The 72,089-nt window shown below is 41.9% G+C and overlaps 1 protein-coding gene across 1 annotated transcript; it reads right to left on the bottom strand.

Moving 5' to 3' along the window:
• Window positions 1-57,563: 57,563 nt before the first annotated feature.
• On the bottom strand, window positions 57,564-69,731 carry KCNJ2 (potassium inwardly rectifying channel subfamily J member 2). The gene is made up of 2 exons (XM_061615664.1): window positions 69,573-69,731; window positions 57,564-63,164 (listed from the first exon to the last, which is right to left on the bottom strand). Exon 2 carries the CDS (start codon window positions 62,948-62,950, stop codon window positions 61,673-61,675), a length of 1,278 nt encoding a protein of 425 aa, XP_061471648.1. The 5' UTR covers window positions 62,951-63,164; window positions 69,573-69,731; the 3' UTR covers window positions 57,564-61,672.
• Window positions 69,732-72,089: the final 2,358 nt, after the last annotated feature.

Below are 72,089 nucleotides of genomic sequence, written 5' to 3'. Positions count from 1 at the left end.
AGTGGTATTTCTAATGCAGATTTGTGAACACAAAAATCCATACTAGCTTGCAATGTCATATGGATGACGGTGAATTAATGAGGACACAAAATAATAATATTGCAGATTATATAGTCGTATGGAAGGGCTCTCAGCTTGATTAAAGCCTTGCCACCCTTTCTCATCTCATGCACCAGCACAGGGTCACCCGGTACTCCTGGCTGCAGAAAGCACCACACCTTGCATCTTCTTTGCCCTGATGTAATTTATTTATTTAGCAACGTATTCATAAGCTGCACTTTTCATAAAAATATATCAAGGCAGCATATGGTATATATGAAAAGGTATCGGATCTCAGCTTGACTAAAGCATTGGCAAGCCTTCTGTTTCTAATTCTCATGATCCAGTACAGTTCAGGCAGAGACACTTCTGCCCTTAAAGCAAACATTCATGTCTGCTTAACCCATGAGACAGCATTCTCTTGGCCAAAGTTTGATTCCATTCCACAGCTTCTGAGGTGACTGCCTTCACCAAGCATGCAAATTTGCCCCCAAAATTCCTAACAGTAGTAGTACAACAGAATGGACTACTGCAATGTGTTCCATGTTGGGCCACCCTTGAAAATGGTTCAGGAACTGCAGCTACTGCAGAACACAGCAGCAAGGGTAATGACTAGCACTTTGGCTGGGTGAAGACCTATCTGTTTTCCAAAGTCTTTGGAATCTGATTTATTTTCACTCAGATTTCTTTTGATAAAGGGAATGAAATTGTTACTGATTAATGATGAATGTTACTGGTGTATGTTTTGACTGCAAACCATATTTTATTATATTTTGTGATTCTATTTGTACTATTTATTATATAGAAGCTGCTTTGAGGCCATTATGACAAAAAAAGTGGAATATAAACCCTTTAAATGAATAAAATTAATCAAATACAAGCTTGTAAAAGACCCAGAAAAGTTTTTTAAAGTTCATTTGTAAGATTTGTTTAATCCACATTTGTGATAGGTCAATTTTTTTAAAAAAACAAACAGATTTCTATAGAAGTTTAGATATGTTTTATATTTTATTTTATTTATTTATTTTTATTTATTTATTATTTGATTTATATCCTGCCCTTCCTCCCAGCAGGAGCCCAGTGCGGCAAACAGAAGCGCTAAAAACACATCAAAACATCATAAAAACAGACCCTTAAATACACCAGAACAAAACAACTTTTAAAACATCTTTTAAAAAGGGTTAAAAAACATATTGTTTTTTAAAAAAACATATTAAAAAGCAATTCCAACACAGACACATTTTTTTCATTTCAAAAACCTCAATTCTTTCATCTATATCATTAGAATAGTAATTTCATCACCTTTTCTTTCCCTCAAAGGAATAGAATGTTTTCTTTGGAGTTCCAAAAATCTCTTTCTTTATTTTTCTTAACAGTAAAATAATTTGTAACAATGGTCTGATGTGATGTGATCTTAAATTGAATATTTCACATTGATTGTCAGCATCCACTAAGAGAATACTGAAACCAGTGACACAAAGAGTGACATCACCATGATGAAATACAACCAGTACATATTAAGAGGTTGCTGGGGCTGTAATATCACTGCAATATCTGGAAGGAAATTAAATTGCATACAGTAGAGTTTGTGGGAGATGCCTGGGGCTAGCAAGTACTAGATGGGCATCAATAAGGTTCAGGAAGACAGAAGGGCAATGCAGAAAAAGATAAGGATGCTATGTAACCATTTTTAAACTAAATATACTTTTTTTACTTTTTCTCTCCCCCCCCTTTTCTGGCTTGACAGACTTTCCCCCACAATCTCAAAGCTAAGCACTGGTTAATTGTGATGATGAATTAATAGAGGTTAACGGGTAATTATTGATTGGCTTCCTTTCTTTAGGACAAATGGCAAGCCTTGCAGGTTTGGAGCAAGGAGAGGGTACTCACACCACTCTGTGTCTGTGACCTTTGAGAAATATGTATCTGTGTAGTGTGTGTATGGTGTGTGGGGATAGATAGATAGTCAGACAGACATAGGATAGATAGTTATATATTTTCAGTAGGCAAGAATTTTGTAACTGGAACAGCAACACAATGCTGTTGTAACAAAGAATTTCTGGGGCATGGGAGGAGTAAATAGTTGCTATATATTTGCATCCTGTTCTGAAGAAGTGAATGTCAGGGGTGAGGCACCTCAGACCCTGGGGCCAGCTGTGGCCCTCCAGGCTTCTCTATTCAGCCCCCAGGATGCTTCCCAGACCATTTCCTTTCCCTGGACCATACCCCTCCCTGCCTCTAATCTGCAAGCCCCTCACATACTTTAGGCTGGCTTGAATTTGTTGTTGAACTGTGAAAATGCCTCTTGCTTTCCTGATGGTGGAATGAGAGACGGTGTGTGTCTTGTCTTGTCCAGAGTATAGGTTGTGCATCAGGGCAATCAGATGCTGTGGCACCCCCATTTCTTTTAAAGCATTCCATAGTTTTTCATGATCTACACAGTCAAAGGCTTTGCTGTCATCTATAAAGCACAGGGTGATTTTTTTCTGAAATTCCTTGGTCTGTTCTATTATCTTACGTATGTTTGAGATATGATCTCTGGTACCTCTTCCTTTTCTAAATCCAGCTTGGACATCTGGCATTTCTCACTCCATATATAGTGAGAGCCTTTGTTGTAGAATCTTGAGCATTACTTTACTTGCATGGGATATTAAGGCAATAGTTTGATAATTACTGCATTCCCTGGGATCCCCTTTCTTTTGAAAAGGTAAATGTGTCCCCGCACTTATAGCGCAAGTTTTCCCGACTCTTAGGGTGACGTCTTGCGACATTTACTAGGCAGACCGTATATATGGGATGGGTTTGCCAGTTCCTTCCCTGGCCTTTCTTTACCCCCCAGCGTATGCCGGGTACTCATTTTACCAACCACGGATGGATGGAAGGCTGAGTGGACCTCAACCCCTTTTACCAGAGATTCGACTTCCTCCTTCCGTTGGAATCGAATTCCGGCCGCTTACCACTCTGTGCCACAGATATATATTGAACGCTTCCAGTCTGTGGGCCATTGTTTAGTTTTCCATATTTGTTGACAATTTTTTGTCAAAATTTGGACAGATTCAGACTCAGTAACATGTAGCAACTCTTTTGGTATGCCATCTGCTCCTGATGATTTGTTTCTTCCAAGTATTTTAAGAGCAGCTTTCACCTCACATTCTAAAATTTCTGGTTCTTCATCATACAGTTCCTCCGTGAATGAATCTGTTATCCTGGCATCTCTTTTATAGAGTTCTTCAGTGTATTGCTTCCATCTTCCTTTTATTTCATCTCGGTCAGTCAGTGTGTTCCCCTGCTGATTCTACCTTTGGTTTAAATTTTCCTTTGGTTCTCTACTCTTTTGGAATACGGCTCTTGTTCTACCTTTTTTGTTGTCCCCTTCTATTTCTATACAATAACTATGGTAATTAGACAGCCACAAGAGTGGCTGTATATACTATAGCCAGCGGGGATTTTTCACATTCCGCAATGTTAAATTGAAAATACCCCCATGCCGTTCTGATGCTTCCCGTAAGCTCATTTCAAAACAAAACCTTACAAAACATATAGTCCTTCACTCAGAAATGCTTGCTTAACAACTCTCTCAATTTTCACGGTAATACACAAAACAGTCAGAGAGAATAGAGAGTTCAAAGTCTAAAAAGAGAAAAAAACCTCAGAGCCCTTTTGGACTTTTTTCTCTGAGAGTTTTCACAATTGGTTGAAATTCATTAAAAATCAGCCATGTTCACAGAGTACCTGTAATCCTAATACTGACCTTGCCCCATACTCTGACCTTCATCTTCTGCAATTTAAGAGTTAAAAAAAAATGCCTGGCTACTTTTTAATTAATTTAATATATTTTGACTGGGACCCTATGATAATGTCGGGGCATGCTCAGTAAGAACCAACTGTCAGTGTTCTAAAAGCCTCACAGGTGCTGGGTTTGGCTAATCAGGGGGCCACACCCACACCAGACTAATTTCACATGAGACAGTCATGGCTTCCCTCAGAGAATCCTGGGAAGTGTATGTGAAGGGTGCTGAGAGGAAACTCCTATTCCACTGACAGAGCTCCAGTGGCCAGACTGGTTTAACAGTCAGCCACTCTAATTGAAGGTCTGTGAGGGAAACAGGGCATCTCCTAGTAACTCTCAGCACCTTTCACTAACTACACTTCCCAGGATTCTTTGAGAGAAGCCATGACTGTCCAAAGTGAAATAAAGGCCTGGTGTGCATGTGGCCAGGGCCAGCTTTGGTTTAAATTTGGGTGGGAGGCTACATGTGCCTGCTGTAGAATAAAAAGGTGGGGGAAATGCTGAAAAGCAATGATACTGTTCACAATGTTTTCCTTTTGGAAAGGAAAGGGTTTTCCCTTCTGTCCAGTGCCTGCCTACCCACCCACCCAATCTCCTCCCCTCCCCTGGGTCAGTTTTGGACTAGGACCTGAGAGACCAGGGTTCGAATCCCCACACAGCCATGAAGCTCATTGGGTGACCTTGGGCCAGTAACTGCCTCTCAGCCTCAGAGGAAGGCAATGGTAAAACCACCTCTGAATACCATTTACCATGGGGGTGTTCTCATGTTACTCTGTACCCAGGTAGAAGTTGCCTGTACCTGTGTACAGCTGGTTGTGAGAAAGATTCTACACGTGGTGATTTTTCTAGTCACCACATGTAGCTGTACCCTGAATAAACTTGAGTTCTGCTCACGTGTTCATGTCTCCCTGCATTCTCTCCACGTGATCTTGAACGTGTGTAGCTTTCTCCCTGGGGAGAGCGTCTCTTAGACAGTCAGCTATTGGCACCTGCTGTCAACCGGAAGTGAGATAAACGAGAAGCATCAATCTGTGGAGCAGGAACCTTGAGCAGAGCTAGGGATAAAGCCCAGTTGACGGAGTTGTGGAATTGGCTAAAACTGACTTGTTAGTTTCAAGGGAGGTCGGAGGAGGTGAGAAGGGGAAAGGAAATGAAAGGAATGGAATCCAGTCCCATAATAATAATAAAAAAAGACAAAAAGTCTGAGAGAAAGCTCAGCAAAGAGGGAAAGGGAAGGGGAATTCAGCAAGGGAGGGATAGCAATGTAATCCTAAAGAGGCTTACTCTGAAGTAAGTCCCCAGAGTTCAATGGGGCTTACTCCCAGGTAGACGAGGGAAAGCACAGCAAATGAGGGAAGGAGGGAAAAGAGAGAACGTTCAGCAGCTGAAGGATTGCAGTGCAAACCCAAAGAGGCCTACTCTGAAGAAAGTTCCATAGAGTTCAATGGGATTTACTCTCAGGTAAGTGAAGGAAAACATGGCAAATGAGGGAAGGGGAGAGTTCAGCAGCTGAAAGATGCTAATGCTAGCCTAAAGAGGCCTACTCTGAAGTAAGCCCCACAGAGTTCAATGGAATTTACTCTCAGGTAAGTAGAATTAGGACTCCAGATCTACAGAGGAAACATTTTGAGGAAAAGCTCAACAGCTGAGGGAAAAGAAGAGAGGAAGGAGAGAGATTTGAGAATCTGAAGGATCGCAGTGCAAACCCAAAGAGGCCTACTCTGAAGTAAGTCCCATAGAGTTCAGTGGGATTTACTCTCAGGTAAGTGAGGGAAAACACAGCAAATGAGGGAAGGGGGGAGAAAGAGAGAGTTCAGCATCTGAAGGATCACAGTGCCATCCTAAACACGTCTTGCATCTCATGGCTTCTGGTTTCTTTTATTAATTTTTTTGGATATATATGCATGTGTGTGACTATCAACTGGTGGGAAAGGCATTGGTCCACATGAGTATTTATGCCACAATAATTCTGCTAATCTGTATTTTACTCCAAGACTGAATGGAAATGATGGGTCAAAATATATTTTGAAGGTAACTCTCCCGTCCCAAAATATTATGCTGTTCTGTTGCATACACAGTGCACACACCCATTTCCTCAAGTTTGTTCACATCAGAATGAGAAACAATTGTACTGGAAGAGGTGTTCTTTTAAAGAGGGCAAATGCATGTGTGTGGTGTGTGTGTTTCAACTGTGTAGTTAGCGCTGAAGAGGGGGTGGGGCAAATGATAATCCAGAGAGTGGCAGATGATAAAAGAATCAGTAAAGAGGAGAATCACTGCCAACACAGGTGTGCTGGGGCCCACTAGGGATCCCTTTCATATTTCTTATTTTATGAAATATTTTATAAAATATTTCAAAATCCAAGGGCAGCTGGGCAGGCATGTCCATGGCTATAGATGCTCACTTTGTTAATTTTAGTGTTAAAAATGTATTGTCCATTTCTATGACAAATTGGTGCTTATTCCCAAGTAAATGTGTTAACATCAGAAGAAGCAAATACTATTTCACCTGGAGTCACAATGGCGCTATGATTTAAGTGAGTGTTTAAAATGAGAAACCGCATACGTTGAGTGTATTTCAAATAGTAAAATCAGGGTTAACATACTGCTTTTGCTTGTTGTTTACTGTAGCTGGGGGGAGAGGAACCTGTGGCCTGCAGATGTTCTTAGATTTCAGTTCCCATTAACCCCAGCTACCACAAGCAATGGTCAAGGATGATGGGAGTTCAACTCCAACAACATCTGGAGGGCCATAGTTGCCAGGCCCAGCCTCCAAGAGGTCTTCTGTATCTTTAAAAGTTGTGGAGGGGGAAGGGAGAATTCCACCTTGTGGTTTTTCCCATTACGGTGTTGCAAGAACACCTGCACTTGGCTGACTTTCTCTTCTCCTAAAGATACAGGATCAGTCTCAGGCCCTGAACCTGGCAACCCTAGTCCTAACCATATTTATTCAGAAGTAAGTTCCACTGAGTTTATTGCGGCTTACTCCTGAAGTGAAAGTGGACATAGAATTATAGCCTTTAACTTCTAAATTCAATCCTTTCCTTTAAATACTAGGTGATTTATCAATAAATACTATAAAATTTATAATGTCTGTTAAATGTTCAATGTGTCATCATGTGACTCTTATTGTTACTTGTTACAAGTAGTACACCTACTCTTCAGGATAGTGGCACAAAAAAATTCCAAAAAGTCTGCTTTAAACTTGCTCCACGCCCCCTGTGGCTCTTCCTTTTCTTTTTCTGCCTTCAAGTCGATCCTGACTTATGGCTACTCTTGTTGGCAAGTAAAGGGTTCCTGAGAGTATTTTTTCCATGGCAGAGTTACAAGGCCAAGACGCTCAGAGTCCGTGCAGATCTCAAGGACAAGTATCCAAGGCAACCAGCTGGCCTTATCTATAAGACTTGGCAGATCTGGCCAGTTGGTGTGGGGGCAAGAGAAAGGAGAAAAGCGCTTGTATAGAGAGAGAGCTTGTACTGTATTCTAAAAACCTCTAATGTCAGTAAAGTGACTCTTAAAACCTATGTCTTGTCTGGCTGAGTGATTCAACTGGGATCTAGCCTGTCACTATTCTGTTCTGCATCCTGGGCATCTGCTTGTGCCCGATCCAACATCCAACAACTCTATGAATAGGGTTTTCATGGTAAGCGGCATTCAGAGGTGGTTTACCATTGCCTTCCTCTGAGGCTGAGAGGCAGTGACTTGCCCAAGGTCACCCAGTGAGCTTCATGGCTGTGTGGGGATTCGAACCCTGGTCTCCCAGGTTGTAGTCCAACACTCACTACACCTGTGGCATGTAATGAATAATAACCACAGTCACAACTGCAATAATAAAATAACTTAATGGCTAGGTAACGCATTGCTCAGAAATGATAGTTAACAACAAATAATAGAAACATTGGGTAACAACATAATCCCAAGCATGTTTATCAAAAGTAACTTTCACAGTTCAATGGAGCTTTCTCCCAAGTAATTGTGCATAGGATTGTAGCCTTAATCTTATTTAATGCCTTATTTCCTTTATGTCTCAACTTTCCCGCAAATTGCTCAGTGTGGCATATGTAGTCCTGCATCTCCCCAATATACCCTCAAAATAGCCCTATGAGGTAGTTTAGGCTGAGAAGGTGACTAGCCCCAAAGTCATCCAGTGAGTTTCATGGCTGAATGAGGATTTGAATCCAGGTCTTCTTGGCCTTAGCCCAGTACTCTTATCACTACACCACACTGGCTTTTGCAGAACCTGTACACTACAGTACCACTATAAATTCAATATAAATTACCCACTATACTTTTCTTCCTTGGTCTTTTAAAACCTATTGAAATCAATTGTAATGTAAATTCTGTTGTGTGCTTCATATTTCCTCCTAAAGGTCAAGAGAGAGAAATATCGCCAGGACTCTTCCAATAATTTGATGGCATAGGTCAGGAGTGATACATGGGGGGGGCAGAATGGCAGTGGCACAGAGATGGCAAGGTTGAGGGTACTTTGGTGGAATGCAGCACAAGCTTGAAGGTGTATGCCCACCTGCTGCAGGATGGTGGTGCCACCAGCCCTGATCTTACAAGTACCTTGCCCCATCCCCACTGAGTGAGTGGCAATGCTGCCATTACTGAGAGAGCACCGCTGTTGCAGAATCTGGAATCTACCCTGTTTTTTACTAGAACCTCAAGAGCCACCAACTACAGCCAGGGGCAAAAGACATACGTCTAGTATGAGAAGTTGCTGAGCACAGGGTTATCGGAACTGAGATGAGCTTACAATCTTTCCACACATAGATCTATTACTATTTTCCACAAATATTCTTAATTTCAGTGGTCAAATTTCCAAATGGGTATGTGCCCTTTGGTGCTATTGTTAAACAACTGGAAGCCAGAAGCGCTTGCCAATTGACTGCAAATCTCCCAGGGATCTACCAACAGATTGCAGTCTATCTTCTGGCCATCCCTGCACTAAATCATTTGTATGGGCACAGGTCTACCTTGCAGGGTTGTTGTAGCATGGTTCAAAGGAATGCTTGCAAGAACAAAACTACAATAGCAGAGGTAAGACTCTTCAAAACATTGCCAAAGAAGGCATTGTCAAAAAGGCAATGTCACCTTTCTACTGTGTATCCAGAAATTGAGAAGAAAAAAATGTGGATTTGATCATCTCTGTGCAGCTCTTACCTTCTGTGTCAAGTGTCATGCATCAAAATTAGACACACCTGATAGTCAAACGCATGATAATGTCTGCCTGCATTAGAAACCTGTCAGAAGTAGCTGCATCACATGGTTTCATAGCAACACAAATCTGCCTTGTAGGGTTGTAATGTTTATTTCATTTATTTATTATTTGATTTATATCCTGCCCTTCCTCCCAGCAGGAGCCCAGGGTGGCAAATACTCTAAATCGGGATGGTTAGGCTTCATGGTTAGACTAGATCAGGATCTAATACTCTAGATCAGGATGGTTAGACTTCAGGTTTTTGGTATTGATTATTATTATTATTATTACAAAAACCCAAGATCCACCAACCAAAGCAAGCCACAAAATATATACACTTAGAGTTAAATAATTCTTAGCCCAGGAATTTGTTTTGCGTTCCAAAACTGAACTGAGCTCACAGTATTTCCACAAAAAAATCCACTCCTGATTACCCCCCATTTTCTTCTTTTCAGCAGTATAATGGTGGGGTGGTCATTTTCTTGTTTTCATTGTAAAACAGGAGTCTGAAATCCTCACTGATCTGCGAGTCCATCTTGAGATACACCAATACATTTTGATCTACTTTCTGCATTTAAAGTGCTATCCAAAAGCTAAACATTATGACATAGACCATAAAAAGAGATAGTGATTATCACTTTTTGATACTGAGCTACAAAAATTTCCACTGAAAAACCATTAAAACCACAGTGCAGAGCTTTCCCAAATACCAAGAAAGGCTTTCCAGGGGACAGAGTATGTTACAGTGGGAGCAGCAGGCTGGAAAGCCCAATTGATAAATAGTTTCCCATTTATACTTTGAGTGTAGTTTTGTGTATTAAAACGCTAGATGTCCTCAAGAAAGAATCAGGTGTACCATGTTGGTAGAATCGTTTCAGTTCATACTCTTTTAAGCAGCTTGTTTTTGTTGCAGCCCTCTCCTCCTCAAAATATTTTCATATATAAATATTCAATATATTTAGGTCTGCACTCTCACAGATTTAACTATGAGTAAGTCCTATTGATCTCTATAGGACTGTATAGACATGTATAGGATTGTTCCATGAAAGCCTATATCAAAAACCATACATACACTAATAACAGGCAATGAAAATGCAATATTTTAATAGCTATAATTATGATAGTTACAGGCTGTTATTTTCTTTTTAAAAGTTGGTGTTTGGATTTAAAAAACTTAAGAATCTGCAGGAAAAATGAAAAGAGTAAAACTACATATTTCTGCCAAAATTCTTTCTATTGAATGTACCCCTTGACAGGAAACAGTTTCAGGAAGTATAAGAGACCCAGCATGCCACTTGCCTTGTTGCCAGTAAAAGGGAATTGCTTCGATGGCGCATTTAATAAGTGTCATTGAAACCATTTTCTTTTCCTGGCAGCAAATGTGTATATAACGGAGACTGTACACTCGCTGAATGTTACATGTGAATAACTGTACGAGTGTACATGTGCTCAGAGGCACATGTTACCAAATTCTTCCAAGCTACACAGGAAGTGGATTGCACTGTGAAAGACCAACCGAAATGGTGTATGCATTTTGACAAATTTGTAGGGCAGTCCAATATCTCAGAGAAGAGGTCAGGTCTCCTGTTCCCCTGGTGCATTCACTATAGCTGCCCAATTTCCCTACTTTTTAAAGTTTGAAAGGAATATCTGTGGGCTATAGGCACATTCTTTTTTTGTGTGTGTAATAATTTTTATTATTCAAATTTTCATAAAACAAATCAAACAACAAAAACAATACAACAAAAAAAATAAAAACTTGACTTCCGATTTGTCACAGATCAGCTATATGTAATATATATCAAACCTGTCCCCTAAAACATACGAAATTCACTTTTTTCCATAGTCTATCTTAATTAATCGTCAAATCCCATTATCATCATTTCATTTTTTTCTTTCAACAAAAAGTCCAAAAGAGGCTTCCATTCCTTAAGAAATGTATCTGTCGTTTTTTCTCTGAGAAGGCATGTCAATTTGTCCATCTCTACTAAGTCCATTAATTTCAATAGCCATTCTTCCGTTGTTGGTATTGATTCCATTTTCCACTTTTGTGCATATAATAATCTTGCTGCCGTAATCATATATAATATTATTCTTCCATATTTCTTTTCCTTTTGTTTATCCATAAAACCCAATAAAAAAAATTCTGGCTTTGACTGAATATTTATCTTTAAGATTTTTTGCATCATCCTACCTATCTGTGCCCAAAATAATTTTGCCTGTTTACACGACCACCACATATGATAAAAAGATCCTTCTTGTTGTTTACATTTCCAACATACATTAGAAACATTACTATACATTTTTGACAACTTTTCTGGAGTCATGTACCAACGATACATCATTTTATAAAAATTTTCTTTAAGATTATAGCATAATGTAAATTTCAAACCTTTTTTCCACATATTTTCCCATTGATCCATTTGTATATTATAACCAAAACTTTTTGCCCACTTGACCATACACTCTTTTACTTGTTCTTCTTCCATGTCCATTTTCAATAAAAATTTATACATTTTTGCAATTATACATTCATCATTTGTACACAAACCTATTTCAAAATCAGATTTATTTATTTCAAACCCATACATTTTCTTATCCATTTTGTATCTTTCTAACAATTGTAAATAGGCAAACCATTGAGAACTATATCCTTCCTTTATTAGTTGTTCTCTCTCTTTCATTATATATTCTCCATGCACATTTTCTAATAGTTCTTGGTAAGTTAACCATTTCTCTTTTCCAGCCATTTCTCTTCTATAAAATGCTTCTTGACTTGAAACACATAGTGGTATTTTCGAAAAAAAACTTGTTTTGTATTTATTCCATATTTTCAACAAAGGACGTCTTATAAAATGATTATTAAAATCCACATTAACTTTTACTTTATCATACCATAGATATCCATGCCATCCCCACTTCAGGTTGTGACCCTCCAAATCCAATAATCTTTTGTTCCTCAATACAATCCATTCCTTTATCCAGACTAAGCAACAAGCAGCAAAATAAAGTCTCAAATTTGGTAATCCCAGTTCTCCTCTTTCTTTGGCGTCTTGTAATAATTTAAATTTAACTCTTGGTTTTTTCCCCTGCCAAACAAATTTAGAAATATCTTTTTGCCATTGTTTAAAAGGTAAATCAGAGGATATTACAGGTATTGTTTGAAATAGAAACATCATTCTCGGCAATACATTCATTTTTATTACAGATATTCTACCCATTAATGACAACTGTAATTTATCCCATCTTAACAAATCTTTCTTAATCTCTGTCCATAATTTTTCATAATTATTATGAAACAACTTTGAATTTTTATTTGTCATAATAATACCTAAATATTTTACCTTTTCTTCTATTTTAAAATCTGTCTTCTCCATTAACTCTTTTTGATCCCTTAAAGATAATTTTTTCACCAACATCTTTGTTTTTTGGTTGTTGGTCTTAAATCCTGCTAATGGTCCAAATTCTTTTAGTTTATCCATCAATACTTTAATTCCTTCCAAGGGATTTTCTAATACAATTATCAAGTCGTCAGCAAATGCTCTCAGTTTATATTCCTCTTTTTTTATCTTTATTCCCGAAATCCTTTTGTCTTGCCTTATGTCTCTAAGCAGCACTTCTAGAACCAAAATAAATAAAAGAGGGGACAGTGGACATCCCTGTCTTGTACCCTTTTGTATTTCACATAAGTCCGTTAAATCCCCATTGACAATTATCTGTGCCTTCTGTGATGTATAAATCGATCTGATCCATTTTATAAAATTATCTCCAAAATCCATTTGCTCTAGAACCTTAAACATAAATTTCCAATTCAAATTATCAAATGCTTTCTCAGCATCCAAGAAAATCAAAGCTGCTTGTATGTCATTTCGTTGTTCTAGATATTCCAACACATTCAAAACATTCCTGACGTTATCACGTAGTTGTCTTTTAGGTAAAAACCCCGCTTGATCTTCCTGAATAAATTGTTGCAATATTATTTTCATTCTTTCTGCCAAAATCATTGTAAAAATTTTATAGTCATTATTCAATAAAGATATTGGCCGATAATTTTTTGTTTTAGTTAGGTCCTGCTCCTCTTTCGATATTAATGTTATATTAGCATTTTTCCAACTATCCGGTATCTTCCCCTCTTGCAAAATTAAATTCATTGTACATTGTAAAGGTAACAAAAGTTCCTCCTCCAAACATTTGTAATACGCTGCCGATAATCCATCCGGTCCTGGTGCCTTTCCTAGTTTAATTTTACTTATTGCATCAGATATTTCTCTTAACGTAATAGGACCATTAATAGCTTGTCTCTGAAAATCTGTGATTTTAGGTAAATTCTGTTTAGATATATACTCTTCTATTTTTTCAGAAGGAATTTCCTGACATTTGTACAACATTGAATAATATTGATGAAAAGCTTTTTGGATTTTTACATTGTCTGTCAATATCTCTTCTCCTTCTTGTATCTTTAAAATGAGATTTTTTTGTCGTTCTTTTCTTAATTTATATGCTAACCGGTTTATTTGCAAATTCAAAAGTCCTTTGTTTAGCAAAATTTAATTTCCTTTCAATTTCTCTGTCAACATTGACACTTGTTTCTGTAACATTTTAATTTGATTATAATGAAAACTTTAGTTGGATTCTTTTTCAATTCTTCCTCTTTTTGTTTTATTTCTTCCAAAATTAATTGCATTTTCTGTTGTTTCTTCTTTTTTAGTTCAGAATTACATTTAATAAAATATCCCCTCATAAATGCTTTACTTGTATCCCAAACAATATTTTCATCTGTTCCTTTGTATAAATTATGTTCAAAAAACTCTTTTAATTTCTTCTTACATTCTTGCACTACTTTATCATTCTGTAATAAAGATTCATTTAGTCTCCATCTAAATCCAAGATTTTTTTTTTAAAGTCAATATCACAGGGTTATGATCCGAAAAAGTTTTTGGTAATACATCCATCTTGGAAATGTCTTTCACTAAATTTTTAGACATCCAAATCATATCAATCCTCGAAAATGTTTTATGTCTTTCTGAAAAGTAAGTAAATTCCTTTGCATTGTCATTTATATATCTCCAAGCACCCACCAATTCTAAATTTTCCATCAATTCGAAGCAGATCTTCGGCAATTTGCCCTGTGTCTCTTTAATATTTTTCTCAGAAAGTCTATCCATTTTTGGTGAAATTACCCCATTCCAATCACCCATGACACACCAATGATCATATGCAAACTCTGATAATTTTTCCATAAGTCCTGTATAAAACCTTGTTTTATCTTCATTGGGGGCATAAATGCCCACTATCAAAATTTTTGTACCCTGTATGGTAATTTCAACTCCCACAAATCTGCCACTATCATCCAATAATATCAATTTAGGAGACAATTGTGAGTTAATATAAAGAACAACACCATTTTTTTTTTTGGATCCTGCCGAAATAAATTCTTCACCCAAATTTTTACAGATCAAATATTTAGAATCTTTCTTCTTAATATGAGTTTCTTGTAAACAAATTATATCCAATTTTAATTTTTTCAAATAATGAAATACTTTCTTTCTCTTCTGCGACGTATTAGCTCCATTTATATTCCAAGTTAGATATTTGTAATCCATTTTTAAGCATGTATTTTAGAAAAGTCTGTACCTGTTGCCCCCTTTAATTCATCATCATCCTTTTCTTCCTCTACCTGTTTCTATTGACTTTGTTTCCCATGAGTTATATCCATATCTTTAATTTTATCTTCTTCCATGTCTTTTGAAGCTTTTCTCAAGAAATCCCTTGCTTTTTGAACAGTATTCAATCGATACTTCTGTTGTCTAAATGTAAAAATCACTCCCTCTGGAACATCCCATCTAAATTGAATTTTACATTGTTTGAGTTTTTCTGTGAAGAAAGCGTATTCTTTTCTCTTACGTAGAAGTCTAATAGGAATTTCCTTCATCACCAGTATTTCTTTACCGTCAATTTTGAAGACATTGTTAAAATGATGTTGCAAAACCATATCTCTGGTCCTCTTTTTTAGAAAGTAAACAAGCACATCTCTTGGGATTTTTTTCATTGTTGCGTATCTGGAATTAATTCTATAAACTTTATCTATTTCAAATTCCATCCGATCTTCATCCCAGTCCAAGGATTTTACCAAGGCATTAACAATTTTCTCTCTGATATCTTCACCTGTTTCCTCAGGAATTGCATGGAATCTCAAGCAATATTCTTTATCTCTAAGTTCCATGACAGCAATATAGTCCAATTTTTTCCCCAATTCCACATTTAAAATATCTGTTCTATTCTCTAAGGTTTGCACCTTGTCTTTAACATTTTTTACATCCTGTGTTAGTTGCCCCATTGTATTTTTAATCTCATCCACTTCTGTTTTGATATGATATTTTAAATCTTTGAAATCCTTTTTCATATTGCGAAATTCATCTTTAAATTCTTGTCTGTCCTGTTTCATCTCTTGTTTCATCTCTTGTTTAAGATCATTAATCCCCTCCATAATTTTCTGGAACATGTCTATCCCTTCCTGTGTATCAGTTGAACCTCTTCGCTCTAAAACTTTGGCTGCTTTCCTGGTTGTCATTCTTGAAAAAAAACATTTTCTATTATTAGCCTATGTTCCCAAACTTAGAGGCAAACTGTTTCTTTTTTTTCCCCAACAACAAAAGAGTTAATATTCCAGGCCTGTTAATATGATCTAACCAGCACGGTTCTTATCTCCAGCACGTTCAGGAATGTAAAACAAATCCAGTTCTCAGCATCCAGCAGTTAGTAACATACACGAACAGCAGATTCGTTCAAAAAAATAATCCAAAAAAAAAGGAATAAAAAAATAGTCTCAGATATATTTCCTTCAAATAATCAAATCATCTTATCTAATAAATTGCCTCTCATCCGTTTTAATCTTTGTAATTCCAAATTTAAGCCAGCTTTTTGTCATAAAAAAATAAAACAAGTTCTTTGGATTGCTCCCTTCTTCCTTAACTTTATATAAAAGAAAAAAGTGTGACTCACCCAGGTTTCTGAATTGTTGATTCGTAAACAAGTCTCTTTTACGGTAGTAATTTAAGTCAAATGATAAGATTTAGACAGAAGGAGGCTCGCTTGTTAAAAACGTTTTTGGAAAGAAAAAAAAGTCTCGCTTATTTTCAGCACAGCTTGTTGGAAATCCAGACTCCGTCTTCCGCTGCTAGATATGCCTTCTTATCTCAGGGGATTCCTGATCAAATCCAGCCATCTACAGCTCAACGAAGTTTCGTGGATAATCTCTTCGGTTCCCCTTTATCTTGGAGAACATTTACGCCAGTCAAAGATTCCTCTTGACGGGCTTTTAACTGAAAAAAGCTTCCTCTGAGACAGAGCTCCCTCAGAGACAACCACCAGCCAGCACTCCTTCCGGGAAGTCCTCGCTATAGGCACATTCTTAAACCGCAAGGTTTTTTGCCTATTAGTGAATAGTTCTCTTTGTCCCTACGTACTAGTCACTGTATTGTTGCATTTAGGGTTCTGACTTTGTTTCTATCTCCTTTTGCTTTTGCTTTCCTTCTTTAAACATTTTAAGAGTTTTGTCAGTCATCCACTGAGGTCTTTCTCTCTTTTTAACTAAGAGGTATTGTCTTTTTGCATTCTTCCCTGATGTTTCTGACTTCCAGCCATAGTTCTTCTGGTTCTGTATCCACTAAGTTTAAAGTCTCAAATCTGTTCCTTATTTGATCTTTATATTCTTCTGGGATGTTATTTAAATTGTATTTTCGCATTATGATTGCTTTGTTGTTCTTCTTTAGCTCATTCTAAAGAGGAAAAATTAGCAGGTGTAAAAAGCATGAAGACGGGAAATAAAACAAAATGGAGTAAGTACAGCCTGATCCTATTTATGTTTAATAAAAAATTACTTCCACTTATTTCAGTGGTACTTCTTCCCAAGTAAGTATGCACTAGGGACTAGGGAATAAGAAACCAGAAGTGAAGAAGCTGGGAAAACTAAAAGATAATAGGGAGATATATTATCACTCTATTTTATTTAATTTTTGAAACTAAAATATTCAGAGAGAGATTCATTTCAAAGGAGGATTAGATTGATGCTGAACTGCTGGTGAAATTAGGTTTTAAGGAGCCTTATCAGTTATGGCTTTTGTTTTATTGCCAAATTCTGCGTGTTCACAGAACATTGTGAGTCTTGCATCCAGAATTGTGATCCATATAATAAATCTGTCTACTCCATATCACAGTTAACAGTTGTATCAAGGGTGGTCCGTCATGAAATACAGATGCATTTTTTATTATACTGTTTTTTAAATTTAGCATTTATATAGCACCAATGAAGCTTTACAGAGCAACATAAATCAAGGCACAGATCCTTACCCAACGAGGTTTAATTTTCAGTATAGGACTCCAAAGGCAAAGGTGAATGAGAAGAATGTGTACAAATGTAGGTACATTTCATTTCAGTCCGGAATGAGGACTTTGGGTTGAACCAAATGTTTTGAGACTGGGTGAAGTCAATAATAGAATTTCACTTATTTCTTCAGTTGAACTTACCATATCTGGTATCAAGCAAGAACTCAAGAAATGCAAGCAGCGAGATGCCCCATCTGTGTTGGGAAATTTGTCTGTATACGCCATCAGACTCGGGTAGTTCTATACTATGCTGCATACACCTATGCCAGGAGGTTCTGTGAGGTTTGTCAGATATCATGGAGACACCCCCAAGTTAATTTATCTGCTTGATTATCACATGCAGCTGCTATGAGATTATTTCTTTGAAGTTCATTAGCACTTGATAAACTGCTTCATCAGATGTGGACAGTTGTTATGGAGAAGAGGTGGATTGCTCAGGACCAAACAGTTACCTCCATGCTTAACACATATTAGTCACAAATGGAATCTTATGTATACCTGCAAGATGTGGCTGGCTTCCACAGATGGCAGTTGATAAGATATAAATAATTATGAGAGGGAGAGAAATGTCAAACTCATATTCTCACCTCATGTTCCTTTTTGTGATCAAAACTATTTCTTCATGTTGGGCTCCCAGGAAACAAAGTGTAGGATATATATTGTTCTTCAGCAGCCTGCAATTAAAATGCAGTTCCGCCTCTGAAGGCCAAACACATTCTTCTTAGCAGAAGAAAGAAAATAACTGATATTTTACTTTCAATTATCTCTTAAGCGTTTCTATTAATATTTCCAAATATTCCTCTGATAGTCCTTCCACGCCCAGTGCTTAAACTAATAATCTACAGACTATTTTTCCAACATTAGGATAAAATATATATGATAAACTTTTGGTCGGGGGGCGGGGAATCTGTTGCCTGGCAGGGAAAAAATTGTTTAATGCCCACGAACAGACTAATTATAGAACTATATTAGAACAACCTGAAAGCACAATGTTCCTTCCATCTTTTTACAAACTCTCTTTCACAGTCTGAGGCACCCGATTCCAAAAACAGATGCAATGAAGTCAGCTATTCATTCGTGCCCACAGTGAGACAATTTCAGCTATACTAGTGTTTAGTATACATTACTAAATGTTTAGGCATGGCTGAATTATCATCCAATACTATTTAAAAAATTTATATAACGCCAAGACACATTGCTAATCATCTGAGGGGCAAAGAGCAGAAGTGAGGTATTGGAGGGCAGACCTATCTGTGCCAGGAGCCCTGCCTTTCATCCCCTAAGCTAGCCTGCTGTCATCAGGTGCAGTGGAGGATGTTGTTCCAGCAGTGTAAAAGGAAGATTCAGCTGCAGGTATGATTGGTTTTTATATGTAGGATGGAATGGCCTTTGCCTAAGGCAGCAAAATGCATTAGAAATTTCCCTGTGTTGCAGCACAAACAATTGTTTATGCTGCAACACCTGAAATGCATCTGGTTTGTGGCATGTAAGGCAAACTAAATTTTCTGTACTTGCCATGTATTTCCCTTAATCGTGAACAAGAGTTGTACATCATTTCTGGTTTCAGACCTTACAAATAGCTCATAAAATGCAGTGCAACAAAATGGAATATGTGATATTTTTAAAAGTGGTCAGGATCCAGTCAAACTTAAGCAATACCAGCACCACTGATTTCAGTGAAATAGTTAAGCATTTGCTTAAGTATCTCCTTCTGAAATATACTGTAGGTATATTTCAAATTAAAATTAAAATTACAAATTTGTTACAAATTACAAATACCATACCATACCATACCATAATACCATACTTTATATTGCTTAATTTTGTCTGAAATCATGTTCAACAGATAAGTGCAAGAAACCCAAGAATTCTTCTCCTAGTTCTAAAAATACAAACAAAAAGATGAACTTGTTTCATGGTCAATTTAGGAGGTTGCGTTTAATAGTTTAACACTTTTGGGTTCCTAAAACCCAATATGATTGTAGATTGGATAATCTGAGCATACCAACTAAACACAATTTAGTTTTTAGCAAATAGGAAGCTGCCTCTGGTTCATCCTGCATTCTAGGCTGTAATGTAGGCCATGGACACACTTGCAGTTATACTGGTTTCAGTGCATCTCCACCTCCGTTGTGAGTCCGGGGAGTCGGGGACACATGACATCAGTCAAACTCCATCCCTTTTTACTCAAAACCTGGGATTTTTGAGATGAGGGTGAGTTTACCCTTCAAGCCAGATTCACACTAACTCCAAAATGGCTTGGTTGATTAACCCATTTCGACTCTGAAGAGCGTCCAATGGAAATGCTTTGTTGTGGGTAATCCTCAAAAGTCTGACTTTAGCAGTGGGGCTGGGTATATTCCAATCAAATAGTAAAGATGTGTACAGCTGGGTGCAGATTCATTTCAAACCACACCCAGACACAGTGGTCTCACTGCTTTTTAAGGAACTAGTGTGCACACAGCCACACAGTCTTTCCAAGCCCTACCTGGAGACTGCCAGAGACTGAACCTTGGACCTTCTGCATGCAAAACACATGCTCTTCCTCTGAGCTATAACCCTTTCCCCCAAACAGCACATCTCAGTGTTCATTTTAGGTTTTGACCATTTCTTTTGGGTATTTTCACCCTCTCTTGCAATTCATTCAGGCATTTTTTAAAGTCATTAAAATGTCCTCAAAACTCTTGAGGAATAAAAAAAGGCCTTAAGTATTAAGCAAATAATCATAGCTTGTGCTAAGTTAAGAATCTGTGTGGTAATATAGATGAACAATAAAAATGTTTAGACCCAGTGCCTATTAGATCATCTACACGGAGGGGAGAATTATCAAATATCCACAAAAGCAATTAGGCCTAAGCAGCTATTATGGTTTCATTTGGTGCCAAGTCATACTCCTGGTGTTCAGTTAGTATTTGTTCAGTCCCTAAAGACTGTTGATCTTAAGGGATACTCTGCAGTGGTCATTGTGCCAAGAGGCTAACATGAGCAATAGAGTTTCTGCCACAGCTTGAGAAAGGTAATACAGGATGTTCCCAATACGTTTGGATGGAGGAAAATCATGTTCAAGATAAGACAGTGTGAAACTGTAGAACGCCATTCTTATCTCAGGCACAAGCTGTAGAGCATAAAGAGGTTCACCAAAACGTACAGAAACTGGTTTGTTTTACTTGTAACAATCCCAAATGTCGAGTAGGCAGGATGGGCAATAACTCAATAGTGGAACATATACTCTGAATGTGAAAGGTCCAACTTCAGTCCCTGGCAGGTAGGTCTGGGAAATCCCCCTGAAATCCTGGTGAGCCACAGTCAGTCATTGTAGACAGTATAGAGCTAGATGAATCAGTAATCTAGGTCAGCCCATCCAAGAATCGTGTGCCTCATTTTTCTTTAGAACAGTCAAGAATGCAGCCTATTTAGAATTCAGCTCTTCACAGGAACAGAATGATGCACATCTGTCAGATACCTCAAAATTAAAGCAATTAGAGCTGTCATTGAAATCAAAAATTACTGTTTCCTGCATTACATGTTGCATCAATCATAAGCTTTTATATCAATTTTATCAATTATAAGCTCAAGAAAACATATTCCAAATAAGAATGCATTCTTGATATAACTGATGTCAGCAGTCAAACACACCTCAAAGCGTACCTGGCAAGACATAAACAAATCCAAGTCAAGCAAGTAGCAACGGGTTGTATGTTTGGTGGAAGAAACTCGGCTAAGGCTCCTGACTGTGATTGAGACTTTTTTCTTCTTCTCCTCCCTCCCAAGGTACTACTGAAAGCTGGTGCCTGGCAAGGGTGTGAGTCCTTAACATGACCCTAAGGGCAAGGGCCAAAGGATCCTTGTCCTGTAGTTTTCAGCTGAGGATGAGCAGTCAGAGCATGAGATAGAGAGAACATTAACTGAGTGTCAATCCAGGCATCATGAGTGTGGAGACGGAGGAGAGGATGAACCAAATGTCTCTAGCATTGTAGTGGTGCCTCAGCTCTGGAACAGCCTTCAGTGGAGCCATGGAAGGCCATATTACTGTTGGAAGTTTACTGTTTAATGGAAATTTGTTTTTCTAGCTTTTGGTGCTAGAAAAGTGATGGGGAAACGTGTTGAAAAGTGTGGAATGAACAAATGACTAACAGGAAAATGTGTAAACATACCACAAGCAAAGCAGGATGAATGCAGGATGAGTACTCATTGTCATATAACCTGCCCGCAGATAAATCAGAACAAACACCTAAAAAAGACTGGATATAATCTAACCTCTGCATTAGCTTTGTGGAAGCAAATCAAGATGAGTGCTCAATAAATAAATTATCTGGAGGTTAATCCCACTTTCCATCTACGCACATTCACTGAACGTGCACATTTCATCAGAAGGGCTAGAGTGTTCAGACTCATAAAAGCATCTTGAAGACCAGATTTGCTGTTTTAGTTAAAAGAACTTTGGTTAGGAATGCCAAAGTATTTCCCCACAATTTGGTACACAGCTTTATCAATCACATAGTACTCTTCTTTTTACAATGCAGAATAGTTATACATCATAAGGAGTCAAGCCAGTGAAGAGGGGGGAAAGCAGCGCTATCAAATCCCTGAGGTGTAAATTATACTCTCCTCCCCCCCCCCCCAGAATGTCTGGGAGCTGACGATCATAGCAGAAAAGGGAGACATTATTAACATTGCTGCTAGGATTTTCTTATTGGAAGAAGGCATACCTTACTGATCTTATGAAGGAGAAGAACAGGAGAGGTTGGTTAGTGTGAAAGTTGATATGTCTCAAAAAATTCCCCCTCCCCCGATTTTAGTAAGGTGGTATCATTATTCAGGACAAATAATGAATAATCAATCCTCGATCAAGAAAGAGTTGGAGGTTGGATTGCCATGGGTCAACTTTTGCCAGCCTGATGCCCTCCAGTTGTTTGTCATGGTGATGGAGGTTGTGGTTGAAAATATCTGGAATTCTGCCCATAGGTGATGAATCCACGTGTTGGCATTCCAGATACAGGGTGATTTGTATAGCTCTGTAGAGTCAGTATCATGTATGATGAAAATCAGTTACATCCTAAGTCTGTTTATCAATGTGGAATAGCGATCTCATGAAATGGTGGTGTTCATGAGATCATCCCGGCTCCAAAGGACACAGAGGGCATGCAACTGGAGCCACATATGTGTGTCATTGTTTTTAAAAGGCAGGTTGACAAATGGTAGTAAAATGGAATGGAGCAAGTAGGAAAGTGGCAGGCAGGAGAGGTGCTCAGCCCTTCATTTGCTTGCTATTGTTCCCCATGAGCCTGAATTCCCCATCCCCCACCCCCACTCGCAGCTAGATCCTGTGAACAGAAATGAACATAGGTGGAAAGGGAGATAAAACTTGAGGAGGGACCTGAAGAGGGGAAAATGTAGAGAGTAAAGTAAGTGTTTTGAACATTGTGGATATTGACCTCCACCCACCTTTCTATACACCCTGCTCTTTGTCTTACTCAGGGTGGACCTGTTAAAATTAATAGACATGACTAACTTGGGTTCATTAATTGCCACTGATTTACTCAGAGTAGGACTTAGTTGAATATCACCCACAGTTCTGATGACATCATATAGTTATGCCTCCTCCACACCACTCTGTTTCAATTATCAGATTCCTGCATTGAGCAGGGGGTTGGACTCGATGGCCTTGTAGGCCCCTTCCAACTCTACCATTCTATGACTCTATGATCTCACTGGCAAATCACTTCCTACTTGGGCTCTGTGTCTTGCACACTCCACTCATCAGTAATTTTCAGTGTACCACACAGCTTGGAAAAAAGGGGGCCTTGGAGGGAGGGAGAATTTCAGGAGTTGGGAGTTTTAGGAGAAGAAAGGAAAATGGCATCTTCCCCCATTCCAGGGTTCTTCCTGTTATGCTATATAGTGCTAGAAACACAAACCTGAACCTGAGCATTTGATAGTTAAACAGTTGGAGGGGCACACAGTTCTGGAGAGTGGGAAAGGTATTCCTTGTGCTTCCTCTGCTTCTAAAACATACCTTTGCAATGCAGAGGGGAGTGGTGCTTTTTTAGAAGCAAAAACAAAAAAACTTCACAACACACACACACACGTCCTTAATCACACCTGCCCTCCACTTTCCTTGTTTTCTTCAACTGACACATCAACATACTGTGTCTCAACTGTTCTCAACCACTAATGTAATTTATAAACTCACAAAAGTCTTATTTGAGCATTGGCCACACGAAGGAGGCTTCATGCATTGAAGGGCAGCAGAGTTGTGGCATTGTTTGCGAATTCTGAGGCAGGAGGTGAGACAGCTAGAGTGCCGGTGGTGGAAATCCCGCTCTGACGACGATCGGACACATGTTAGAGCGGCTGTGGCAGCCTATCATGTGGCAATAAGGGCAGCAAAAAAAGATTTTCATGCTGCCTCTATTGCATCTGCAGAGTGCTGTCCCAGGAGACTGTTCCAAGTGGTCCGGAGCCTGGTCGGTCCAGTTGCTCCAGAACCAATGGAACATGCTAAGGCCTCCTGTGACGAGTTTGCTAAACACTTTGCGGAGAAAATCAATCGTATTAAGAGTGCTATTCCGTGCGCTGTGGACACAGTGAGCGAGCCAGAGGTGACCAGTGGTGCTCTGATGGTGTGGGATCGGTTCCAGCTTCTTCCATCTGATGAAGTGGACAAGGTGCTTTCAACCTTAAAGCCAACCACTTGCTTACTCGATCCTTGCCCATCGTGGCTCATTATGAGCTGCAAAGATAGACCGAGTGAGGGGATCAAGATGGTGGTAAATACATCTCTCGAAGAGGGAGTAATGCCATCAGTGCTCAAGGAGGCAGTAATAAAACCAATCTTAAAGAAGCCCTCCTTGGATCCCCAAGATCTGAACAACTTTCGCCCAGTCTCAAATTTGCCATTCTTAGGCAAGGCGGTTGAGCGGGTGGTGGCAAAGCAGTTGCAAGCACACTTGGAGGGAGCGGATTATCTGGATCCATTTCAATCGGGCTTCAGGCCTGGACATGGGACTGAAACAGCCTTGGTCGCCTTGGTAGCCTTGGTAGATGATATGAGGAGGGCATGGGATAGGGGCGAATGCACCTTCCTTGTCCTCCTTGATCTCTCAGCGGCTTTCGATACCGTTGACCACGTTATCCTCCTGGACCACCTGAAGAGGTTAGGCATGGGGGGCACTGTATTGCAGTGGTTCCATTCCTTTCTCTCTGGTAGGTACCAAAGAGTGGCATTGGAGGATGAGGTCTCGGATCCTTGGCCTCTCACTTGTGGGGTGCCACAGGGTTCCATCCTCTCCCCGATGCTGTTCAACATCTATATAAACCCGCTGGGGGCAATCATCAGGAGATTTGGGCTGCAATGTCATCAGTATGCGGATGACACGCAGCTCTATCTCTCATTTAAATCTTCACCAAGGTTGGCTGTTGAAACCCTGTCCAAGTGCCTGGAGTCGGTGAGTGGCTGGATGGGAAGGAATAAGCTGAAGCTGAACCCTGACAAAACCGAGGTACTGTTTGTGGGAGACAAGGGAAGGCTGGGGGATGTGGACCTGGTGCTCAATGGGGTACGATTGCCCCTGAAAGACCAGGTCCGCAGCCTGGGGGTCATTCTTGACTCCCAGCTGTCCATGGAGGCTCAAGTCTCGGCTGTGAGCTGGGTGGCGCTGTATCAACTCCATCTGATACGGAGGCTGCACCCCTACCTTCCCAACCATCTGCTCCCACCGGTAGTACATGCCCTGGTCACCTCTCGCCTAGACTACTGTAATGCGCTCTACATGGGGTTACCCTTGAAAATGGTCCGGAAGCTGCAACTGGTACAGAATGCGGCGGCTCGTCTGATTAAAGGCAGCTGCCGGCAAGATCACATCACTCCAGTGCTGAAGAAGTTGCAGCGGCTACCGGTTGTTTACCGGGCCCAATTCAAGGTGTTGGTTTTGACCTTTAAAACCCTACACGGTTTTAGCCCAGTCTATCTGAAGGAGCGCCTCCAGCATCGTCAGGGATGCCGCTCAACAAGATCAGCCTCAGAAGACCTTCTCTCGATCCCACCAGTTAAAACAGCTAGACTGGTGAGGACTAGAGAGAGGGCTTTTTCAATAGTGGCCCCCACCCTGTGGAACTCTCTCCCAAATGATCTCCGCCATGCCCCTTCTATGATGAGCTTCCGCTGGGCCTTGAAGACCTGGCTCTTCAGGCAGGCTTTTGGGGTGGGTTAGGTTTTTACTGTTATGGTTTTAAATTTTAACGTTTTAATGTATTGTTTTTTATCTTGTACGTCGCCCAGAGTGGCTGGACAACCAGCCAGATGGGCGACTAATAAATTTAATAAATAAATAAATAAATAATTTATGTATTATTTGATTTATATCCCACCCTTCCTCCCAGCAGGAGCCCAGGGCTGCAATCCCAATCCCAATGTTTCATAGCTACCTGGCCCCACATCTGACATCCACACATTGAGCATGGACATCTGAATTGGAGACACCTAGATATGTAGACACTCTTGTGATCTTTTAATTTACAGACATCTATATTTCTACATTCCTAAGGAGTCCCCCAAGTATATATAGAAACTACCTTGTGTTTTGGATGGCCCCATTTTCTTTCCAAACTGATAGGCACTCAGCTATCTGAATTCACTATTAGAGGGAATTATGATGATTAGGTTGTGCAAATTCCCCTTAACTAGCTGGGCACATTCACATGTCTTCCCATCTCTTCTTCATCCCAGTTCCAGTTTTGACCTTCACCACACTACTGATCCAGCGTCTTCTGCAAGATTCTACCCAAGTCTGCAGATTCATCTGGCATTGTTAGTGTGTAGAGTAATTATATCCCACAGCTAGATTCAAATCAGATGACTTTCTTTTCAGATTATTTATATTCAGAACAGGTCTGCTGTAAGCATCAAGCACCATTTGAACCCAGATCTACCAAGAGCAGGGAATACAGGCACACTGAGCACACAGGGCATTTTAAATGAGCTCCCATGAAATGAAATAATTTATCAACCAGCAATTTCACCTCATCAAAATGCAAACATCAGGCACATGCAATGTCACATACAAAGAAGCTCATCATGAGGGCAAAAATCAGAATGAGAAAGGGACAGATTGCATTTGTTTATTCAGCTACACTAATGCTAATGCAACACCATTGTAAAGGGCACTGAAGTGAGATATCCAATGTATTGGTTTAAAAAACCAAGAACATATGCATAGCAACACTGCTTGCTTGTTTAGCCAGCTACCCCATTGCATAATAATTACACCCTGGTCTTATTTTCAATGGAGCTTTGGTATGTTGGCCTAGTTGGTGATTCAGCTTCTTCAAATGTGCTTTAAATAAAACTTATGATAGACAATAAACAATGTACTAAGGTACAAAATGGTGTGTACTGGAAAGCTGTGAAGCTCTTTTGCCTTTGATTCTAAATGGATTCAAATAGTAATCAGAAGAGGAGAACCTGTATCACGTTATGATGAATGCATTTCCTGAATCTGCCTAACAGCTATTCTACAACAGTAAAAACCAAAGTAAACATCACAATATTAAACTTTTAAAAACACACACACACAGTGGAGGGATTCTGATATTATAGAGCTGGAAAATGCTCAGAGAAGGACAACCAAAATGATCAAGGGAATGGAGCCACTCCCCTATGAGGAAAGGTTGAGGCTTTGGGGACTTTTTTGTTTAGAGAAAAGGCAAGTAAGATGTGACATGATGGAAGCATAAAAGTTATGCATGGCATGGAGAACGTGGATAGAGAAAAGTTTTTCTCTCTCCCTTGTAACACTAGAACTCATGGATATCCAATGTAGCTGAATGTTGAGAGATTCAGGGCAGACAAAAGAAAGTACTTCTTCACACAGCACACAGTTAAATTGTGGAATTCACTGCCACAAGAGGCAGTGATGGCCACTAACTTGGAGGGCTTTAAAAGAGAATTAGACAAATTCATGGAGGATAAGGCCAGGGCCAGCTCCAGGCATGCCAGGGCCCTTGGGCACCAGCCTGCTCCAGGCCCCTCAGCTCCCCTTCTGCAATCCGCAGCAGGGGCCGCGGATCGCAGGACAGGAGCTTCCGAGACGCCTGCCATCCCCCCACTTCACCTACCTTTCTCTGCTGTTCTTTGCGGCTGCTCACACTGCGCGTGCAGGGTTGCCATCAGTCAAAATGGCGGCTGAGGTTTCTGTAAGGGGCTGAAGCCTCTGCCGCCATCTTGGTTGATGGCACGCACATGCGCGGATTGCTGCCATCAACCAAGATGGCAGCAGAGGCTTCAGCCTCTTACGGAAACATCGGCCGCCATTTTGATTGATGGCAACCCTGCGCGCACTGCAAAAAACAGCAGAGAGAAAGATAGGTGAAGCAGGGGGATGGCAGGCGGCTCGGAAGCCCCTCCTGTCCTGCGATCCACGGCTCCTGCCACGGATCACGGAAGGAGAGTGGAGGGGCCCCTCAGGGTGCCCTGTAGCTCCAGGGCCCTCGAGCGAGTGCCCCACCTGGCCACCCTTTATAACCAGCCCTGGATAAGGGTATCAATGGCTGTTAGCCATGATGGCTATGCTCTGCCTCCTTAATTGCAGGTGGTATGCTTCTGCAAAGGGAAACAGCGTTCCAGAACTTGTGACAAGGATGTGACAAGTAGGGTGACCAGATGCAAAAGCGGCCAGGACTCCTGAACCTTTAACAATTATACAGAAGATGGGCTTTCAGCTGATGTAAGTGCAGAAGCTGTGCCTGTGTTTGCATCTGGCCACCCTAGTGACAAATGTGAGAGCCTACTTATTTATTTAAACATATTTTTATATCACTTACTATATCTAAAATCTCTATGCTTTTTATGTTGGTGATTTATTATTGTTTTCAAAGAAACAAAAAATACAAGAACATTTAACAAAAAGTTCCAGTATAAATTTGCTATATGGTATAGCAACTCAAACAAGCTAGTTTGGATAACTGTGAACCCCATCTTTCCTTGGAGAAGAAGTGAGGAAATTAGGAGAGGGGCATGGCTTAGTGGCAGAGCACATGCTTTGCATGCAAGAAGTCCCAGGTTCAATATCTGGCATGTCCAATTAAAAGGGTCAAGCAAATAGGTGATGTGAAAGGTCCTCTGCTTGAGACCATGGAGGCCATGGTGCCCTTTGGAAAAGGCAATGCTGGGCTAGACAGACAACAGTCTGACTTGATATCAGTCAGCTTCCTATATTACTAACTGGAACCTTGCTGGGCCAGTATTCACCGTGATGGGAAGAAATGGATGGTAGTCTACCACTTGTCAGCAGGATTCTCACTGGCGGTAGCCCATGGAAAGACCCAAAATGGGGTGTTCTGGAGGCAGGGATGGAGAGGGGCTGAGCCACTGGATCCTGAGCCACCTCCAGTGCCATCACTTGGGCACAATACAGGCACAACTGCTATGCCTGCTCCAGGCTTCCCTCCACCTTCCACTCTAGCTGGCCTGAGTGGCAAGCCTGCAGTTACAGTAGTGGTTGCACTGCTCCATCATGTCTCTCTGCTGCCCTACCAGGGCTGGGATTGCTTTATAATTTAGTTTAGATCCAATCCATTGGGTTTAATTATGTGTTGTTTTGCAACCATTGTGTCAGCAGGACTATCACCTTACGATTGGTTTTGGGAGCATTGCTTTATGGAAAACAGCCTCTATATTAAAAAGGAGCTGAAAGGTGGACTATGCACTTCGTTTATTGCTCTTCATGCCTATTTAGTAGGCATGGGAGTCTACATTCAGTCACACCCTCTATGTAACTGGCAGGCCAATGTTTTAGGCGCTGGTCAAATGTATTCTCTATTATGATTGTTTCTTAAATTTCTGTAGCCCTCACAAATAAATTTCTCTAGCCAACTTTGACATTTCAGTCTGTATATCACTTCACTAACAGTGGAGAGCTCTATTCCCGGGGCCAGAAAATTATCCCTATAGTCCACGATGGGATGGCTATGAGATGGCCAAAAGAGCAAAGTGCTGACTTTACACTTCATACTGAAACCCCTTTCATCCATCTTTGGACCATCAACTGGTTTTTGCTCTTTCTTTGTGATGACAATTCCTGACACTTAAGGCACTGGGGCATGTACAGCTAGGGTATTAACGAATAGAAGTATGTCAACATATTTGAGTTGTATTGTATGTTGCGCTTTTTATTGTATTGTTCTATTTATTGTATTGAGTTTTGCTTTGTATGCTTTAGTACTGTTATCTTTATCCTGTATATGTTTTTGAGATATTTCTTTTCTCTCCCAGCTATGTCCGCAAGGGTACCTAGTTCAGCATCAGGGTAGACCTGAGGGTCGGGGACGGGGGGTTGCTGTGGTCTATAGGAGCTCCATCTCCTTCTGCAAGCACCCTGTCCATGTGACTACTGGTCCAGAGTGTTTGCACCTTGTGTTGGGTCAGCAGGACAGACTGAGGATTCTGTTGGTGTACCAACAGACTCCCTAGCTGAGCTGATGGAGGTGGTCTCGGGTGTACTGTTGAGATCCCCCAGGCTGTTAGTTCTGTGGGATGTCAACATCCATGCCGAGGCCACCTTATCTGGGGCAGCTCAGGATTTCATGGCCATGACAACCATGGGACTGTCCCAACATGCCATTGGCCCAACACATGTAGCAGGGCATACTTTAGACTTGGTTTTTGCAACTAGACATGGAGATGGTGATCTGAATGTGGGGGACCTTACATCAGTCCCTCTATCAAGGACAGATCACTGCTTCCTGAAGTTTAGACTTACAGCGGCCTTTCCCCTCTGCAAAGGTGGGGGACCTATTAAGTTGGTCTGCCCCCAGAAACTAATGGATCCAGTTGGTTTCCATAAGGCTCTGGGGAGTTTTCCGGCTGATAGGGCTGACGCTCCTGTCGAAACCCTGGTTGAATTGTGAAATACAGAAATGACCCAGGCGGTTGACATGGCGGTTGCTCCTAAGTGCCCTCTCCTGTGTAGAGCTCATACGGCTCCATGGTATACCCCACAGCTGAGAGCGATGAAACAATATAGGAGACGGCTTGAGTGCAGATGGAGACGAACTCCTGGTGGATGCAATTACACACTGATAACTGCCTATGGTAAGCTGTATTTAGGGGCAGTGAGGGCAGCAAGAAAAACAATATTTTGCTGCCACTATCAAAACATCAATCTGCCGCCCAACGGAGCTCTTCAGAATTCTCCGAGGGCTATTACACACTGGCCCCAACAACATGGTAGTACCATCTGAGGCCCACTGTAATGAATTTGCTAGGCACTTCCAGGATAAAATCTTTAACATATACCAGGACAGACTCCAGTGTTACAGCAGGTGAATCAAGCGGGGTATCCAGAGCGCAGCCTTGTCCCGATTTCTTGGATGAGTTTCAGTTGGTACAGCTTGAGGACGATGACAAGGTGCTTGGACAGGTTCATGCAACCACTTCTGTGCTGGATCCTTGCCCTTCTTGGCTAATAAAAGCTAGCAGGGATGGAACAGCCGGCTGGGCCAGGGAAGTGATTAATGCCTCTCTGCGAGAGGGGGTGGTCCGTGGCTGCCTGAAAGAGGTGGTAGTGATACCACTCCTGAAGAATCCCTCCCTGGACCCAGAAAATCTTAATAACTATAGGCCGGTAGCAAATGTTCCATTCCTGGGCAAGGTCCTTGAACGAGTGGTGTCAGTGTTGCCATACACTCTTGTATGAGACCAATTATCTGGATCCATTTCAGTCGGGTTTCAGGCCTGGTTTTGGCACAGAAACAGCCTTGGTCACCCTGTATGATGACCTCTGTCAGGAGAGAGACAGGGGGAGTGTGACTCTGTTGATTCTCCTTGATCTCTCAGCGGCTTTCGATACCATCAACCATGGTATCCTTCTAGGAAGGTATCCTTCTGGGAAGACTGGCTGACTTGGGAGTGGGAGGGACTGCATGGCAGTGGTTCCGCTCCTACTTGGCGGACTGGCTCCAGAAGCTGGTGCTTGGGGAACATTGCTCAGCACCCTGGACTCTCCAGTGTGGAGTTCCACAGGGGTCAGTTCTGTCCCCCATGCTGTTCAACATCTACATGAAACCACTGGGTGCGGTCATCCGGAGCTTTGGTGTGCGTTGCCATCAGTAAGCTGATGACACACAGCTCTATTTCTCCTTTTCATCTTCTTCAGGTGAGGCTGTCAATGTGCTGAACCAGTGCCTGGCTGCGACAATGGACTGGATGAGGGCTGATAAACTAAATCCAGAGGCTCAATCCAGACAAAACTGAGATGCTGCTACTGGTTGGTTCTTTTGACCGGATGGTGGATGTCCAACCTGTTCTGGATGGGGTTGCACTCCCCCTGAAGGAGCAGATTCATAGCTTGGGAGTTCTCCTAGAATCAACTCTGTCACTTGAGGCTCAGGAAGCCTCGGTGGCACGGAGTGTCTTCTACCAACTTTGGTTGGTAGCCCAGGTACGCCCCTATCTGGACAGGGATAACCTGGCTTCAGTGGTCCATGCTCTGGTAACCTCCAAGTTAGATTACTGCAATGCACTCTATGTGGGGCTGCCTTTGAAGACAGTTCAGAAACTACAGCTTGTGCAAAATCCAGCGGCCAGATTGGTAACAGGGGCCAGACGGTGTGAACATATAAAACTGATTCTGGCCCGCTTGCGTTGGCTGCCTGTTTGTTTCCGAGCTCGATTCAAGGTGCTGGTTTTAACCTATAAAGCCTTAAATGGCTTAGGACCACAATAACTGATGGAATGCCTCTCCCGACACAAACCCACCTGTACACTACGCTCAACATCTAAGGCCCTCCTCCAGGTGCCTACTTGGAGGGAAGCTGGGAGTCTGGCAACAAAGTAGAGGGCCTTCTCAGTGGTGGCCCCCAAATTATGGAATGATCTTGCTGACGAGGTGCACCTGGCACCAACCCTGTTATCTTTTTGGTGCCAGGTCAAGATTTTCCTCTCCTCCCAGGCATTTTAGCATGTGTTTTAAAATTGTTTTTAATTTTTTTTAATTGTGTTTTTAAATTTTCTGTTTTAATATTTGTATATTTGTTTTTAATGTTTTTAATTGCTGTAAACCGCCCAGAGAGCTTCACCTACGGGGCGGTATATAAATGTAATAAATAAATAAATAAATAAATCCCTAGTCAAGCTTTACAAACAGCACAATGCAATCCATATCTACTTAGAAGTAAATCCTGTTGAGTTCTATGGAGATTAGTAAGTGTGTTTAGAATTGCAGCCTTCAGGGGCATCCATCTTTACTCCTGAATGCTCTTATCTAACATCTCTACACTAGGCTCCTTTCTTCCTACAATGGACTTCTGGTGACTGGGCTGGACTGAGGGCACTTAAATCCTTCTGGCCAGAATCAAGTAGGCCAGATTAAATGTTTCCTACCCAGGCTGTATCTTTTAGCTAAGATTTCTCTCTTAATTTCCAATAAGAGAATTGCAGTTAAGGGACGAAATAAAACACAGAGACATCAGCTTGGTTTGAACAAGGGCTACTTTATTAAATTACAGCAAGAAAAAACCCAATTTAAAGTGACCTGCAGAGGGAAGCCTAGGTGCGGGAACTGTCTATGAGCAAGTAGCTTGCCAAACAGCTCTCGGGCAACCAGCCCCTGTTGGGGTAAGGGCAAGCCCATCTGCTTACCCCTTACCCTGACCACACCTTGTAGGTGAGTAGGGGGGCCTTCCCACATCATCCCCACCCTGGGCCAAATAACCCCTGGGTAGATGAGATGAGTTGGCCCCAAAGGCAGCCCATATCCTGTCCTCAAGCCGCATAGCCATGACAGACAGGCCTCCGGAACCGCCAATCACCCCAAACGTGCCTAAGGGGGCCACCTAGCTGTCCTTAACTATTCCCTTCCCGCACCTTCCCGCCACAAAAGGGGGACAAATCTCTATTTAGTCCCCCTTTGCCCCACTGCCGAGAAGCACCTCTCGCAGACACCTCTGCAGGTCCCCAAGAAATAAATCATTACCTGTGTCAGACAGGTGAACGTCGTGGGCCCTGTAAAGCTCACCCTTGCCATTGCTGAATGTGGGGATGTGGAATGGTTAAATCTCTGTGCCCAAGAAGAGCCAACCGAATCCTTCGGTTGACCTTCTCCTGTGCCCTATCTATAGCCCATGGGTCCCATACCCCACGCCACTCCCAACGTGGAAGCATGTCTGACCATATCAGACGTACAGAAGGCCAAAGCTGCCTTATCTGCTGCATGTCTATACATGCTTGAACAATGAGGGCCTTGCCCTGCATCAAGCCCAGGTCATTACCACCAAGGTGAATGACCACCACGTGCGGAGTTGTCCACACAGCACCTTGAACCACGTGCGGAGTTGTCCACACAGCACCTTGAACCACGTGTGGAGTTGTCCGCACAGCACCTTGCTGGAATCAGATGTGGAAACATGTCTGGTCACATCAGACGTATTGAAGGCCACTGTTGCCTTATCAGCTGCATGTCCATACATGCCTGAACGATGAGAGCCTTGCCCTGCATCACGCCAAGGTCATTACCACCGAGGTGAATGACCACCACGTGCGGAGTTGTCCACACAGCACCTAGCTGGAACAAAAGTGGGTAGGAGCCCGTCTCAACGCTTTCCTCTCCAGCCAAGCTACTGTACTGCAGCCCATCTACTGAGGCCCAGCTGTGAGCCCATGTTTGATTTTGCGGCCCTCCGGGCTGCCCCGAGGGCCATGCTGTGGCCACATATTAGGATGCGCGTCTGCTCCATCCCCGTCCAGCAACCTGTCGAAATAATTATAACAGGTTAGGCTGCAGAATTCCCAGGCCCTCCGAAAAAGGGGGAAATATAGCCCTTATAAGCCAGAGGACCAGCATCCAACTGCCTGTACCTTCGTTTTGGAAAAACCCCAAGATCTGCTGCCGTAGAAGCAGCTCCAATGTCAAAAGAGTGGATTCCAAACTCTGAGGGGTCATTGTGACGCCCTTCCCTGGCTCTCATAAACTAGAACTCCCACTCTCTCTTTCTCCACACTCTCCTGACATCCACCTCTCAAACAACTCTCACAAACCCACCAAAACAACCCTCTCACGTCCTCCCAGATTCAACTGTCATCCTTCCATTTATACTCTCCGCCATTCTCAACACTCAGCCAATCATCCAGCATTCTACTGCCCATTCACTCCCCCCTCCTCTTTCATTCCACTTACCATGTATCTCCTATACAAACAGCACTTACCATATATACACTAATACAGGAACATCACATTTCCCCCCCCCTTAAAATAACGGCAGAGTATTATTCCTGTTCCAGGATTCATACGTCGCGTTAACAAATAAAACAAGTCTCTCTGGGGAAAATGTCTTTCTTTGTTCCTCCGTCTGGTCACGTCACTGCAGTCCCAGCCACCTGCCTTGACAGTCCATCGGCCAATACATTGTCCTTGCCTTTTATGAACTGGAAGTCCACTTGATAGTCTTGTAGGGCCCAGGACCACCTCTGCAGCATATTATTATGGTTTTTCATGGTCTGTAACCATAACAAGGCCCGATGATCCGTTGTTACCATGAATCTTCGTCCCCACACGTATGGGCGCAACGTGTTCAGTCCCCACACGACCGCTAGGCACTCCTTTTGGACCGACGAATACTTTTTCTCCCTCGGCGTCAGCTTGCGACTCAGATACGCCACTGGATGTCTGGTGCCTTCTCTCTCCTGCAGCAAGACGACTCTCAGCGCGAGGTCTGACGCATCTGTAGCCACGATGAATGGTTGCTCATAGTCTGGTGCTATTAATATGGGTCCTTGGCACAAGGCTTGCTTCAGCAGATCAAAAGCCTTCTGACATTCATCCGTCCATACCACACGCTCAGGACACTTTTTCTTTGTCAATTCATGCAAGGGGTTTGCTATTTCCCCAAAATTTTTCACAAACTTCCTATAAAAACCAGCCACACCTAGAAATGCCCTAACTTGTTTTTTGGTTAAGGGGATAGGCCACGCTTGTATTGCCTCCACCTTGCTCCATAAGGGGGTGATTTTCCCACTCCCCACCTTATGTCCTACATAGATTACTTCACTCACAACTTTCCCATTCACACAGTACGGCATAGATCTGATTGGGGCATGATCTCCAGTATCAATGGAATGTCTGGCTATACTGGTTTGGCCAGGTTTATCGCTAAAGAGATTCCCATAGTTTTTCAAAACTCTCAGAATCTCTTCTTTTACTTCCTCCTTCACCTCCTCTGACCATTCCAATTGATCTACCCCTCCTTTGTCTTTGCTTTCCTGTACCAAATCTGGAAGTTCAGGCCCACTTCCCTCAGGGAATAAGGTAACTTGCAACACCTTTGCATCCCTAGTATGGTAAGGCTTTAACATATTTACATGAACCACTTTGTTTTTGTTTAATTGGTCTGTGGTGATTACATACGTCACTGTGTCAAGCTTTTCTCTTATGATATATGGTCCCTCCCAGCTGGCCTGTAATTTGTCATGTTTCCTGGGTATGAACGCCATAACCATATCTCCCACATCATACACACGTTCCCTGGCTGTTCTGTCATACCAGTAACTTTGCTTCTCCTGAGCTTGACTTAAATTCTCTTTCACAACTTCCATCATTGATGTTAATTTATTGTGGAATTCCAATACAAAATCTACTACAGATGTTTTGTACTCTCCCAGGGTTCCTTCCCATGAATTTTTTAACAGTTCCAAAGGTCCCCTCACTTTTCTAGTGAACATCAGTTCAAAGGGTGAGAAGCCTGTTGACTCCTGAGGGACTTCTCTGTACGCGAATAAGAAGCATCCCAAACGTTCATCCCAGTCTTGTGGGTGATCTTGAACATAGCTTCTTATCATGCCCTTCAAAACACCATTGAATCTCTCTGTTAGCCCATTAGTGGCGGGATGGTAAGTGGTGGTCTTTAGATGATTTAGACCACAACACTTCCACATACATTGCATCACGTCTCCCATGAATACACTGCCTTGATCCATCAGCACTTCATGAGGGAAACCCAGCCTCATAAAGATTTTTAATAAAGCCTCTGCCACTACAGGGGCTTCTACAGATCTTAGTGCTTCTGCGTCTGGGTACCTGGTGGCAAAATCCACCACCACCAATAGATATTTCTTGCCATGCCTTGTGGGTTTGGAAAAAGGGCCCACCAAATCTATTCCCACTCTATAAAAGGGTTGTCCAATTATAGGAAGAGGCTTTAAGGGTGCTTTAGTCTTTACTCCACTTTTTCCCACCTTTTGGCATATACCACAAGATAGACAATGTTGTTTTACATCTTTGGAGATGTTTGGCCAATAATAGTGTGCAGCCAATCTCCTCTTGGTCTTTTTTATTCCCAGATGTCCTGCACATGGGACATCGTGGGCTACCTCTAGCAATCTGGTTCTGTATTTGCTAGGTACTATCAATTGCTTCACTGGTTCACATTCATCCTTTCTCTCAGCAGGCATCCACAGTCTATATAAAATCCCATTCTCACACACAACTTGATTCCTCAGTTTGTCAGTGAAAGGGATCTGTTGGGTCAGGGCTTGCTCCTTTATTTGCTTCAAACTGGTATCCTTATTCAGTTCTTCTCTGAAATGCTCTGTCTCTTCCCCAGAGACCATTTGATACAGTTTGTCTCCTTCAGCAGGCCTGCCAAGGGTTGCTATGGTGACCTGAGGCTCGCAAACAGATTCCACCCTGTTTCCTTCAGCCCCTTTTAACATGGCTTCTGTTTCTCTGCCAAGTTGCTGTCTGGTCACCACATATATTTTCCCTTGTGCCCCCATAACATCTCTTCCCAGTATCACTGGTTCTTGTTGTTGGGCATTAATACCTACTTTATATTTGCCCTCTCGGCCTCTCCATTCCATTTTCACTAGGGCCATAGGCAAGCTTTCTGGTCTACCCCTCACTCCTTGAATAGTCACCGTTTCCTGAGGTAATATTTCCTCAGATTTTATTAAATCTGGCCTCAGTAACGTCTGAGCGGCACCAGTATCAAGCAATGCCCAATAATTTGCCCCTTGTACACTCACTTCCTCTCTCAGACTCGAATCCAAGTCTTTTACCTCTGTCCAGTTTATCTGGCAGAACTGAACCTTTTCCGCTGTTAGCTCTTTTGGTTCTGTCTTTACTGCCCTTGCCTGAGCAGGATTACTAATGGGGTTGGCAACCTCGCATTGAAAATGTAGGTGCCCCGGTCTACCACATTTGTAGCATAATTTCTCCTCCATTTTAGGGTACACAGATCCACTCTGGGGTGTCCTGTGCCCTTCAGATTTTACTGGAGGACTCACTCGCTGTGGCACCACATCCCTTCTGCCACCATTATATGGTCTGGGTTTAAACTCTCTTGATGTTTTCCCCACCCAGCCAGTTCTGTTGGAGGCAAAGTGATCCGCCATCTCTGCGGCCTCCTGCACCGATGTAGGGGAACGGTCTTTGACAAGGAGCCTTATTTCTGGTGGTAACTGATGGAATAATTGATCCAGTATCATGAGGCTTTTCACCTCTTCCACTGACTGAGCTTTGGCGCTACTCATCCACTTTCCAAATATATCCATCAACTTAGCTCCCAGTTCAACAAAAGACCTCCCTGCTTGGATCTGACAGTTTCGGAATAACTTTCTAAAATAGTCAGGTCCCAGTCTGAACCTTTTGTATACTGCCTCTTTAAACTCAGCATAAGTGACGGGCTTGTCTGAGGGGAAATATTGGTATACCTCAGCCAATTCCCCTTTGATCAGGTTTGATAAATATTGCATATATTTATCCTCTGGTAGCCCCCACAATTGAGCTGCCTTTTCAAAAGTACTGAGGTAAATTTGTGGATCCTGTCCAGGCTCAAACACTGCAAAGTCTTTTGGTGTAACCTTTATCTTTGTTTCATTTCTGTCCTTTCTTGTTTCATCAGAATGAAACTTCTCTCTTTCAAACTTTAACTTTTCCACCTGTAATTCAGCATCCACTCTCATTCTCTCAAATTCCAACTCCCTCTGCTTGTCTTTTTCCTCAGCCTCCCATCTTAACTTTTCTCTCAAATACTCTATATAAGTGGGATTGCTTGAGTATCCTTCTGGGGTCTCTTCCCTGACAGGTTGTTTTTGCTGGGCAGTTGCAAATCCTATAAGTGCTACCCTCAATTCATCTACCCCTTTACCCTCGTGAGGTAAATTGAATGTTATGCACTTCTCCACCAGCTCCTCTCTTTTCATTTTTATATATTCAGCCATGGTCACTCACTCTTTGCCACACACTCTTTGCCAGTCACTCTCACAAGTAATCTTGTTTTGTTATTTCTGTTTGCCACACCACTGTTAGGGATTCTCTAGTATTCGTACCACCGCTACAGCCAACACCTGTGACGTATTCTCCTTTGTTTGTATCCCACCTCTGCCACCACATGTGATGCCCTTCCCTGGCTCTCCCTGTCAGGTTCCTACCTGCTCATGGTTACTGCCTGTCACTAGGCACCACCAGGGACTCCACCAGTCCAGACTGTCCTTTTTTATGGTTTCTCTCCCCGCTCTAGCATAGACCTCACCAGATCCCCCTGCTAGGCAGCACCACCAGTCACATCCTATAACCCGTATTCCCAGAGACTCTGCCTGAGTCCCTCTATCAGGTTACCTCTGTGACTGCGTGCTTAAGCTGTCCCAATCCCTTTGTATCAATGCAGATAATCCTGGTTTGCTCTGAATACTTGTGGTGATATTCTCTTCACCGCTGCCACCATTTGGTACCCTTCAGCCTTGGTATTTACCTTACCCTCCCTTCTGGTCTGTGGAACCCCAGCCAAGGATCAGGCCTTTGGTAAACCAAATATATTTATTAAATAACAGAGATAACAAGATTACTTTATAAAGGCACATAAGCATATGGTTTCATCTATTACTATGATACTTGACTTATCATAAACTAGAACTCCCACTCTCTCTTTCTCCACACTCTCCTGACATCCACCTCTCAAACAACTCTCACAAACCCACCAAAACAACCCTCTCACGTCCTCCCAGATTCAACTGTCACCCTTCCATTTATACTCTCCGCCATTCTCAACACTCAGCCAATCATCCAGCATTCTACTGCCCATTCACTCCCCCCTCCTCTTTCATTCCACTTACCATGTATCTCCTATACAAACAGCACTTACCATATATACACTAATACAGGAACATCACAGTCATGCCCCAGCCCCCTGTAAGGCCCACTTTGCGAGAGCTCAAACTGGTATTTTGTGAGGGAATCCTCACTTGCAAGGGCCAATAAATGCATATAACCCTTATAAGCACCCGAGGACCAGAGTCCAACGGCCTGAGCCTTTGCCTGGGAAAACCGAAGACCTGCTGCTGTAAAAGCAGCTCCAATTCCAAGGAGTGGATTCCAAACTCTGAGGGGTCATGCCCCAGCCCCTGTAAGGCCCGCTTTGTGAGAGCCCAAACTGGTATTTTGTGAGGAGATCCTCGCTTGCATGGGTGAATAGATAAATATAACCCTTATAAGCACCAGAGGACCAGCGTCCCACGGCCTGCACTTAGGCCTGGGAAAAAACCCAAGATCTGCTGCCGTAGAAGCAGCTCCAATGTCAAAAGAGTAGATTTCAAACTTTGAGGGGTCATGCCCCAGCCCCCTGTAAGGCCCACTGTGCGAGAGCTCAAACTGGTATTTTGTGAGGGAATCCTCACTTGCAAGGGCCAATAAATGCATATAACCTTTATAAGCGCCCGAGGACCAGAGTCCAACGGCCTACGCCTTTGCCTGGGAAAACCCAAGCCCCGCTGCCTTAGAAGCAGCACCAATTCAAAAACAGTGGATTCCCAACTCTGAGGGGTCATGCCCTAGCCCCTGCAAGGCCCACTTTGCGAGAGATCAAACTGGTATTTCGTGAGGGGATCCTCATTTGCATGGGTGAATAAATATCCTTCTCCAGATCCCATGGTCAAATGTACGGTCCACCCCAAACGTCTCTAGTCCGTCTTCGATAGGGAAAAAACCACCAGCCTAGCTAGGAAGGAAAGTCTTGCTACCTTACCTTTAAGTGCTCAGACTGACAGGCCCCTTCTCCTGCCATCCATTAGGAATTTCAGCAGGTGACTCCCTACCCGCTCTCTGGTAGCTGGTGAGTGTGCCAGGGCCATGGAATCCACGGACCTAATCCTAGTGTTCTTAAATATAAGGGGGTTACGAAATCTGGCCTGTGGTCAATTAACCCTTCTGCCCATGTTGAAATCAAACACACCGGGAAAGAATTAATGAAAGGTGACATCCATAGTTAACCCTTCCCTAATCCAGGCCTGCAGCTGCAGGAAAGAGGGCCACACAGCCAGGTCGGTGCATAAGGCAGCCATGACCCTGAACCTATAGTAAGGCTGTGCGAGCCCTGCCAGGGCATCATGACTCCCATAAAAGACCCCTAACACCTGAAGGGCCGAAAGGAAACCTTGCATGGCCTCTGAAAACTCCAGGATCCTAGTCTGCAACAGTGAAAACATGTCTATGTGCAGCTTGTAGCCCTGGGCCCCAGGGTCAGTCTTGATACCCAGAAGGATGAACAACTCCCCACTGTCAAGGGAATCCCCAATTACATAGCCGTACTATAAACTGTGACCTCAGGTGCTAACATGCACCCCAAAACTGCCATACCCATGAACAGCCAATCATATAGATAGTGCTTTACTGCTTCTAAGCCCACTTGTCTCCTAATTGGCCCCTGCCAGGAGGATCTGAAGCACTCCATGTAAGAAATATAGCAGCCCATAGGCAATGCTCTACTGCATAAGTGCATAAGGCACCTCTGCCACATACGCGCACCATGTTAAATGAAGAGTAGCACATGGTACCTAAACTATCAGGTATGAACCCCTTACAGCCAAACCTCTTCAATAAGACTGGTGGTGAATCAGGTGCAATTTGCATCTTTACACTCTGTCCCTGGCAAATTAGTGCCATAATGAAAACAGATTAAAGATTGTAGGCCATGAAGGCCAGCCTGGAGTTGGAGGCCATGAAGGCCAGCTGGGAGTTGGAGTATGGGATTGGGAAACCAAAAGGAAAACACCATAACACAGACAAACCTTCCTTTAAACCAGGTAGCCTGCAAGCAAAGTTCATACTACCTTGAGTCTAACCGGTGAGGAACACCTGTCCCTGAGCAGCTTATGCTGGGGGCTTCTTCTTATCCCTGTGAAGGGCTCTTGCCTCCTATCTCACTGTTGCATATATCCTTCTGCAAAAGGGAAGGAAATCATGTATGAGTAAGTACACTTTACCAACTACTAGTTCATTGCAACTAACCCAGTTCCCCTAAAGCGCAGATAATTGTTATCAGAAATCCTAACAAAGAAAGGTTTTGTTATTGTTATAAAATCATCAGGAAAGGGTGATGAGTCTGCCTGGATCTTAAAATGCAGCCTCTGTGTCAAAAGACAGTCTAATCTTCCGTCAAGGCAGCTCCTATTTCAGTAAAGTCCAAGATCCTGGCAATGATAAGGTTCTGATAAGTGATCCATCTTTCCTCTTTATTGCCATCCACCCATCCAGCCACACTATCATCTGCTAGACCTTCAATTCCTTGCAGAAGTTTGCATGCCCTTCTTTAAATATAACAAATGCCATATGCTTTGTGTTTGATATGAAACTGAATTCAAATAAATGCAACTCCTGTCTCAGAGTTACCCAGGAATGCGTAACTGACATTTGGAAAACGATCACTGTCATCTAGGTTATGGTGATGTAGACTTTTTCTAGCAAACCCTGTCATCTCTGTACACCATTAGTATCCAAATAGGAAGGCCGAAAGTCCCAAAAGGCTAACTCGGCCCTACAAAGGCCCCTTGTAATATAATAATGATAGAATTAACTACCTCAGCCAAATATTCCTGGGCCTAGCAGGAAGTCAGAAGCCTAACCAAAGAGCTCTGCACCCCCCAAAGCAGCCACCATGTAATAAAAGTAAGAGAATAAAGTACCTTGAACCTAATAAAGGCCCAAGACAAGCAAAGGCTGCAAGCCGAACCAAAGAACCCTGCACAATGGCCAAGAGAGACTACCAAGGCCTCACCCACATTCTTCACTGTCTTGCGCCCCCTACCTAGGCTGAACTCACGCCCAGCCTTGGCAACCAAAGGGGTGTAAATAGGGCCTGGTGAGACTCGAAAGGCTTGTGCAGCCTCCTCTCCTGTAATTAGTTCTGAGCCTGCAGCCACGGCTGGTGGGGAGATTTGAACCCCAGTCTCCCGGGTCGCATTGCAAACACCTCAACCACTACCAAAAGCTATCCCATGCGTATGGGGGTGTGTGGCTCAATATTGCCCAAAGGCCCGCATTTTATGAGGGGACCTTTCACCCCCCCCCTTTTCATGGCTGGCGAAGGTGTTTTGGCTAATACTGTAAGCACCAGCAAATATGTTATTATTCCTGGTATTAGTAGTAGTAGTAGTATTATCTACCAAGGCAAATTATATCAATTACAATATGAATGTAATAAACCCTTATAAACTCCCTTATAGTGTTATAGTAATATTAATGATGCTTGAAGGGCTTGCAGCTGTACCGCCTCCCCCAGCCTGGGGATTGTATATGTGTGTCTTGTTTAAACAAGCTGCTCAAGCAGCTATGAGTCCGTGCAGCCAGAGAACCACGCGCCTCTTGCCTTATTTAAATTAGCTGCCTAAGCAGCCGTGACGCAGCGCAGCCTAAAATCCACACGCCTCCTGGAGCAGGCCAATTCAGGCCTCGCTCGGCCCACAATTGCTGCCGAAACGGCTGGAAAAGCAAGCGCCAAAATGGCGCTGACCACGCAGCCACGTTGGGCCGCCACTGATGTCCTCTCCTCACTGCTCCGTTGCTCCGTCTGTCCCTCGCCGATGTCGCAGCTGCAAGAGGAAGGTAGAAGCGGTGGCTGGGCTTAAATAAGCACAGCAGCTCTGCCGCTAAGGTCTGCTGCATCATGCTCTCATCATAGACGCGACGTGCGACTTTGCCTTCATTCAAGATGGAGGTAGCAGCTTCGTCCCAACCTGCAATTGTGCCCAGCCTGCCAGCTACGCGGCAAGCAGGGCATTATATGTTTTTGTTTTAATTTTATGCTCCAAGCAACTGTGATTGATGCTTAATGTATCATGTTTAATGACATCACTTGGGCCCAGCCCTGTGACATCACTAGTACCCGCTCCTGAAATCTCAGGCTTTGGGATGCTTCTGACCTGGCAACCCTACCTGAATAGAGCATAAAAGTGTGTAAAAAGGCACCACCAGGTGAATCTTTCTGGGGAGATTATTTCATAAACCAGGATGCCACCACTGAGAAAGCTCTTTCAGAGGTGGTCTGCAACACAGTGACAGAAGCACCGCTTAGAGAGAGCGATGTGGCCCTTCCACCTCACTGTTTCAAATTGCATGTGGTTATTTCTCAGGAATACCTAGGAGACTTAAAATGTAAGCAAGACAAATGCTCTTAACATGCACTGGCTTTTTCTTTTCTATTGGCAATTTAATCTTGGAACATTTACTTATTTAATTAATTAATTAATTAATTAAACCAGTTGTTGTTGTTATGTGCCTCCAAGTCGACTATGACTTATGGCGACCCTATGAATCAGTAGCATGTAAGGCTCTTGGTTGCATTTTGTTGTAACAAACTGACATTGTCAACTACATCTCTGAAAATGTATACATTGTGATTTCTGTTTCAATATAATGAGATGTTCTAGATGGCCTCCCATCTCTACAGTTCTGTAGCTCTAATCCAAATATTATTAGAATCGGGGTGGTGTTCAATGCTAGTCCGACTCAAAGTAGACTCATTGAAGTTAATAGACATGGCTAGGTTAGATTAATTAATTTCAAGTGGTCTGCTCTGAGTTGAGTACAAGCAAGAAAGAAAAACCTTGCAGGGAGAAGCTGTTCTTGACATTTGCACTGCCACTTAGCACAACAGTCTTAAAATGTGATACTTAATACCTTGGCTGATGAACAATGTAACTGAAGAACCAGAAAGTGTGCCAAGGACTCCTTGATCTCTGAAAACCCTTACTACATTTGTAAAACAAGGCGCAGAAGACATATAGAATAAAGTGCACCACGAACTCCTCTGGTGCAAGCCCCATTGAAATAGGCAGGTTTTGTTTCTTCAGCTGGCACAACAATTGGCAACTCCTGCAGCAGCATACATTCATACATGTCATGCCTGGACTAAACTTTCCTTAACTTCTCTGGCATACACCTCTGCTTTATAATCCTGTGCAAATATCACTCTTTACTTTGAACCACATGCCATGAAATATCTATGATTTCTTCTTTTTTTACTTCCTTTTGCAAAATTTTAGATGGTGCATTAAAAGGTCTGAGAAATGTGTTTTTATCAAAGACAGGATGCATTAACCCATAACTTCTCTTTAGATAATACTTGCAGTGATATTGATTGTATCTATTCTTTTTTCCCAGTGTACTCTGTTGCATTTCGTTATTATGGAACTGAATTTTAGTGGATTGGGAGAGTGATACATGCTAATACATAAGCAGAGCCTTATGAATAGCACCAAATATCCATTTAGTAGTCCTTCATTTTGTTTCCAACAGTGGTCTGAAAAATACTTTTGAGTAGCCAGAAGCTTCAAGTTATTATACAGCCACGAGAGTGGCTGTATACTATAGTCAGCGGGGATTTTCCACATTCCACAATGTTAAATGGACAATATCCCCCATGCCATTCTGATGCTTCCCATAAGCTCATTTCAAAACAAAACCTTACAAAACTTATAGTTCTGAACTCAGAAACGCTTGCTTAACAACCCTGTCAATTTTCATGGCGATACACAAAACAGAGAGAATCGAGAGTTCAAAGTCTAAAAAGAGAGAAAAAAAACTCAGAGCCCTTTTGGACTTTTTTCTGTGAGTTCTCATAATCTGTTGAAATTCATTAAAAATCAGCCATGTTCACAGAGTACCTGTAATCCTAATACTGACCTTGCCCCATACTCCGACCTTCATCTACTGCAGTTTACAAGTTAAAAAAAATGTCTGGTTGATTTTTAATTAATTTAAGAAATTTTGGCTGGAAGCCAATTATAACGCAGGGCATGCTCAGCAAAAAATAGAGAGAAATACTAAAAGCCTCACAGCTGCTGGGCTTGGCTAATAAGAGGGCCACACCCACACCAGACTTGATTTTACTTGAGACAGTCATGGCTTCCCTCAAAGACTCCTGGGAAGTGTAGTTTGTGAAGGGTGCTGAGAGGAGACTCCTGTTCCCCTGAGAGAATGGTTAACAGTCAGCCACTCTGATTGAAGGTCTGTGAGAGAAACAGGGCGTCTCCTAGCAACTCTCAGCACCCTTCACTAACTACACTTCCCAGGATTCTTTGAGAGAAGCCATGGCTTTGAGAGAAGCCATGATAAATAGTTTTAAATTATTTTTAAAAGATGTGTTTTTAAATTTGTATATTTGTTTTTAATGTTTTTAGTTATTGTAAACTGCACAGAGAGCTTCGACTATGGGGCGGTATATAAATACACTAAATAAATAGATAAATAAATAATGATTATCCAAAGTGTAATAGAGGCCTGGTGTGGATGTGGCCAGGGACAGCTTTGTTTTAAATTTGGGTGGGAGGTAGGGTTGCCAGGTTCAGGGCCTGAGACTGATCCTGTATCTTTAGGAGAAGAGAAAGTCAGCCAAGTGCCAGTGTTCTTGCAACATTGTAATGGGAAAAATCACAAGGTAGAATTGTCCCTTCCCCCTACCCAACTGTGAAAGATACAGAAGACGTCTTGGTTGGCAGGCCCAGCCTGGTCAGTTTTACCTGTCCTAATCATGATTGCATAGGAGTATATCCGATTCAACTCAGTAATCATACAAATGATCAGACCTGCCTTTTCCCTCCTTCCCCTTCCCCTTTCTCCTCCCCTCTTCCTTCTTCTGTCTTCCATGCCCACTCCAGCCCTCCATCCCTCCCCCTCCAGTCAGTTTTACCTATCCTAAGCATGATTGCATGGGAGTAAATCCCACTGAACTCAATAAACATGCAAACGACCACATCTGTCCTTCTCCCCTCCCCCTCCTGCCTGCTCCCATCCCAGTCCTCCCCTCTGCCTTTCCACCCCTCCCTCCTCCCCCTCCTCCCTTCCCCATCCCCTGTGGTCAGTTTTACCTATCCTAAGCATGATTGCCTGGTGTGTGTGTGTAAATCCCACTTAACTCAATAAGCATGCAAATGATCAATCCATTCTCAGCAAACTTGCACAGGATCCCATTTCTTACCTCCCAGATTAAAAAGCAGGGAAATTCACTAATAGGCAAAAAACCTTGCGATTTAAGAATGTACCTATAGCCCACAGATACTTCTACCAAACTTTAAAAAACAGGGAAATTGGGCAGCTATAGTGAATGCACCAGGGGAGCAGGAAACCTGAACTCCTCTCTGAGATATTGTACTGCCCTACCAAGTTGTCAAAATGCAAACACCATTTGGGTTGGTCTTTCACAGTCCAATCCACTTGCTGTGTAGCTTGGAAGAATTTGGTAACATGTGCCTCTGAGCATATGGTGAGTGGTGGCAACACCTGTAATCAGCCCAAATAATAGAAAGAAGATATGTCCTGTGCTGATCTTGTTTTAGCTAGGAGGAAGCAATATTATTAAGACAGTTGATATAGTTCAGATGCTCACTTTAAATATGTCTGATTTACTTTGCAATTTTAGTGAAGTTTTCTATAGGAACTCATTTTCTTTTGCTTTTGTTTCTATGAATATGTGAAGTACAGCAACACTTTGCAAAATTTATACTAAAAAAACTCCAAACATAAGTGTGGAATAATGGCACTGACTTCTGCAAAATAGTCTCCAGTGGACCTCAGAAGTGTCTCAATTTGCACAAGATAAAACAGTGGGAGGTGAAATATATTCTAGCAAAATTCTAGGTGTGCTCTATGTTTTTAATTGATTGTGAACACCTTGCCTTAAATAAAGTGGTTTAAACATAGCAGGCTGAAAACATGCATCCTCTTTTTTCCAACAACTAGAGCCATTGCTAAAGTAGCAGCATATTGTAATCAGTCTGATTTTACATTAAACTGCAGTTTCAGGTCCAACTGTTAATGCACCCAAAATAGAAATAGACCATAACCTCCAGTTTGAAACAAAAAAGGCTATCTTCACCATCATATGACATTGACCAATAAAAAGGCTTTGAAATTAATAAAAATAAATTTGACACAGATTTCTAGGATGAATAATGAGGAAAATAAAATTTTCTAGTGTAGATTCTCTGTAGAAACATAAGTAACACAGGAAAGAAGCAAAGTAAGAAGAACACCAACAAACATACAAAAATATAAGTCTCCATCTTTGGAGATGGCAGGTGTTGCCACCACTCACCATATGCTCAGAGGCACATGTTACCAAATTCTTCCAAGCTACACAGCAAATGGATTGGACTGTGAAAGACCAACCCAAATGGTGTTTGCATTTTGACAACTTTGTAGGGCAGTACAATATCTCAGAGAGGAGTCCAGGTTTCCTGCTCTCCTGGTGCATTCACTATAGCTGCCCAATTTCCCTGCTTTTTAAAGTTTGGTAGAAATATCTGTGGGCTATAGGTATGTTCTTAAACCGCAAGGTTTTTTGCCTATTAGTGATTTTTTTTCCTACATGCACTGAATAATATTCACAATTTTTTAAAAAAGTGTGACCTTCTATCATGTCTGAAAATTTATTTTGCAGGTGTTTGGAAGCTGAGCTGTGTAATGATATCAAAACAAACATCGGTTGTGATACCATTTTGGACATGACTATGTGCATTGTTTTTACTTCTTTTCCCACATGGAGTTAATCTTCATATGGGGGAAATATTCTTAGACTCATGATTTTCTTCTTTTTGTATATTTCTGAAGCAACTTAGCAGTGCTGGAGGTGTTGCACTCTGGTTTCTTTGGTAACCATGCAGAGCAGATGCTTTATTATACCAATAAGTAGAGTATCGTTGGCCTTAGGGACTTCTGTGAAACATGTAATAGGCAGGAGATTTGGAAAGACAATACAGATCTTATTGTCAGTCAGTGTTTCCAATAGTACATGCTGTCTCTCTGTTTGCACTTAGTTTTGCACTATTTGGTGGAAAAGAAGGATACAAATGTTACAAATAGATCCATTTTTGAATAGCCGACGTTTTTGCTGTAAGGGTTGTAGATTTTTCAGAGATGCCATGGTCTGATAAGGACAATTAATGTGTTTTGCAAGGCTGAACTTTTGCAGAATAAGGGGCAACACCATGAGTCTCAGTTGTTAGGGTTGCCTTTTTGAAAAACTGCTGCTTTTTCCTCTTCAGATCAGTTGTGTACAAAGAGAGAAATAGTCTGTCATCTGATCCATCAGGTTTCCTCTGTCCATCCCAAATAGAGAAAGATGAGGTTATTTTTTTCTGTGCTTACTTTGCAGGCAAACCTTAAGTTGAATTCTCCTGGATACAAGGGGAAAAGAATTGTAGAGGGTGCAGGTGGTGAATAGTAAAAGAATATAAAAGATAGCCAGGGTGGCCTCAAGTCCCACTCTATAGCTTTCTATTGGAAGGCTGTCAGGGGATGGTCCTTCATTTGAAGGAGGAGGCTGTTTGAAGGGCTGTCCCCTTCAATCCCAGTTTAAAGATAAATAACCATAAGAAAGGAGAGCAGCAGGGCCTTGAAGCTGCCCATCAAGAGTTAGCAGCTGAACTGTAGACTGAGCAGGCACACAGATCACCTAGTCTCACAATGGTGAGATGTACTGTATTTCTAAATAAATTATAGTAATTATTTCTAAATCTGCATACACATACACACACATTAGCAGGCAAATATTTTATGCAGATCTGTGGCCTCTTTTATTTATTTATTTATTTATTGCATTTGTATACCGCCCCATAGCCGAAGCTCTCTCGGTGGTTTATAACAATTAAAAAACATTAAAAACAAATATACAAATTTAAAAACAAATTTTTAAAAAGCAATCTAAAAACACATGCTAAAATGCCTGGGAGAAGAGGAAAGTCTTGACCTGGCACCAAAAAGATAACAGTGTGGTGCCAGGTGCACCTCATCAACGAGATGATTCCATAATTTGGGGGCCACCACTGAGAAGGCCCTCTCCCTTGTTGCCAGACTCCCAGCTTCCCTCCAAGTAGCCACCCGGAGGAGGGCCTTGGATGTTGAGCGTAGTGTATGGGTGGGTTTGTGTCGGGAGAGGCGTTCCATCCGGTATTGTGGTCCTAAGCTGTGTAAGGCTTTATAGGTTAAAAACCAGCACCTTGAATCGAGCTCGGAAACATACAGGCAGCCAATGCACGCGGGCCAGAATCAGTTTTATATGTTCGCACCATCTGGTCTCTGTTACCAATCTGGCCGCTGCATTTTGCACAAGCTGTAGTTCCTGAACCATCTTCAAAGGCAGCTCATTGCAGTAATCTAACTTGGAGGTTACCAGAGCATGGACCACTGAAGCCAGGTTATCCCTGTCCAGATAGGGGTGTAGCTGGGCCACCAACCAAAGTTGGTAGAAGACACTCCATGCCACCAAGGCTACCTGAGCCTCAAGTGACAGAGATAGGTCTAGGAAAAACCCCAAGCTACGAACCTGCACCTTCGGGGGAGTGCAACCCCATCCAGGACAGGTTGGACATCCACCATCCAGTCAGAAAAACCACCCACTAGCAGCATCTCAGTCTTGTCTGGATTGAGCCTCAGTTTATTAGCCCTCATCCAGTCCATTGTCGCAGCCAGGCACCGGTTCAGCACATTGACAGCCTCACCTGAAGAAGATGAAAAGGAGAAATAGAGCTGTATGTCATCAGCATACTGATGGCAATGCACTCCAAAGCTCCGGATGACCGCACCCAACGGTTTCATGTAGGTGTTGAACAGCATGGGGGACAGAACTGACCCCTGTAGAATCCCATACTGGAGAGTCCAGGGTGCCGAGCAATGTTCCCCAAGCACCACCTTCTGGAGCCGATCCGCCAAGTAGGAGCGGAACCACCACCATGAAGTCCCTCCCACTCCCAACTCAGCCAGTCTTCCCAGAAGGATACCATGGTCGATGGTATCGAAAGCCGCTGAGAGATCAAGGAGAATCAACAGAGTCAAACTCCCCCTGTCTCTCTCCTGACAGAGGTCATCATACAGGGTGACCAAGGCTGTTTCTGTGCCAAAACCAGGCCTGAAACCCAACTGAAATGGATCCAGATAATCGGTCTCATCCAAGAGTATCTGGAGCTGGCCTGCAACCACTCGTTCAAGGGCCTTGCCCAGGAATGGAACATTTGCTACCGGCCTATAGCTATTGAGATTTTCTGGGTCCAGGAAGGGTCTCTTCAGGAGTGGTCTCACTACCATTGTTTCAGGCAGCCAGGGACCATTAATCACTTCCCTGGCCCATCCGGCTGTTCTATCCCTGCTAGCTTTTATTAGCCAAGAAGGGCAAGGATCCAGCACAGAAGTGGTTGCACGAACCTGTCCAAGCACCTTGCCAACGTCCTTAAGCTGTACCAACTGAAACTCATCCAAGAAATTGGGACAAGGCTGCGCTCTGGATACCCCTCTTGATTTACCTGCTATAACACTGGAGTCTAAGACCTGGCAGATGCTAAAGATTTTATCCTGGAAGTGCCTAGCAAATTCATTACAGCGGGCCTCAGATGGTACTACCACGTCGTTGGGGCCAGTGTGTAATAGCCCCCAGACAATTCTGAAGAGCTCCGCTGGGTGGCAGATTGATGATTTGATAGTGGCAGCAAAATATTGTTTTTCTTGCTGCCCTCACTGCCCCTAAATACAGCTTACCATAGGCACTTACCAGTGTGTAATTGCATCCACCAGGAGTTCGTCTCCATCTGCACTCAAGCCATCTCCTATATTGTTTCATCGCTCTCAGCTGTGGGGTATACCATGGAGCCGTACGAGCTCTACACATGAGAGGGTACTCAGGAGCAATGTGATGATGTCTATGTGGCCACTCCATAAGTAGCATACTACATATTAAAATAAGTCACACTTGCCAGACTAGATTACTGCAACAGGCTCTGGGTACGGCTGCCTTTGAAGAGTTTTTATTTATTTATTTGATTTATATCCCGCCCTTCCTCCCAGTAGGAGCCCCGGGTGGCAAACAAACACACCAAAAACATTTTAAAACATCATAAAAACAGACTTCAAAATATATTAAAACAAAACATCTTTAAAAACATTTTTTTAAAGCTTTAAAAACATCTTTTTGAAAAAAGAAGGTTTAAAAACATATTAAAAAGCAATTCCAACACAGACGCAGATTGGAATAAGGTCTCAACTTAAAAGGCTTGTTGAAAGAGGAAGGTCTTCAGTAGGTGCCATAAAGATAACAGAGATGGTGCAAGGGGAGGGAATTCCACAGGGTAGGTGCCACCACACTAAAGGTCCGTTTCCTATGTTGTGCAGAACAGACCTCCTGGTAAGATGGTATCTACAGGAGGCCCTCACCTGCAGAGTGTAGTGATCGACTGGGTATTTAAGGGATAAGATGGTCTTTCAGGTATCCTGGTCCCAAGCTGTATAGGGCTTTGTACACCAAAACTGGAACCTTGAACTTATCCTGTTAGCAAATGTTTTTAAAGATGTTCTGTTTTAATATATTGTAAAGTCTGTTGTCATGATGTTTTAAAGTGTTTTAGTGCTTTTGTTTGCCGCCCTGGGCTCTTGCTGGGAGGGACAGTGGGATATAAATCCAATAATAAATAAATAAATAAAATAAGCCAGTGCAAGGATTTCCCTCTCCTCCCCCCACATGCCCCTGTGCCCTCCCCAGATATGCTACAAAGGGTTGCAAGAACCACCAGAACAGCACACAGGGTCGGAGAGGGGAGTTTGTTCCTTCAGGCAAGCAGAAATGCATGTGCTAATGAATCAATCTCCTTAGTGCTACATTGAATGCAACCAATTTTTATGATTATTTGGAGCACTCCCTAAAAATCCCTTGCTTGCTTGAGTTCAGAACACTGAGTAAAGGATACATGCTCTTTGCACAACTAGCTCCTAATGGCTAAGTGCCAAATGCATGGAAGCATCCATCACTGACAATTGCTGCGCACTTCATTCCAAATCTCCCTTGAGAAGGTTCAACTAGCTGCGATATGAATAACTCCTGTAATACCTACAGTGTTCCCTGGAAGCATGACTTTGTTACATCATTCTTTCCTTTTTTCATGATGGAGAAAATGTAGTTTACAGGTCAAATGGTCAAGCAGTACAAGTCAAATCCACAGCATATGCATTTGCCTCAGATTTTCAAATTACAGTACATCAGAAAACTGGATAAAGTTGACCTCTTTCCTGTACAACCTGACCTAAACTTTTGTTGATTAGCCATTACTATAAGAATCATTGCTACTTTATGATCTGCAGTCCTACATTCTTACACTGACCTATATGGCTCAAACAAAACAAAAACTCAAGTCTTTTCATTCTTCTGCAGGGGTATAGTCATCCAGGGTCATGGGGAGTCATCACAGACCCCTTACTTTATTGGAAGCAGCATCCCTATATACAAGCCAATCAGCATGAAATGGAAGCCTGTAAGCTAATGAGAAGAATCTTCTCACTTGGGTAACAACATGCTTTCTTGTCCTTTTATGCTACTTAGAGTCAATCAGAGTGAAAGGAGGTAAGTCAGTCACTGAGAAAAATGTTCACAGTATCTAACACATGCCTCCCCTTTCATGCTGATTAGCTCCTAGGGTAAATGAGAAGTAAGCTTCATGGCAAAATACCTTGTTCTTCCATATCCTAGTCACACACTTGGCTTTAGTTCAGTATTCTTAAAATCAGAATGTTTCTGGCAAAGTTTATCCCCCAGAGAGTCTCTCTGTGTGTGTGGGAGCCTATACACACAGCACTTTTATTCTGGTTCTATAATTATGTAATTGCAGAAGAGATGGTGAATCCTGGGGGTGTGGCCGTGAGGCAGCATGGCGTGACTATCATGAAGGGACCTTGTACTTCTGAATTTGCCACTACTGTTCTTCTGTTTATCCCTGTACTTCCAACACTGCAGCCACTGGACCCAAATTGTATAAACTGTGTGTGTGTGGGAAAGAAGAGACGGGGAGAGAGAGAGAGAGAGAGAGAGAGAGAGAGAGAGAGAGAGAGAGAGAGAGAGAGAGAGAGAGAAGGGCCTGTTTCACACATCATATTAAATCATAGTTAAAATAAACGATGGTCTAACATGAATGAGCAGCATGCAAGTGTATGCTGCTCAAAAGTTCCCCATCTGCTCCTCCCCTGCTCCTGCTGCCACACTGAGAAGGAAACATAATATGGCTTTTTACATCCAAACCATGACTCATGGTTTATTTCTCTCCCAAGGTTCTCTAAAGAAGACAAGGTTTGTTCTTGGCTTTTACAACTCATGGTTAGTTTAAGGAAAACAAATCATTAACCCATATTTGGATATAATGCTTTCTTCCTTGGCATGGCAGGAGTAGGCGAGGACTGAAGTACCCATGATTTCAGCAGTGTGCACTAGCACAGTACTTGTTCACATTAAACCACAGTTTATTGTAACTATGGTTTAATGTGACATGAAAACTGGGTCATTATACATACATACACACAGAGAGACAGACAGACACACACACACCATGCATATGCACACACTGTCGCAAAATGGTGCAGTCCCCTGAAATGCAAGACTTTGAGACAGAGGACCTTGAGTCTTTCCCCAGTGCCAGATATATGTTGTAGAAACACTACAAAAACCTGTATTGAAGAGGATGTGTTTGCATATTATCACATGTTTGGATTTCAGGGTCATGTTCTGGGAATTCTGGGTGTATCCACCCTCTCATGTGAAAATAAGTCCAGCAATAACTTCTTTGTAAGTTCTTTTATTGATATAAGAGATTGTGCGTGGTGTATTCTTCTTGTTTAGTCACAAGCTGATCCTTTCAATAAATATATGAACAGACTCAGTTCTCATATTTCCCCTGGAACTAACATACCTGTGTGAATATTGTACATCATCTAGAGAAATAAGTTTGTGAGCCAACTAATAAATATAAATTATAAATAAATAATATGTAGGGAAAACACAAGCCACTGCAATTAATGCAAGACTACCAATGAGGTAAGTAATCTTATTTGGCATGGAGATAAATTACTATCGCTAGAGATCTTTTCCCAAACCTCTGCAGAAGAAGGGATATTGTGATAATATGCTCATGATGGATCAGAATAGAAAAGGCCATTTTAAAATGATTTTTTGTTTGCAAATGTTTCCCTGTTTAGTCAGATTCATAGCTACAATACATTATGGCTTTTATAAACATATAAAAACACTTAGGGTAGTCTTTGCAGTAATATAGCATATTTGGGTTGTTTGCCTGATTAATACATTAGTATTGGAGCACAGTATCCCATGAAGTAGAGATCTGAAATTAATTGGGAAGGTGCTAATTTTTGTTTTTGCAATTCAGTTTGCTGCTAAGGGATAACATTAAACAACTGAATATTAAATAAAGATGATGAACTTTTAGAGGCAATATTATTAAGTATCAGCTTGGTAAATATACTTTTACACCTCCATTTCCACCACCCCATCACAATTAATATTTGGAAAAATATCACATGTGAGGTTTTGCATGTAAATTTGAGTTCATGAAATATGGTTGAGAATCTTTCCTTCATTTCATCTTTAGAATGTTGTGTGTGAAAATATCATGTGAAAGAATCAACTTCACATTTCCTTAATAAGTGCCTCTGAATTTGGTACTACCAGAAAGATATCAGCAGTCAGTACTGATCTTGAAGGGTGTATTTGTAAACAGTATGAGATGGCATGGAGGGGGCGATGGCTTTCCCCTGACCTCTCAACAGCTGAGTTGCTGTTGCTTCATCAGGAAAGAGGGCAAGGCAAGGTGGCAGTGAGGTCAACACAGTACAAACACACCAGCAGAGCCCAATTTGGCATTCTTGCTGGTACATTTGCACCATGCCAGTCTCCCTACAGCCTTGCCCCTAACCCTCTCCTTCCTGGTAAGCAACAGGGACTCAGTTGTCAGGAGGTCAGGTGATTGCTGCCGCCCCACCACATCTTTTGTTAGCATTTCTAAAATAGCATTTTTCCCAACCTCTGAAAGTCAGTGGAGACTTGAAACATTAGGGCAAATGAGGCAGTGCCCCATTAAGCATAGTCTATCCTCAGCCAGCCCCCACCTGCCTGCTTTCTTTCTTACAACCAGGGGGTGACAATAGCTGTCATTTTCCTTTTCCTCCTTTCCTTGTAGAAGCAGTAGGGAGGAGGACTGGAGCAAAAAGTTGTCTCTCTCTATCATTGGCTCTGGCTCTATCTACTATTGGTCTGTCTACTTTCCACCCTGCCAGTACCAATGGGCACCAGCTGGAAGTGCTTTAGATGTCTGGATATAATACTAACCCTGAAACAGCTCTATAAAGGCAGATCCCTATTATAATTGTTATACTGCACTTAGAGGCCAAGAAATGGAGGGAGGGTTGTCTTAGGCTACCTTTGTGGCAGAAGAAAGATTTGAACCATTGACTGCAGCTGCTATGCTAAACGAGCTCAGCATGAGAGATCCAATATGCCACTAGTCATTACAATAATGAATTTGCTTGTAATGATGCTAATAGTACACTGAACACCTTCTCTCATTGAGAACTGCAGTTAAGCAGTCAAATGCTCCTTTCATCTCTAGAACCTAATTGTTTGGACGAATGGCTGGGCTATTAGTGATTGGAATGTTGGACAGGCACATGAGAAATTAATATGCTTGCACATGGACAGCTCCGACATGTTACTGGCCTCTGCCACTGAAACAGATCCTGTTTATATTTTCAGATCAAAAAAGCATCATGTTAGGACATTGCCTCTTCTTTCATCTCATACAACTGCAAAGTAAAGAGGAATGTTGCTCACCAGAGCAGGTAGAAGAGGGGATAATGTTGGACTAGTGCAGCAGCAGCAGGAAGGGTTGCATATGTGAAATGTTATTTATTTAAATGTTCCCCTGGACTGGAGAGAAAGAGCCAGACCACTAGGAGGATAGGGTGATATCCAGTTAAGTCAAACTCAGAGCAAACCTGTTGAAATCCATGGGATTAATTTAAGCCCACTGTTGTCAATGGATCCACAGAGTATGACTAAAATTGATTATCTCCCATAGTTTTCATAAGCTAATATGCAATATTGAATAAGGCTTTTGTCCAGAACTACAGCAAAGCTGCAATAGAAAAGGATTTGGCTTTTTAAAAGATGACACTAGAGCCACACAGTCATAAGGAGTCCTTAAAAACTAGGGCTGTGCACCAGATTCAGCTGAGGCCCAAGTCAAATTGGGCCCATTTGGAATTTTTGTGTCTCGATTTGAATTCTGACAGCCATGGATTGCTATGGGTTACATTCTATGACCCAGAGCACCCAGGGCTGTTGGGGGTGCAGCTTCAAGCAGGAACAAGAGGCAGCCACAGCTCTCCTTCCTGCCTGATAAGCAGAGGCAGCAATCCTCCAGGTGTGTGGGTGCTGTTTCATAAGCACAAGGCAAGGGAGCAGTCCTGGGGGGGATGTTTCCTGTAGGAGAGCCCTTTCCGAAGCAGCATTATGCAAGATAAATTGCCCCCATACTCAATTGGGGGAGGAGACTCAACATCTCCTTCCCCATCCCCTCCATACTTTGATTACTTTTTTTATCCTAATTAAACATGAGCTCCGCCCCCAAGCTTATTTGCAAGTGGCTCCAAACCACAGCAGTGGTCCCCAGGTCAATTCAGGGCAGATTGACTTGATGCTCCCCCCCCAGATTGGAGCCACAGGACGGACAGGGGTATGTGTGCACTGCCCTATTAAAAACACTCTTGAGAACCCCTCAAAGTGATTCTTAGATAGGTAAATTAATTTTGTTGCACAAGCTATATTCTTCCAAATAATTTGCTCAAGAACCCGATTGTTCATGAAAAGAAATGGGCACAAGCGTGGATCATTTCCCTATAGGCTTAGGATGCATAACCTGATACAGACCCAGAATCTGTTACAGCTATTGGGACACATCCACAAAGAGGGCAATTAGTTGCATAATGCAATCAAACTGCACAACATGCTTGTGCAGTCCACTGGTGTGTTGTTGCTTTTAAAGAAATTTGACGTAAAATGTGCAAGAATACTTTATTTTTTATTTATTTAGAAATAATAAAATAAGACATAATATATATATAAAAATTTTGTACAGTCCATGATTTGTGCAGTACATTAGGAAGACTTTGATACAAAAGGCTGCAAACAGGAAAATAGTAAGGGAGAACGATTGTCAAATGCCTGTTGGTTTTGTTCACCTTACAAACAGCTGCAGGACAGAAAATCCATTTATGAGATGAGAAAGAACTCTTCAGTTGCCTGTGGGATGGCAACTATGAAGCACTCTCCTACCTTAAAATGGTCAACAACAGCAGCCTGATTTTTTTTTAGAAAAAAGACATTACAGTACTTCTCAGTTTTACCTTGTAACCCCAGCCCAACCCCAACAAAAAAGGGTGTAAGAGAACAAAAATATCAGATTCAGAACCCTTTGTCTTTCCCAAAGGCATGTAAAATAGAATGAATAGCAAACCAAAACAAAAAACAACCTGTGACTGAATAGTGTGTTAACACACACATGCAGTGATTGTGTTAATTTTAAAAAACCTGCACACCAGACCACGGATGAGAAACAATAAGAATCCATAGCCTTTCTTGCATGTGTAAGATAGTAAGGCTGCAATCTTACCCTAGTGCCCACTTACTTGGGAGTAATTCCTATTGAATCAATGGAAACTTACTTCTGAGTAGACACATATAGGATTGCCCTGTTACATGTAAGAGAAAGACACTCCCCCCCCCATTCAAGTATTTCTACGAAAGAGGAAAATTACTGCTTGTCTCATAACTCATATTTGTGGCTTGAGGAGTCAAGTGTGCTTGCAATCCACATTCCAGTAAAGTCAGTGGGAAATTTCCCATCAACATAAGTGGCGGATGATTGCACCACAGATCTATACTGCTTAACACTTTGCACAATTGTCCCTTCTTATCAGCTACTTAAAAGGCTCCTTAAAAATACTTTTTTTTTGGTAGCTTCATAACGGTCACAGAACCTAGGCTGAGCCTCCGGAGGCATGTTCAGTTTATTTACTTTTTTTTTTTAGGAAAAAAAAATTACAATGACAATTAAGGGCCAGTAGGTACCATGATATATACACAAATGAAAGTTTTGTCTTAGTTTCCACATGCAGAAGCAAACAGGTAAAGACAAAGGGTTCTTTGAAGGGGAATATATATATATATCTCCCAACAAAGAGTGCAACAGATTATCCACTCTCATCAAGTCTGTAGCAATCTGAAAGCAGGTTAAAAAAATGCCAATAGCAAGGACAAACACAATCAAGTTAAGCATCCATGCCTAAATAAATAACAAAACAAAACACCTCATAGCATTAGAAAAATCCCATAAGGCTTGCAATTATTTGCAAAAACCATGCTAACCGATAGCATCATAAGTTCTAACTGATGCCGTCTTGGCTTTTTCTCCTGTCATTTTCTTTTTCAATGGACTTCTCTATTTACATTTGGCTTTAAATATGAAAATACTTCATAAACTTTATAAAAAATGTACATTTTCATTAAAAAAAATCTGAAAACAAAAACCCCTGCTTATTGGAAAAGAAAAATCAACTCTGCACCAGGAAGAAAAAAAATATTAGGTTTTTAGAAAAATCCCTTTCTCTGTGTATTTGTTTTTAAAACAAATATATTCAATGCTGTCTCAACCCACCTTTCCATTTAATGACTCAAGTCTCGCAAGTGGGAACTTTGTGCATTTTGGAGTAGTTTCCTCCCTTCTTTGTTTTAACATGTCGCTAAATACTCTTTGGTTTGCACTTTATTTTTCTTTGCAGAAATATCACAATAGCAGCACGAGTCATGTTCAATTGCTTTCATTGTTTCCCTGACCCAGAGAATTCAGTCAGGTTGCCATGCATATTTACCGCCCCCCCCTTTCAGAATTAGCATCAGTACGTGGTACATAAATAATATCTGACATAAGAGGAAAAACAAACAAACCTTCCTATATTTACAGGATCCAATTTCTGCGGTTTGGAACCCATTGACTCCGCAAAGTAAATTCCATTCTAAATGGGAAATACCACTTTACTGAATTTGTCTCCTTCTGACAGGGCAATCGGGGCCCAGCAACCTCCATAGATGTTTATTAACAAATAGCATTAGACCCAGAACAAGCTATTTTTAATGGCATACAGTGAGATCCAATACTGTAAAAGAGTTTGGGGTTTGATCCCTTGGTTACCACTTTCACTTTCTGCCTGTTGGGAGGATGTGCACATCTATAACCTACGGGTGCAGCTGAAATGGTACACTTGATCTTAGAGGCAGAGAGAATTTTTAAAACATTCTTGGCAAGGGACCCAAAAATACCATTAAAGTCACAGTTCAGCAGAGAGTCACAATAACTGTTTAAAGATTTCGGTGCAGATATATTCCTATGTCTGCTGATCATCCCATTGTGGCTTTATTGCAGTCATAAAAAAGAGGGAACTCTTTTACAGTATTGTTCCCTTCAAACGAAAGACACCTCAACAAACAATCTAGAAAATATTAGCATGCATAATTATTTTCTGCCATCTCAGCGCTGGCAAAGAGAAGCTGTCCCATCAAAAACAAACCTACTGAGATCCTTGCATCAGGCAATTCCACGTCAGTTTCTTTTCTCCTGGGACCAGCCTGTTGCTTGCTTTGCTCACAGCAGCCTACTACACTCATATTAATCTCTGTGGCTGAACAGATGGTTTTGCTAACGTCTAGCAAGCCTGAACTGGATTGAATGTTAAATGGATCGTAACTATTGCCTTGGTTGTATGTGATGACTCACAATGCAATCCTATATATGTCTACTCAGAAGTAAGGTATATTGAGTTTAATAGGGCTTACTTCCAGTTGCCAGTAGGATTGCAGCCTCGGTCCCTCAAAAGGCTTTTCCACTTCTGATAGGGATCCATGTTCTAAAAACTACTCTGGAATGTAAGCATGACTTATCATTTGACCTTCCGCTGCAGTCTTGTTGGTGTTTTGCAAAAACGAGAGGACATATGCTTGCTCCCCTTCACTCAATACTTTCCCCCATTTTTATATATGTTATGTGCCTTCAAGTTGATTTCAACTTATGGCGACCCTATGAATCAAACCACCCTGTTCAGATCTTATAAGTTCAGGTCTGTGGCTTCCTTTATAAAATCAGAAGCTTATTTCCTAGAAAAAGGGGGGGGGGAAGAGGACTTTAAGCTTTTTTTAGAATAAGGTGCATCTTTAAAAAAAATACTCCACACATAAGGAACCTTGGGGAGAAGAAATAGTCTGAAAGCAGCCTGCTTTGCTTAAATAAAAAGTTCACTGTGCAAATGTGTGCAATTTTTCTTTGGTATTCACTTAGGTAGCTTTGAAATTAAAAATATTTTGGATGGGGGGGGAGATCCATTCTATCCCCAAACACAAATTAAAAATATATATCTTGCTGTAGGCTACTACATGGCTTTGTGTTACATAACACTCCTTCTGTAACTCTATAGTACTAAGAGAAATTGATTCTAGCCACCAATCTACTGGCCTCAACAAAGTTCAGATTCCCCAGCATCACCAGTCACTTTGATTGACACAGAGCTTTGAAATGAACAGATTCAACACTGGGGGTTTCCTCCCCTTTTTCATTTCATTTTGTTTGGTTAAAAGATATATAAAAGAAAAATGAATACTACACTGCAACAAAAATAATTACAATTTGTGTTCATGTAGTTAGCAGCAACATTAAAAAAATAGTAAAGGCAGTCTCTTGCCTTTGTTATGCCATTAAAAACATTCTTGTTCCCAAGAGAGAAGCATTTTGGGAGGAAACAAATCGATGACAAAAAATACAACTCAACCAAAGCTTGCCTGCAAGTTCAAGTTTTGTAAAAAAATATATATACATAATTTATTCTACAACATATACGTGCCTCCCAGTCAAGCACAGACATAGTGCTTCATGTTCCAATTCACGCTTTCGCTGTACCTCCAGTGAAGACAGCACTTAAAAACCTAGCCTAGGTTGACTCCTCAGGACTGTATGCTTATCTCTGCTCAACAGTACCATCATCTGAAAAACTGTTTGCAGCCATTTCTCAATGCAATGTGCCCACTACTGACAGATATATTTTAACCACACTGGAAAACATTCCCCATAGTCATATTTCAGATTCTCGCCTTAAAGGCCTAGGCTCTAGGGGCACACCAGCTTGGCTGTGATGGTCCATGTCCGGATGGGTGTCTGTACTTGTGCTCTCAGGCACCCCATTGTCACTGTCATCTTCCTCTTTGCCCGTGAGGGCCACTTCGTTCTCATAGCAAAATGAGTTTGCGTTAGAGAGGATGTATTTCTTTTCTGCTAAGTCTCTGGCACTACAAAGGGGCGTGTTCAGCACTTCGTATGTTTTGTGGAACCTAGAATAATCCACTTTGTAGTAGTTTTTCTCTTCAAATAGTACAGGCTCATAACGGTGGCCCCAGAAGATTTCGTTTGCCAGATATGAGCTACGGCACTGAGTAGTCATGGCGGTGGCTTCCACCATGCCTTCTAATATTACTACAATTTCAAAGTCTGCATTGTCCATGTCCTGCTTACTTAAGTCATACAAAGGGCTCTCTTCATCTATTTCATGGACAATTGTAATAGGCGAGACCAAAAATATGCGGTCTATCCCACTGTCAAACCCAACATTGATGTCAATTTGATCAAGAGGGATGTATTCTCCTTCAGTGGTGATTCGCGATTTGAGTAACTGGGCTCTCACATGAGCTTCCACCAAGTGGCTTTTGCGCAAATTCCCGACCCGCCACATCAAGCACAGTTTTCCATCCCTCATAGCTATTACAGCATTGTCACTGAAGATGAGAGTTTCATTTCTTTTTTTTGGTTTAGCCATCTTAGCCATGACGGCACCAATGATGAAGGCATCGATGATACAGCCCACTATTGACTGGAAAACCACCATGAATACCGCAATGGGACACTCATCTGTGACACACCTAAAGCCATAGCCAATCGTGGTCTGTGTTTCAATGGAGAAAAGGAAGGCCGCAGTGAAGCTGTGCACTTCAGAGACACAAGGTCTGTTTGTTTTCTCTAGGTCCCCATGAAATAAGGCGATCAACCAAAACACACAACCAAAAAACAGCCATGAAAGAATGAACGCCAGACAGAAGATCAGCAACATCCACCTCCAGCGGATGTCCACACAGGTGGTAAAGATGTCTGCTAGGTAACGCTGTCCTTTTTCACCCACATTAATGAACTGAACGTTGCAGTGGCCATTTTTCTTGACAAACCGGCTCCTGCACTGCTGCCTGGTATGTACCTTGCTCTTCCCATTCCCAAAGCCATTGGCAACAGCCATGGTTGCCAGCTTCATGCCGTCCTCCTCCGAGGAAACTATGCTGTAGCGGTTGGTTCGCACGCTGCCCATCGCTTCCGCTGTGGACTGTGGCGCTTCTGCTTTAGAAAACAGTCTGAGTTTCTGCAGAACTCTTTGGAGAAACAGTTTTGAATGTTCTAGTGGAACACACTCAGAGGAAAAAAGGGAGAAGCTGGTGTCTCCGACAGCCCTTGACTGTGCCAAGGAGCCTTCCGATATTCACAGCTAACTTAGCAACTAATCATCTGCCACAAGGAGACATGGCCTGTAATGAAAGAGAAAAAATGTTGTGTCAGCAAATGTTACAAACACATCTCTGTTTTTCTGACTGCCATCGGTCTAGTATGGGACCCAATCTCAGCTGTTTACTGACAAATCCAACTTTGGCAATTCAGCATAGCTAGGGATATCAGATAACTAATATTTAAAGAAAGCAACACCAAATATCTTGAGTTTCTATATTTTAGCATATGTAGATTTAGCCAATATAGGACATCTACTTCAGACAAAAGTGGTAAAATAACTTTAATCTAAAACAGAAAGCATGTTGGGAGTCTAATCAGCCCACTCTGCAAAAACAAGGGAACAAGGCAATACTCAAGCTATCCAGCAAGAGAACCACTCTCACAGCATTTTGCTGTTGGGGTTCACTTCTCAATTCTGGTCTATGACTGTGAACCTCTCCTTAAGGGTGTAAAGGGGCACACTAAGCTCTAATACTACATTATCATGATGAATGGCCAATAGACTGGTATACCACTGACTGATCTTAACCCAAACATTTTGACATCCCTAGATCAGAGAATCCTTGAAGTGATTTGCACCAGTTTTAATGTATTTGTATCCAATTAAAGTTTGAAACGCACCCCTTAATAAATACAAAGTCCATTAGAAACCCAGCAATGAATTTTTTTTATTGTTCATTTATTTATTAGATTTATATCCTGCCCTTCCTCCCAGAAGGAGCCCAGGGTGGCAAACACCAAAAACATTCTACAGCATCTTAAAAACAGACTTTAAGGATGTTTTATTTTCATATATTTTAAACATATATTAAAACAAAACATATTTGAAAACATCTTTAAAAAATCTTTAAAAAATCTTAAAAAGCAATTCCAACACAGACACAGACTGGGATAAGGTCTCTACTCAAAAGGCTTGTTGAAAGAGAAAGGTCTTCAGTAGGTGTCAAAAAGATAACACAGATGATGCCTGTTTAAGGGGAGGGAATTCCAAAGGGTAGGGGCCACAACATTAAAGGTCCACTTCCTATGTTGTGCAGAACGGACCTCCTGATAAGATGGTATCCACAGGAGGCCCTCACCTGCAAAGCACAGTGATTGACTGCATATCTAAGTGGTAAGACGATCTTTCAGGCATCCTGGTCCCAAGCTATATAGGGCTTTGTACACCAAAACCAAAACCTTGAACTTGGCCCGGTAGTTTCAGAATTGAATCCATGAAGCTGTATGCTGACGGTGAATCCAAAGCAGTTTGATGCTGGATATTTAACATAATGATAGCTGCAAGATGTGCTTATTATTATTATTATTATTATTATTATTATTATTTATTAAATTTATATACCGCCCGACTAGCAATAGCTCTCTGGGCGGTGAACATAAAATAGCATAAAAATACAATGAATAACAAAATAATACTAAAATACAATCAACAATCCAATACAATAAACATTTTTAAAAGTAAATCAGTGTAACCTAAAATGCTTCAGAGAAGCATTTGGCCATGGAGTAAATATATACACTTCTTGGAACTCTGAGTGAAACCCAGGTTAATTTTTATGGGAAGAAATTATGGAGTTCATGTTTTGTTTTAAACCAGTAAACTAAACAACGGCCCTGATCTTGCTCTACTTATTCCCAACTAGTCATGTTGATAAATCATGTTCCTATCAAAATGAAAAGACACATCCAGCCAATTCCTATTGCCTATGCCAGGAATAACCAAAACAGTCCTTCCAGATGCTGGACTCCAACTCCCATCAGCCCCAACTAATATACCCAAAGGCCAGGGATGATGGGAGTTGTTGTTCAACAACCTCTGGAGGGAACCACATTAGATACCCCTGGCATACACATTTCAAAGCCTGCTTCCCCATCTAGATCTCCTCCGTTCGATCAGGATACATGTCTTTGTTATTAAAAGAAAGTGTCATCTAAACATGTCAAGTTCTTGAACAGTATGGATGTAACTTCTTGAATTTATTTATTTATTATTTGATTAATATCCCACCCTTTCTCCTGGCAGGAGCCCAATATACTGTTAAACAGATGTCATATATTTACAATTGAGCTATGACCCTCCATGTGCTTGTTTGTTGCTCCCCCCCCCCATAATAATGATCATATGTATGTTTATTCAAAAGTAAGTTGCAGCATATTCAAGGTGGGTTTGCTGCAAGGCAAACATCCATAAGATTGCAACCATGAAGCACAACCTTAAGCATGCTTGCTCAGAGTAAAGGTCATTGAATTCTATGGAACCTATGGCACAATCCTAACCATATCTACTCAGAAGTCCCATTGAATTCAGTGGGATTCACTCCTAGATAAGTGAGGTTTGGATTGCAGTCTTACTCCCAACCAGTTAGGGCTACAATCACAGAGAGGTTTTCATTCCGTTTAGTTTTTCTTCATAAAAATCTAAATAGCCCATTTTAAAATGCAGCAGATGGCACAACAGGCTTCTTGTTAGCACTTTGCTCTTAAATGAGGAATGCTAGTCTTGCATCATATGAAATTAAACATGCATCTTCAATGGGTCAAAACCACAGGTCATCCCACAGTAAGAGTTTCAGTTGAACAAACATCAGATCATACTACACTTAAACTCAAGAGTCTAGAACAGCAATAAAAATAGAATAAAATTTTCTTAGGTCAAGTGACCTTCAAAGCATGGCACCAGATGATGCTGTACAAATTTCTGTCCAATTCTCTAAGCCACAGCTGCATAAGGTAACTTTATATGTTAGGTATTTTACCAGATAACAGAAAGCAGATCTTCTCATAATAAATACAGATGGAAAGTCTAGCCAGGATGTATAAGAGAAGTCTGTCCCTGGGTGATGAATGCAGTGTGTAATGGGTGACAGCTTCCTGAAATTAGTCAAACTTTTTATTATGCTACATCTTTTGGCAAACTTCCAACTGAGGGATTATTCAAATGTGCACTAGTTCTCCATTTATAATATGCAGACTGAATTACCATACCTATCTGATCATTTGTTTCCAAGGCAAAAGTTTAAACTTTCCAACAACCCTTTCCTTTCTAGTTAAGCCAATATCTAACCCTCTAAGGCAAAACTACTTTCAATGTTAAATTTGCATTATTTTATATTGTTGCCTTATAAATGTAGTGTAAAGGATCAATTTAAGAGAGGAACAGATTGCTCTTGACATATTCCACACAAATGAAAAAGTTAACTGAAAGATAGCTTTATTGGTCTGCAGATTAATCCTTGTCAGAAACCACATCCTGTAATTGCTATCATGTTGCACCTTTCTGCTCCAATTACATTTGTATGCATACTGTTTGGGGGTGATTTTTTCTTGAATTTAAAGAAGGCAAACAAACCACTTTAAAAAAAAAAAGCTAAAAGAAGGTCTGCATGAGACTTTGGAAAACTATCTTGACCTCTGGGCATTTGATCAAATTCCAAGCATCACTCCAAGTAATACCAGCTTCCTATGATATGCTTGTTCAATTTAGAACCCTAGAAATAGCACCAAGTTCCTATTACTGGCAGATTTCCAATAGCAGTAATAGCAATTGTTCCATATGTTGTACATTTGCATGGTATTATTAGCTAATAGAGTTTCACCACTACAAGAATTATTCCTTTGGAAGCAAACCCCTATGCACAGGTTGGCTAAAATGATCCTTAAACAAAGAGCTTAGAATGCAACTCTTTCCAGTGTTTATAGACTGCATCTAAAAGTTTATGCAACAAAACTTTGGAGGACCACAACAACATTTGTTACAGCCTTGGTTATAGGATAACTATCTTCTCTCTTTTAACAGTACAAATTGCCTGCTTTAAGTAACTAGGATACTAGCAGGAAGGGATAGGGTGAGAGGTGCATCTTTAAAATGACTCTCCAGACAAGGATGACAGTGACATATTGTGGGATTGATTTCTGCATCTGCTAAAGTGAACAACAAAATTTCTACTGTTTATTCAAACAAGTTCAGGCTCTGGAAATATTTAGAAGAAACATACAAGGATATTTTAACACACATGCATTTTGTTGGAGACACATACATAACAAAGCTGCTTTAGTTTCAGACCTATAATATAGATGTAGAATTTGGAGAGCCAGGATAAGGTCCTGTAAATGCTTTACTAACATATAAGCCCCAGCAATAAAAGGGTAATGTCATAATCCCAAGAAATGCTGAACTTTCCTTCCTCTTCTTCTCTCCTCACTGGTCTGATACACACATACACCCCTACCTTCCTTCAGAAATGTAAATGCCACATTGGCCTCAGTTTCCAAAATGGATGCCCAGCATCATATCCAACAGTGCACTTTGCTCATACAACCAGTTTACCAAGCATATTATCCACAGCCTGCTCTAGTCACATAAAACAAGCACACAATATTGAGAGGTTGGTAGATGTCTGTAGGCTTTTCTCCCTTCCAAGCTGTCTCTGCTTCTCCTGCCCACCACCATCTTCCTACACTCCTCTTGGAGAAAAAAAAAAAACCATAAGCGGAATGTGAGCCCACATGCTTGAGAGCTATACTATAGATTTGGCTCCTCCACACCACAACAATTAGGATCAGCATCTTTGAGAATGACACTTCAATTTCAGTGCCAATGTTAAGGTTGTTATTAAACTACTCCTGTACATTGGGCTAGCCTCACACAACCTAAATATGCCTCATAAATAAACTCAGTGCAGTACCTTTGATCTCCATTCCCTCTTTAGAAAAGGATGTAGGTGTTGAGTTAAAGAGAAAAAATGTTCAAGTGATGGGTTCTGAATCTGAGCAAATTGCATCTAGGAGCACAGGCCACCTTCTTAAACACATTCACATTTGTTTGAAAATTGCAATGATGAAATAGGAGAGAAGGTTTTTTGAAGAGAGAGAGAGAAGCATTCTCAGGCTGATGAGAGATGTTAAAAGGGTTGAGAGACAGAGAGAGGGGGAGGGGAAAATTGTTAATGAGCACACAGCAGTTATTCCCCAGTTGTCACCACACACCTCTGCTGAGACTATTCAAGGCGCATGTTGCTAAGTGAGCCTAACTACTACCTTCCTGTGCCCTGGGTAAACAGAATGGCTGTAAGTTAAAGTTCAAATCAATGATCAGAATAATGCCCCCCTCTTCCAGTAGTTCAGGAGTCTTTTCCATCTTCCCATTACTGACAGCCTATGAATATTTTCAGCTAAATTTTTTTTAAAATGATTTTTTTTAAGACACAGTACCAAGGAGTCCACCAGCACCTCACTGTGATACCTTGTAGTTTTAAACAAAACAAGCAACAGAAGCAAAAACAAGAAAGTTGATGGAGGAAAATGTGTGTAGGCAAAAGGAAGGATGAGTGCATTTTGATCCGATATCCTGTTTGTTTGGAGAAGATGGCAAGATATTTCTAGATGATGACAAAGTAACTACAAATGACAGAGTCATCACCAGGAGGTGTCACTGACAAGCTGCTCATGAAGATGGAAAAGTAAAGGAACATAAAAAGGTAAGGAACAGAATATAGAAAACATGCACTGCAAAGAGAGAAAGAATCTGGAAGACTGAAATATTGGGAGAAGAATGATAAGGAAGAGGTTTTCCTCACAGTAGTTTTTCAGCTGCAGAAGCTGCTACAAGCTCTAAACATTCCTGCTACAGTACAAACTATTTTCAGATGGTAATGTCTGTTAACAGGCTACAGCAGAGCCAAAATGATTCGTTCTTTATTTTTTATTTTTAAAGGGGGGGGTCTCATGAATCAAGCTGAAGTGATGCAATCTCTCCCGGAACCTAAGACACATCAGTCTTTTGCTTCCCGTTCTTGCTTTTGGCACAAAATACCACAAGAACTCAAAAAGAAAAAGCAGTCCATAAGTTGCTTTGAAGCACCTTGAAGAAAGAACTGTCAACATGTAGTATTTTAGCTTGTTGTGAAAGATGTTTTAGAGCATGTGGAAGACCTAAGTGGTCTAACTGCTGCAACCTTTTCCTGAGTCACAACATATCTGCAGTCACAGGCAAAAAAAGGAAATAGCAAAAATAATCCAGAGCGGAGTGTAGTTGGCAACATCCTTTGCTAGGTTCCATCCAAAACAGTTCATTGCAAAGGCAGCTTGTTGCAGTGAAAGTTAAGAGCACAGAATAACACTCAGCAGTTCCAAACAAATCTACCTGTAACTGTTTCAGCAGCTACTGAGGGGAAAGACTGAATCTCGTACCTGAAACGAAGTTTATATATTTTGTTGGGTGGAGAGAGGGAACGTTCCCTACACCAAGCAAGCAATAAACCATTTTAGTTATTTCTTTAAAGACACTCGAGTATATTGACCTATGGGACTATGGTTACATTTGAATCAAAGAATAACAGTTCAGAATAGATTTAGATGTTTCCTCTCCCCCCTCCCGCTCCTCCCCGAAGATAAATTGAGTGCTATGTCGAAAAGGAAGTCTTCCTTACCTGTCGGTGAATTTTAAGCTAGGCAATTATACTGTTATAAAAGGATAAGATCCAATGGGGAACAAAAACCATCCCCCAGCTCCCTAGCCTCAGCTTGCCGCCGGCTGCACCCTTTGCAAATGAAACAACTGAATAAGCTACTGCCTCTCTTTTGAGGACTACCCATGTGATGTTTAACACCGGCTCTCCTGTCTCCGCCCACGGGGGCCTCCTTACACCAATAAGAATCGAGGGGCTGTCTCAGTAGAGCCTGGAGCAATATAGCCGTTTCTCTGCTCAGGGATTCCTGGAGAGGAGAGAGAGAGGGACGGAGGTGCTCCGTTCTATATGAGGGAAGAAAAGACAGACAGGGCAAGCGGGAGGGCAAGCAACTAACTGATAATCTCCGGCAGCTTCGCCGATCTCCTCATCCAGCAACCCCGGCGTCCTGCCGCAGCTGTGCTGGAAGCAAAGGGGATTGGTTGCATGACCTGACCTCAGGGAGAGTGTGTGTTCCAGCCACGATTTAACTAGGGTGGGAAGAGGAATAGGCCTCCTTGGAGCAGGCGCGCTGTCTCTCGCGCACACACAGAGAGAGAGTGTTTCAGCTCCTCGTAAGTCTAGGAGCAAGCTCCTTCACACAGGCGCGCGCGCACACACGGGAGTTTTCTGCTCCTCGAAGTCCTGAGATCGCTGCTGCCGCTGCCTGCAGGACGTGGAGCAAATGGCTGTGGCCAAGCAGGTGGCCGTGGACGCGTGGCGGAAAGTGAGAGGCAGAGAGGATTTCTCCGAGCCGAGGAAGTGCAAGAGGGCCGTGGGTGGGGGCGTAGCGGGCGAGGCAAAGAGAGGGCGGCAGGCGTGGGAAGGATTCGCCGAGAAGGTGCTTGCGATCGCAGGAGGAGAGTGGGAAGCGAAGGCAGGAAAAGGGCTGGAGAACACTTCGAGGCTTGGCTGGGTCGCCCTGATGAACAACGACCGGATCTTCCGCTCAGGGCGGTGATGGGTCTTCCTTGCCCTGTGACCAAGCTTGAACGGGGGGCACAGGCGGGAAGCTTCACACCAGAGAGAACGAGAGGAAGGGGAGGCTGGGGTTGGCCGGGAAGTGGTGGAGAGGACACCTTCTCTGATGGGGAAGAGAGTTGCACGGGGGGGGGAGTGAAAGGCCGAAGACGGAGGCAGTGGCAAGTTTGGAGTGTTTATCACTTCTTTTTCCTGACGAGAGGTTTTAGCAGACAAAGAGAATAGCACCTGGCTAGATGTCGCTCCTTTAAGACTAAGGAAACGGTGGGAAAGTGGGCGGGAGGGGCAGCGCAGGAAAGAGGAAGTGATGGGGATGGTTGGCCTAAGGAGGGGAAAGGAAGGGAGAGGCTGAGAGGGCTGCTTGGGGAAGTGGGATTAAAGGGACTGCTCTCTTTAAAAAAGGTCTGTTGGACGAAGACTCTGTGAGGGGCTGGTGGAGTATCTGCGCTCGAGGTTGGGTTTCTAATACGGGGAGAAGGACTGAAGGAAACGGAGAGGAGATGGGCTGCAGAAAGATAATTACAGTAGAAGAGTTGGTAGAGAAAAGGGACGCTCAATGGAAGTGATACAGGCAGAGAAAGAGAGGTCAGTAGAGCAAGGAGGGTATGGTGTTGTGAAAGTGTGGAAAGACGGAAGGGGCTGTTTAGAGGAATGAAAGGAGCAGCTAATATTGGCGTGAGAATCTGAATGCCTTGTCAGAGGGAAAATGGAAACGGAGAGAAGCTGGGTCATTGTTAACCAAATTCAGTAAATTTACCAGCAGTTAAAAATCAGTGTCTAACTATTGTGCCTAAAATCACAAAGTATATGCTGTTGAAACAAGTTATGAAAAAGACTCTTTTCATGACAAATGCTCCCCCCTGAAACGGCCCTGTCACCAGCTAATTTGCCCAGAAATAAATAAGTAGAAATGGACAACTGTTTCTGGTTTTGTGCTGCAAGTGCTCTAAATAGGGCACATGAGAAGAGAGGTTGCAGTTGCCGAATAGGTTTAACTAACTAACACGAAGAACTGCATATATGACATTCAGTCTGAAAATGAAGGTATCACATTATCATATTTTTAAAGAGAGAATCACAAGGGGGGAAATGCATGCAACACAAAACACATTTCTGATTCACCTCAGGGGATAATGTAATATATGCATGTTCCCTGAATACACTTTAAGTTACCCGAAATGTAACTCTCCAAGGGTATCATTGGAAAAGAAAATGATAGTCCCATGATCTTTTTAGAAACTCAGTTACATTATTTTTAATTTATTTCCTCAAAAGATGAATTTATTACCTTAAAAGATGAGTAATTGTATTTTGGCAGAACGTTTTGTGGGCCAGAGTTCAACACAGATATGTTCAGCTAAGTAGGTAAGGTATAAACATACCTTGATTGTTGAGAGAAGTATTGGGATTATGTGTTTGCCCCTCCCCAAATGAAGCCAAGGCCAAGCAATGCAAGAGAGAGCATCTGGTCTCTTGTACTAATTGCTAAGCACAATTGACTGACATGGCTTCTGAAAG

This window comes from Rhineura floridana, chromosome 3, assembly GCF_030035675.1.
Source record: "Rhineura floridana isolate rRhiFlo1 chromosome 3, rRhiFlo1.hap2, whole genome shotgun sequence".
Taxonomy (NCBI): domain Eukaryota; kingdom Metazoa; phylum Chordata; class Lepidosauria; order Squamata; family Rhineuridae; genus Rhineura; species Rhineura floridana.
Note: the sequence above shows the minus strand (reverse complement) of the source record. Positions and strands in the feature narration are given on the sequence as shown.

Coding starts and splice junctions, on each gene's coding strand:
- KCNJ2 (XM_061615664.1), bottom strand. CDS start 62,950: ATGGGCAGCGTGCGAACCAACCGCTACAGCATAGTTTCCTCGGAGGAG.